At 45.1% G+C, this 72,089-nt stretch overlaps 2 protein-coding genes across 2 annotated transcripts; both read right to left on the reverse strand.

The window, feature by feature from the left end:
* Positions 1–2,673: 2,673 nt before the first annotated feature.
* On the reverse strand, positions 2,674–16,045 carry LOC149465124 (vomeronasal type-2 receptor 26-like). The gene is made up of 3 exons (XM_089673619.1): positions 15,872–16,045; positions 8,167–8,290; positions 2,674–3,581 (listed from the first exon to the last, which is right to left on the reverse strand). The coding sequence occupies exons 1-3, from the start codon at positions 16,013–16,015 to the stop codon at positions 2,674–2,676; spliced, it is 1,176 nt and encodes a 391-aa protein (XP_089529745.1). The 5' UTR covers positions 16,016–16,045.
* A 6,628-nt stretch (positions 16,046–22,673) lies between these two features.
* Positions 22,674–41,786, reverse strand: LOC149465125 (vomeronasal type-2 receptor 1-like). Its single transcript, XM_089673609.1, has 2 exons — positions 41,550–41,786; positions 22,674–23,540 (listed from the first exon to the last, which is right to left on the reverse strand). The coding sequence occupies exons 1-2, from the start codon at positions 41,784–41,786 to the stop codon at positions 22,674–22,676; spliced, it is 1,104 nt and encodes a 367-aa protein (XP_089529735.1).
* Positions 41,787–72,089: the final 30,303 nt, after the last annotated feature.

Raw genomic sequence — 72,089 nt, forward strand, 5'->3', positions numbered from 1 at the left:
TAATAAACAATATACCAGGAATGAAATGCAAACACACAAATACCCCCCTCCTGAATCAAAAGCCAGAAGAAAGGGAAGCAATGCAATAAAAAAAATGGATCCTTGCCTAGCAGAAGTGATGGCTACAAGGAATGCCACCTAGGGGAGAGTAGAGAGAGGGGACTCTAATGGGTTACAAAAAACATTTCTAAAGGCCAGAAAGAACCAGATTTTCATGGATGAAGTGAATAGTGGACCCTCTGTGCTATCTGCACATTGGAGAGGGTGGGAGCTCTTAAAAGGACTGAGGAACAGCGTCTACAGTACAGAGACCAGATCTTCACCAGAGACCCCGCAAAAGGCAGAAACTTCACCTTCGATAATAGTGAGAGCAAAACGCTGGTCCAGACCCAGTCATTTCACACCCGCCACCACTGTTTTGTTTTTTAATTTTTTTTCATTTTCTAAAGTTTTTTTTTTTTTTTAATAACCTTTTCTTTTTTTTTACATTATCTTTATTTTTTCCTTGTACGGCTGTTCTTGCCCTGATCAAGCAAACCAAGGCAGGGAAGGCAAGGCTACAACGAAAGTGTCATCATATCATCACATCTTTGGATTAGCGGGTGTGAAGGATGTACCATTGGCCGGAGGTGGCCAGTATGCCCTTGAGGTAGTAGGCTGTCTTGCTGTACATGTCATGTAAAGGAAAAGACCTCAATTAATACAAAAACAAAAGATAAGGTGTTGGCCATTGAAGAGTTAGCTATCAGTCATTTGTTGCAGATAGATATTGGTCCATAAAATGATTTTTGGTTGTAAAAATCTGTGCACACGTAAAAATGTCCCCCAGCACTGCAGTTCAAAGAATTCAAACATATTGATGTAAACCCAACCACTTACATCGCATAGAAGCTTTAACACCATAGCATTACTTGTAACACCTATTCATATTTCAATTACTAGTTTTCAAGAGATGCCCTTAGCGAAAAGGAAGAAAAAGAAGAATGGTGCAGGGCAGACATGACTGGGGGGGGGGAGGAAAGAAAGGGAAAGGGTTAAAGAAAAAAGGTGTGAGTTAGAATATGGGCAAGTTACCGGATTGGTGACAGGTGTGCAGGGTGGGGCCTTCGACATCTTTGGGTGTGGATGGGAGGGTCGTCCAGTTCAGTGCAGGAGGAGACAGCGGTGAGCGAGCTTCCCTCCCACCCTCCCTTGGGGTTTGTTTGAGTGTTTTGTCGATTCCCATTTCTTGTTCTGGTTTCGGGGGCGGTTGTTGGTCTTTGGAGGCGGCACAAACTGTTAAGCTAAAGCTAATGGTTGGGCCCCTGGGCCACAGTTATGAGAGCACTGGTGTAGTGTTAACAGAACCCTGTACTAGAAACACCTACACTAGATGATTTTGAGGGCTGGCCACACAATTTGAACCTTTTCAAGAGAATGAAGAGTTTGAAAAGTTTTTTTTTTTTCTTTATTAAGAAAACACAAGTCATACAAAAAGTACAAAGAGATACAATGTGTCAATGAAAATCACAAAGTACAACAATTAGCAAATACCATGCAGTGAGAGATGCTAAGATAAGCAGACAGAGACAAGGATCTCATTTCACACATATTATCAATGGCATTCGATTAGAGAAGACAACATAGGATGACAGCAAAAATAAAGGCCCATAATAACCATAACCATAATAAGGCTTCAGAAATCCACAAGACGGGCGGGATAATTTGTTTGTTCCCCCACAGGCCTTTCATCATATAAAAGCAGGGTAGAGGGGCAGAAGATATGATTAGAGGCTCTAGGCATCTTATAGTGGAAAGATGGCATAGAGAACTCCAAGCTGTCCATGAGGTAAAGCAAGGGCTACGATTGGTGGTTGCCAGTATATGGGGAGATGTCTTCGTGAATCAAATGAAGCACTTTTGCAGGTTGTGTATGGGTATGGGAGCAGGGGCGGGCTGACCATTTGGAAACTCAGACGCTGCCTGAGGGCCTGGGGTCAGTTGGGGGCCCCAATGAGATGCCCCTGGTACCTTTTTCATAGGCTTTTTTGAGTTTGGGCAAGGACACAGGGGCCCCATGATCACCTATTGCCCGGGGGCCCCATGAGTTGTCAGTCCACCTCTGTATGGGAACATGTCACCTATAGGCAGGGGAAAGAGTGACAAGGGCAGGAAGAGAAGAATAAGATAAGACGTGGAAAGGAAAAAGAGGAAGGGAAAGGGGAAGGGGATGGTGAAGAAAGAGTCAGAGGGGGGTAAGGAAGGTAAAGGGAAGGAGGGCAAGGGAGGGGAAAGGAGGAAGAGAGGAGAAAAAAAAGGGGGGGGTTAAAGGAGAGGGGGAGGATGGGGGGGGGGGCAGTGGGGTAGAAAAGTTTTTAAAAAGTTTGAAAAGATTGAAAATAATATTGAAATCACACACAATTAAAATTAATTAATGAAAGAATGAAATTATTGTAATTATTTATTTTCGTTTCTCAATCTTAACAGGTTTTCTTCTTGAAAATGAATTAAGTAAGGCAGCAATAAATATTTAACATCAAAAAATCTTTAGCAGTTGCATTTCATATCTGTCGTTGCCTTTTAGTCCTATTTATGCTTTAATTAATATCATAATGACGATGACTATCGCAGCTCCATGACTGAATGTGTTCATTCTGGTCTACAACATTATACATGGCTCAGTGTGCGGTATATTTACAGCATTCTTTTACCCAACATTGCGCTCCTTGTGTTCAGTTCTGGTTTCAAAAGCAAAATGTACAGTTTTGGACCAAACATACACAATAATATTCCAGCACTGGAGGTCAGTATGGCGAATACCTCCACAGCCACCATGTATTTCCCTCTGGTGCTCAGATAGGTCGGGATCATGGCAATCCAGACACTGCAGAACACCAGCATGCTGAAGGTGATGTACTTGGCCTCATTAAAACTGTCCGGTAATGTCCTCACCATGAAGGCCAGAACAAAACTGACAGCTGCCAGAAACCCCATATAACCCAACATAGAGTAGAACCCGATAACCGACCCCTCATTACACTGAATGACGATCTTCTCAGGATAGGAGTCCATGTCATACTCCTGAAATGGTGAGGAGATGGACAACCAAAGAATGCAATTTGTAACCTGAATGGATGAGCAGAATACCATGACTGTATTGGGAAGTTTGACTCCCACCCATTTACTACAAGAGCTTCCTGGTCTGGAGGCTTTAAACGCAACGAAGACCATGATGGTTTTTGCTAGAATAGAAGATACTGAGATGGTGAAGGGGATTCCAAAGGAGACTTGTTGCAGCATACAAGTGATGTCCACAGGACGGCCAAGGAACAGGAACACAGAAAGGAAGCTCAGCATGAGGGAGAAGAGCAGAATGAAGCTGAGGTTCCGGTTATTGGCTCTGACAATGGGAGAGCTCCGAAACCATAAAAACAGTCCAAATGTAAAGAGAGATGTTGTAGCAAACAGGACTGAAGTTGTAGAAAACAATAAAACTAGAATATCCTCCTCGTATGATAAATACTCATTGAACTTGTCAATACAAACATTTTTAGCTTTGTTAGGCCATTGATATTCAGGACATTTCATGCAGTTTTCACTGTCTGTAGAGTAAGAGAGAAAATACCAGTAAATGTGATGTACCGAGAATGCAGCTACCTAACGTGTTACCAGTTGTTGAAGTGTAACCAGGCAGCACAATGGCTAAATGGTTAGTACTTCCGCCTGGCAGTACTCGGGTCATTGGTTCAAATCCCAACCACGGCACCACCTGCCTGGAGTTTGCATGTTCTCCCTATACCTGCGTGGGTTTCCTCCGGGTACTCTGGTTTCCTTCCACACCCCAAAGACATGCTGGTAGGTTAATTGTTTCCTGTCCAAATTGGCTGTAATATGTATGAATGTAAATTAGGGACCTTAGATTGTACACCCCTTAAGAGGTTAGGGAGTGATGTGAATGTACAATATATATGTAAAAGTGCTGCGTAAATTGACAGCCCTATATACAGTAAGTACCTGAAATAAATAAATAAACTAAACCCCGGACCTGCATTCACTATATCCACTCTCCCCGGACCCCACATTCACTATATCCGCTCTCCCCAAACCCCACATTCACTATATCTGCTCTCCCCAAACCCCACATTCACTATATCTGCTCTCCCCGGACCCCGCATTCACTGTATCTGCTCTCCCCAAACCCCACATTCACTATATCTGCTCTCCCTGGCCCCCGCATTTACTATATCCGCTCTCCCCGGACCCCGCATTCACTATATCCGCTCTCCCCGGACCCCGCATTCAGTATATCCGCTCTCCCCGGACCCCGCATTCACTATATCCGCTCTCCCCGGACCCCGCATTCACTGTATCTGCTCTCCCCACATTCACTATATCCGCTCTCCCCGGACCCCGCATTCACTATATCTGATCTCCCCGGACCCCGCATTCACTATATCCGCTCTCCCCGGACCCCGCATTCACTATATCCGCTCTCCCCGGACCCCGCATTCACTATATAGTTTTCCTCGGACCCCGCATTCACTATATCCGCTCTCCCCGGACCCCGCATTCACTATATCCGCTCTCCCCGGACCCCGCATTCACTATATCTGATCTCCCCGGACCCCGCATTCACTATATAGTTTTCCTCGGACCCTGCATTCACTATATCCGCTCTCCCCGGACCCCGCATTCACTATATCCGCTCTCCCCGGACCCCGCATTCACTATATCCGCTCTCCCCGGACCCCGCATTCACTATATCTGATCTCCCCGGACCCCGCATTCACTATATAGTTTTCCTCGGACCCTGCATTCACTATATCCGCTCTCCCCGGACCCCGCATTCACTATATCCGCTCTCCCCGGACCCCGCATTCACTGTATCTGCTCTCCCCAAACCCCACATTCACTATATCCGGTCTCCCCGGACCCCGCATTCACTATATCCGCTCTCCCCGGACCCCGCATTCACTATATCCGCTCTCCCCGGACCCCGCATTCAGTATATCCGCTCTCCCCGGACCCCGCATTCACTATATCCGCTCTCCCCGGACCCCGCATTCACTGTATCTGCTCTCCCCACATTCACTATATCCGCTCTCCCCGGACCCCGCATTCACTATATCTGATCTCCCCGGACCCCGCATTCACTATATCCGCTCTCCCCGGACCCCGCATTCACTATATCCGCTCTCCCCGGACCCCGCATTCACTATATAGTTTTCCTCGGACCCCGCATTCACTATATCCGCTCTCCCCGGACCCCGCATTCACTATATCCGCTCTCCCCGGACCCCGCATTCACTATATCTGATCTCCCCGGACCCCGCATTCACTATATAGTTTTCCTCGGACCCTGCATTCACTATATCCGCTCTCCCCGGACCCCGCATTCACTATATCCGCTCTCCCCGGACCCCGCATTCACTATATCCGCTCTCCCCGGACCCCGCATTCACTATATCTGATCTCCCCGGACCCCGCATTCACTATATAGTTTTCCTCGGACCCTGCATTCACTATATCCGCTCTCCCCGGACCCCGCATTCACTATATCCACTCTCCCCGGACCCCGCATTCACTATATCCCCTCTCCCCGGACCTCGCATTCACTATATCCGCTCTCCCCGGACCCCGCATTCACTATATCCGCTCTCCCCGGACCCCGCATTCACTATATCCGCTCTCCCCGGACCCTGCATTCACTATATCCGCTCTCCCCGGACCCCGCATTCAGCTGTATCCTGAAGGTTTTTTGCCTTCATCCTTTAGAACTACATTAGCATTGTTATTGTAGTTCAGATGTAATACTGAACATGAATTAAAAGTCAAGAAAACTTACTGGGAGTTGATTTCCTAAAGGCAAATGGGCTGTTCACTTTGGGATGGAATTTTTCCTTAGCTTAGTGAATACGGTTAAAAAAAAACACTTAAGAATATCCAATCACATGCAAAGTAAATATAAAAACATTTTTGTGTGTGCAGATGATTGGATGATGGAAGTCAGCAGAGCTTCACCTCGTTCATAAAGCTAAGGGAAAAGTAAAGTGAATATCCTGTGAATATCTCCAGAAAGCTTTAGTCATGAACAAAGCGTATGATGCCCTCAGGTAATGCCATGACCCCATCCTCTATCTGTAACTGCATGTACTGTACACTAGATTGCCAAAAGTATTGGGCCGCCGGCCTTTACACGCACATGAACTTTAATGGCCTCCCAGTCTTAGTCCGTAGGGTTCAATATTGAGTTGGTCCCACCCTTTACACACACATGACCTTTAATGGCCCCCCAGTCTTAGTCCGTAGGGTTCAATATTGAGTTGGCCCCGCCCTTTGCACCTATAACAGCTTCAACTCTTCTGGGAAGGCCGTCCACAAGGTTTAGGAGGGTGTCTATGGGAAGGTTGGACCATTCTTCCAGAAGCACATTTGTCAGGTCAGGCACTGATGTCGGGGGAGGAGGCCTGGCTCGCAGTCTCCGCTCTAATTCATCCCAAAGGTGTTCTATGGGGTTGAGGTCAGGACTCTGTGCAGGCCAGTCAAGTTCCTCCACCCCAAACTGGCTCCTCCATGTCTTTATGGACCTTGCTTTGTGCACTGGTGCACAGTCATATTGGAACAGGAGGGGCCATCCCCAAACTCTTCCCACAAAGTTGGAGCATGAACTTGTCCAAAATGTCTTAGTATACTGATGCCTAAAGATTTCCCTTCACTGGAACTAGGGGGCTAAGCCCAATCCCTGAAGAACAACCCCACATCATAATCCCCCCTCCACCAAACTTTACACTTGGCACAATGCAGTCAGGCAAGTACCGTTCTCCTGGCAACAGCCAAACCCAGATACAGCCATCGGATTGCCAGACAGAGAAGCATGATTGGTCACTCCAGAGAACACGTCTTCACTACTCTAGAGTCCAGTGGCGGCATGCTTTACACCACTACATCTGATGCTTTGCATTGCTCTTGGTGATGGAAGGCTTGGATGCAGCTGCTCGGCCATGGAAACCCATTCCATGAAGCTCTCTACGCACTGTTGTTGGGCTCATCTGAAGGCCACACCAAGTTTGGAGGTCTTTAGCTATTGACTCTGCAGACAGTTGGTGACTTCTGCGCACTGTGCGCTTCAGCATGCTCTGACCCCGCCCTGTCATGTGACGTGGCCTACCACTTGGTGGCTGAGTTGCTGTTGTTCCCAGTTGCTTCCACTTTGTTATAATCCCACTAACAGTTGAGCGTGGAATATTTAGTAGCCAGGAAATGTCACGGATGGACTTATTGCCCAGGTGGCCACCTATCACGGGACCACGCTTGGAGTCACTGAGCTCCTGAGAGCGACCCATTCTTTCACCAATGTTTGTAGAAGCCGTCTGCATGCCTAGGGGCATGATTGTATACACCTGTGTCCATGGAGGGGATTGGAACACCTGAATCACATGATATGGAGGGGATTGGAACACCTGAATCACATGATTGGAGGGGATTGGAACACCCGAATCACATGATATGGAGGGGATTGGAATACCTGAATCTCATGATATGGAGGGGATTGGAATACCTGAATCCAATGATTTGGAGGGGTGTCCCAATACTTTTGGCAATATATGGTATGTAACAATTAAATTCTCTTCAACAAAATGGTGGCCATCTGCACACAGACCCCAACTCCCTGTTGCATAAATGTAATGTTATAGGTAAAAGATGACCTCAGCTCCTGTTCTCCACCTGTTGGGAACTCCTCAGACACGTTTTGCCCCTTTTGAGGTTTAATCCTAGAATGGCCACCATTTTGTTGAAGTCTACTGGATCCTGACAGCCTGTCTTGCACCAGAATTTCCACATGCTGATCCGACTGACACAGTTTGGAGGGACATTCGACCCATTCTCTTCTCTTTGTTTTGGGCTACAAATGAATTTCTCTTATTTGATTCCTTTTGGTCTGTTCAGTACACCATTGAAAGTGTTTTTTAGACAGTATCTGTTTGAGAAGAACAAAAATGTTGCAGAAGATCTCAAGAAGAAAGTAGGAGGAATACGTCTCTTCCTGTCTGCTTGAGACAACCTCCAACACTCTGGGGGTGTGGATGGAAGAAGAAAAGTGCAGACACTTCCCTGACAAATGACTTCACAAGTTTTCATTTTCTACTTCAGTTTCAGACTTTTTATGTAAAGAAACATGAAGCTTACCAGACTGATGTGATATTTCTCCTTGTGGGCACGGAGCGCAATTATAACAACACGGGTGATATCCTTCTCTTACAGATCTCCTGAACCCCGGAAGACATTCCTCGCAGCACCGACCTTTTGGGACCTAAGATAATATAAGATGATATGAACTATTCAGGAGCAATCCTGCAGATATAATAGTCCGATCTTCTGGTGTCCGAAATGTTATGTTAAGCATTTGCTTTGTGAATTTATCATATTTTTCACTCCATAAAACGCACCTAGATTATAGAGGAGGAACACAAGAAAAGAAATATTCAGAACCAATGGACTGTGGACATAGTACAGGGGATGACCAGAGACTGCGGACATAGCACAGGAGATGACCAGAGACTGCGGACACAGTACAGGAGATGACCAGAGACTGCGGACATAGTACAGGAGATGACCAGAGACTGCGGACATAGTACAGGGGATGACCAGAGACTGCAGACACAGTACAGGAGATGACCAGAGACTGCGGACACAGTACAGGAGATGACCAGAGACTGCGGACATAGTACAGGAGATGACCAGAGACTGCGGACACAGTACAGGAGATGACCAGAGACTGCGGACACAGTACAGGAGATGACCAGAGACTGCGGACACAGTACAAGAGATGACCAGAGACTGCGGACACAGTACAGGAGATGACCAGAGACTGCAGACACAGTACAGGAGATGACCAGAGACTGCGGACACAGTACAAGAGATGACCAGAGACTGCGGACACAGTACAGGAGATGACCAGAGACTGCGGACACAGTACAGGAGATGACCAGAGACTGCGGACACAGTACAGGAGATGACCAGAGACTGCAGACATAGTGCAGGGGATGACCAGAGACTGCAGACACAGTACAGGGGATGACCAGAGACTGCGGACACAGTACAGGGGATGACCAGAGACTGCGGACATAGCACAGGAGATGACCAGAGACTGCGGACATAGTACAGGAGATGACCAGAGACTGCGGACACAGTACAGGAGATGACCAGAGACTGCAGACACAGTACAGGAGATGACCAGAGACTGCGGACACGGTACAGGGGATGACCAGAGACTGCGGACACGGTACAGGAGATGACCAGAGACTGCGGACACAGTACAGGAGATGACCAGAGACTGCGGACATAGTACATGAGATGACCAGAGACTTCGGACACAGTACAGGAGATGACCAGAGACTGCGGACACAGTACAGGGGACGACCAGAGACTGCGGACACAGTACAGGAGATGACCAGAGACTGTGGACATAGTACAGGAGATGACCAGAGACTGCGGACACAGTACAGGAGATGACCAGAGACTGCAGACAAAGTACAGGAGATGACCAGAGACTGCAGACAGTACAGGGGATGACCAGAGACTGCGGACACAGTACAGGAGATGACCAGAGACTGAGGACACAGTACAGGAGATGACCAGAGACTGCGGACATAGTACAGGAGATGACCAGAGACTGCAGACAGTACAGGAGATGACCAGAGACTGCAGACAGTACAGGGGATGACCAGAGACTGCGGACACAGTACAGGAGATGACCAGAGACTGTGGACATAGTACAGGAGATGACCAGAGACTGCGGACATAGTACAGGAGATGACCAGAGACTGTGGACATAGTACAGGAGATGACCAGAGACTGCGGACATAGTACAGGAGATGACCAGAGACTGCAGACAGTACAGGGGATGACTAGAGACTGCGGACACAGTACAGGAGATGACCAGAGACTGCGGACACAGTACAGGAGATGACCAGAGACTGCGGACATAGTACAGGAGATGACCAGAGACTGAGGACACAGTACAGGAGATGACCAGAGACTGCAGACATAGTACAGGAGATGACCAGAGACTGAGGACACAGTACAGGAGATGACCAGAGACTGCGGACATAGTACAGGGGATGACCAGAGACTGCGGACAGTACAGGGGATGACCAGAGACTGCAGACAGTACAGGGGATGACCAGAGACTGCGGACCTTTGGGGAGCGAGGGGGTACCTGAATTTGACAGGTACCCACTCCCACTTCCACGGAGTTGTCCTCCCTTTAGTGTGAGCACCTGGCTGACAGCCGGGTGCCCAGTGTGCATGCGCGAGAAGCTTTTAGCTTTGCGATTGGTCCGGCATCTTCTGGGACCTGTCACGTGTCATGCGCACTGGGCACTCGGCTGTCACAGCCGAGAGCCCACACTAAAGATACCGACGTGGAAAGACAGCGCAGTGCTGGACTGAGGAACAGGTAAGGTCCCGCTGCAGAGAACAGCTGAGCAGCCGGCCACAGCGGTGGAAATACTGGACTGGCCGCTCCATATTCGCTCCATAAGACGCACTGACATTTTACTCCCTTTTTTTGGGGGAAAAAAGTGCGTCTTATGGAGCGTAAAACACGGTAATTAATAAATCTTTGCCATTCTATCATGTTATGTATTTGCAGAGGGGATGCCCCAAGAAATTCAAAAACGTTTGGCAATGTTGGACTCATCTCCTGCCGGATGAGACTTTCCCACTGACACATAAGTACTGATTTGGGTCTGGATGTTGCTGGATTGCTTGTTTGTCTGTATATGGAAGGATTATTTGGGGTTTTACTTCTGCAGTATAAGTTGCTGACGAAGGGTACCTGTCAGGGCTCCATCCTCTGCAGAGGTGTTAGGAGACCTTGCACCCCTACCAGTACCTTGCATGGCCGCAGAAGTTCACAGCGGCTCAAATTTGGCACCAAACGGCATTTATAAGGAAACCCTTCCCTACTCTCAGGTGCTGGTTGATCTCTGACTCCCCAGTACCTGGTTCCTGTTCCTGTGCTATTGTGATCTGTCATTTCCTGTTACCGACTCGGCTTGCTCCTGGACCTGTCTACTCTACTTAAATCCTGACCTGACCTCGGCTTGGCTAATGGATATTCTCTCTCGCTCCTCTGTGTATGACCTCGGCTTGGCTAACGGATATTCTCTCTTGCTCCTCTGTGTATGACCTCGGCTTGGCTAATGGATATTCTCTCTTGCTCCTCTGTGTATGACCTCGGCTTGGCTAATGGATCTTCTCTCTTGCTCCTCTGTGTATGACCTCGGCTTGGCTAACAGATCTTCTCTCTTGCTCCTCTGTGTATGACCTCGGCTTGGCTAACGGATATTCTCTCTCGCTCCTCTGTGTATGACCTCGGCTTGGCCAACGAATATTCTCTCTTGCTCCTCTGTGTATGACCTCAGCTTGGCTAACAGATCTTCTCTCTTGCTCCTCTGTGTATGACCTCGGCTTGGCCAACGGATCTTCTCGCTCGCTCCTCTGTGTATGACCTCGGCTTGGCCAACGGATCTTCTCTCTCGCTCCTCTGTGTATGACCTTGGCTTGGCCAATGGATATTCTCTCTCGCTCCTCTGTGTATGACCTCGGCTTGGCTAACGGATATTCTCTCTTGCTCCTCTGTGTATGACCTCGGCTTGGCTAACGGATATTCTCTCTCGCTCCTCTGTGTATGACCTTGGCTTGGCCAATGGATATTCTCTCTCGCTCCTCTGTGTATGACCTCGGCTTGGCTAACGGATATTCTCTCTTGCTCCTCTGTGTATGACCTCGGCTTGGCTAACGGATATTCTCTCTCGCTCCTCTGTGTATGACCTTGGCTTGGCCAATGGATATTCTCTCTCGCTCCTCTGTGTATGACCTCGGCTTGGCTAACGGATATTCTCTCTTGCTCCTCTGTGTATGACCTCGGCTTGGCTAACGGATATTCTCTCTCGCTCCTCTGTGTATGACCTTGGCTTGGCCAATGGATATTCTCTCTCGCTCCTCTGTGTATGACCTCGGCTTGGCTAACGGATATTCTCTCTCGCTCCTCTGTGTATGACCTTGGCTTGGCCAATGGATATTCTCTCTCGCTCCTCTGTGTATGACCTCGGCTTGGCTAATGGATCTTCTCTCTTGCTCCTCTGTGTATGACCTCGGCTTAGCCAACGGATATTCTCTCTTGCTCCTCTGTGTATGACCTCGGCTTGGCTAATGGATCTTCTCTTTCGCTTCTCTGTGTATGACCTCGGCTTGGCTAACAGATCTTCTCTCTCGCTCCTCTGTGTATGACCTCGGCTTGGCTAATGGATCTTCTCTCTCGCTCCTCTGTGTATGACCTCGGCTTGGCTAACGGATATGCTCTCTCGCTCCTCTGTGTATGACCTCAGCTTGGCCAACGGATATGCTCTCTCGCTTCTCTGTGTATGACCTCGGCTATCCCATCTCACTACTTCTGCTCTGCTCCCCACCTGGTACCTGACCTCGGCTTTTAACCATCTATCCAGTAATCCTCTGTTCCCCGGAAGGGCTTGCATACCTCACACAGGAGCCACCTGTCTGCAGACCTCATCTCAGTGCATCAGCTGTGCTCCTGGGTGGACCACCAACAAGCACCTCTACAGGTGACCTGTGCCATTTTGGGCCTGACTCCTGCTGTCCCACTCTCAGGGGAGTCTGGAACGTAGCCACAAGGGAAGCCCTCTCTCCATTGGCCTCTCATACCAGGTACGTGACAGTACCATGTGGCCTTTAAGGCCCTAGTCTTATGATTATGTTTCTTTTTGCTCCACACTGGACTGACCATGTTCCTCTCTGATCATGGCAGATGGTTGTGCAGGGGGAGGGGGGAGGGAGGTTTGTAGGAATTATAGCTAGGATGTTTTCTGTATAGATAGGCTTGGTCCTTGGGCCAATGTATGTCTATGTCTATGTTTTGTATTTTTCTTTTTTTACTGTAGAACAACAAACAGCATTTTCCCACCAAAAAAAGTTTGTTTTTGGAGCTAGATAACTGTGAACGGGGAGTTAGTACTCAAAACTCAGTTTCTTTTTGTTTTAAAAAGACAATTGATTTCAGTAAGCCTCAAAAGAATCTGGCCAAAGATTATATTAGCAGTCTTTTCTCTTCTTCTTCTTCTTCGTGGGGTCCTTCTTTGAATGTCCATGTCACTGCCTGTGTGGTAAGAAAGGGGTTAGGTTGTACCCCAAGATGGGCTTAAAGCTCAAAACTAGTCTTTTTATATCCTACAGTTCAAGTCTTCTGGTTAGAAATATTTGGAATCCTTTCACGGCTCTTCAATACCCCCAGAGCCCACCATGGCCATTCTGAATAACAAAGCTGTGACTATGACCCACCATCAATTCAAGCTTCTCCTCCAAATCACCGATCGTGAAAGCATGGAAATCTCCCACCCTCTGTGCCCATGCAGCTAAGCATAGAATAACACCATCCATGATCCACGCTAAGACAGAGGTCTTGCTGCTGGACGGAATGGCCAAATATGAAAAATGTTGGCACCCCTGGGGTACATAAATATTTACCATCTGGCTTTGACCAGTCACTGCTACTCCCTTAATCAGAAATACGGGCACACAACTCACTCGCTTAGCTGAAGTTTACCGAAAACCTAGCTACCCCTGAGGAAATCCCTCTCTTCCCTCCCCAGCCCACCTAGGGGGATCCTCCTCTCCTTTCTCTCCCCCACCAGCTACGGATAATTCCTCTTTCCTTCTCTTCTCTTCCTCTCCCTTTTATACTCTCAAGATGTTTCTGGAGGCCTCCTCCCCAGGCCGAGTGGACTAGCGACCCTTTGAGCAGGTGCCTCTCCTCTCCCAGGACAATCTCCCTGGGTGCAACTGCTTAGCCACGCTTGGAGGGGATGCCTTCACCGCCGCCACCCTCCTCCACCTTCTATACTCCACAGCATCCTGGCATAGTATATATGAGACACCCTCCGGAAGGCCCGGGATCTCTTGAAACCTTTTCCTCCAGCTTTCCTTCTTATAGGGTTCTCTTGAGGGTTACTCCCATCATCCCCTAGAATGCCTTCAGATCCCACATGATTCTAGAAAGACCTTTCCACTTTCACCTGTTGGGTCATTATCACTTGGTTTATAATCTTGTCTTCTTGTTACTAAACCCCCAACAGTGCAATCAGTCTGTAGATGCAGGAAAGCACGCTTGTTATACTCACTGTGGGACCTAAGGGGTTAATCCTCTGCATTGTGTAAAAAGGCTGTTTGTTCTGTGTACTGTGGGAGATCAGATATAGTGAACACCAGGTCCGGGGAGAGCGGATATAGTGAATGCGGGGTCCGGGGAGAGCGGATATAGTGAATGCGGGGTCCGGGGAGAGCGGATATAGTGAATGCAGGGTCCGGGGAGACCAGATATAGTGAATGCAGGGTCCAGGGAAAGCGGATATAGTGAATGCTGGGTCCGGGGAGAGCGGATATTGTGAATGCGGGGTCCGGGGAGAGCGGATATAGTGAATGCGGGGTCCAGGGAAAGCGGATATAGTGAATGCGGGGTCCGGGGAGAGCGGATATAGTGAATGCGGGGTCCGGGGAGATCAGATATAGTGAACACCAGGTCCGGGGAGAGCGGATATAGTGAATGCGGGGTCCGGGGAGAGCGGATATAGTGAATGCGGGGTCCGGGGAGAGCGGATATAGTGAATGCAGGGTCCGGGGAGACCAGATATAGTGAATGCAGGGTCCAGGGAAAGCGGATATAGTGAATGCTGGGTCCGGGGAGAGCGGATATTGTGAATGCGGGGTCCGGGGAGAGCGGATATAGTGAATGCGGGGTCCAGGGAAAGCGGATATAGTGAATGCGGGGTCCGGGGAGAGCGGATATAGTGAATGCGGGGTCCGGGGAGAGCGGATATAGTGAGTGCGGGGTCCGGGGAGAGGGGATATAGTGAATGCGGGGTCCGGGGAGAGCGGATATAGTGAATGCGGGGTCCGGGGAGAGCGGATATAGTGAATGCGGTGTCCGGGGAGAGAGGATACAGTGAATGCGGGGTCCAGGGAGAGCGGATACAGTGAATGCGGGGTCCGGGGAGAGCGGATATAGTGAATGCGGGGTCCTAGGAGAGCGAATATAGTGAATGCGGGGTCCGGGGAGAGCGGATATAGTGAATGCGGGGTCCGGGGAGAGCGGATATAGTGAATGCGGGTTCCGGGGGGAGCGGATATAGTGAATGCGGGGTCCGGGGAGAGCGGATATAGTGAATGCGGGGTCCGGGGAGAGCGGATATAGTGAATGCGGGGTCCGGGGAGAGCGGATATAGTGAATGCAGGGTCCGGGGAGAGTGGATATAGTGAATGCGGGGTCCGGGGAGAGCGGATATAGTGAATGCGGGGTCCGGGGAGAGCGGATATAGTGAATGCGGGGTCCGGGGAGAGCGGATATAGTGAATGCGGGGTCCGGGGAGAGCGGATATAGTGAATGCGGGGTCCGGGGAGAGCGGATATAGTGAATGCGGGGTCCGGGGAGAGCGGATATAGTGAATGCGGGGTCCGGGGAGAGCGGATATAGTGAATGCGGGGTCCGGGGAGAGCGGATATAGTGAATGCGGGGTCCGGGGAGAGCGGATATAGTGAATGCGGGGTCCGGGGAGAGCGGATATAGTGAATGCCGGGTCCGGGGTTCAGTAACACTTTAATGAACACCCCGCCTGGCATGTTCTCTGACATTACTATAGATCCCGTGGTCGGTGGCTCTTTCCGTGTCAGACACAATATCTCACAATACGATCATTCCCTTTATTGTACGCAGTTCTCTTGCACCCATAACATCTTTAATAAAAATATATGAACAAAAAACATTTTTTAGACTTTTTTGTATACATTTTGAATCCGCTTCTCCGGTGTCACTCACCTTGTCACCTTTCCATGATATTCGCTCTGGTTCCAGTGTAAGTTTCTGATCCTCTGAAAGGGACTCATCAAAGTGGCCCACGGGCCTCCAATGGATGACATTGTTACCTCCTCCTTCTAGTATTACCAGACTGTTGATTTCCATTGGGCTGGGCAGTTCTCCTTTATCATTAAATCCCACGACGTTGTCACCCGGATCCCGGTACCGCACTTCCTTTATATACCGGGGCAGCTTAGAGATGACAGAAATGATTATAGGTGACATAGACTGTCAGTACGACATTTCAGCGTTTTTGTTTGTTTCAGATTGATTGTCTAGTCGTACCTCATGTAGGGGATGCCATCGGTATGAGGTGACCTGTGTGCTGAGGGCAGGAGCAGGGCTGTGGATAAGGGGGTACAACCAGTCCTCCTGTATGGGGCCGGCCAGAAGGGGGCCCAGGCAGCTAGTTGAATCAGATGTTGGTTGGAGGGTGATTGGTGCAGTGGGGGAGGGGAATTACTGGAACCAATCCCCTATATGGCTCTCTCTGCAGCAGCTGAAGGTATAATTTATTTAGCTCTACCTCCTACCGGCTTTCAGCTGCTGCAGAGAGAGCCATACAGGGGATCGGTTCCAGTAATCCCCCCCCCCCCCTGCCGCACCCATCATCCAGCCTCCTCACCTGCAGTGCTGCTATCTTCCCTCCTCTCCTTCCCACCAGCAACTGCAAGTACACATTAGGATCCTTCAGGGTGGAGAGTGGGGGAAGGGTCCAGTAAACATGTGACATTTACTAGCCCCTTCCTTCACTGAATGAACACAATGAGTGATTGGTATTGATTGCTCACTGTGTTCATTCTTACCTAATGCATAGTAACCCACATGGAAAAAAAATATATTTGAAGTATATTTTAAAAATATTCTTCCCAAATATATTGCCATATATGTGAAAGGCTACAATTGTGTCCGCATTCAATATATTTCAAAGCTCCGAAGAAGGGAGTACGTCTCCCGAACCGCGTTAGAACCCCCTGCTGTCAGAATTACCGTTTTCTCTGACCCTCACATTGGCTCTTAGCTTGTTTTATGAATCTGGGTTTGTGGGTATACATTTTTGTCATTTTTAAATAAATTCCTTTTAATCATGTAATGCACGAGGAGAGTGCGCCCCTTCTTCCTTTCTTCCAATATTTCAAAATATATTTCAATACATATATATATATACTGCATGTTGAAATGCGTTGTGTTATACAGTGGGGCAAAAAAGTATTTAGTCACCACCAATTGTGCAAGTTCTCCCACTTACAAAGATGAGAGAGGCCTGTAATTGGCATCATAGGGAGACCTCAACTATGAGAGACAAAATGAGAAAACAAATCCAGACAATCACATTGGCTGATCTGGAAAGAATTTATTTGCAAATTATGGTGGAAAATAAGTATTTGGTGAATATGAAAAGTTCATGTCAATCCTTTGTTATATATCCTTTGTTGGCAATGACAGAGGTCAGACGTTTCCTGGAAGTCTTCACAAGGTTGGCACACACAGTTGCTGGTATGTTGGCCCATCCTCCATGCAGATCTCCTCCTCCATGCAGATCTCCTCTAGAGCAGTGATGTTTTGGGGCTGTCGCTGGGCAACACGGACTTTCAACACCCTCCAAAGCTTTTCTATGGGGTTGAGATCTGGAGACTGGCTAGGCCACTCCAGGACCTTGAAATGCTTCTTACGAAGCCACTCCTTCGTTGCCCGGGCGGTATGTTTGGGATCATTGTCATGTTGGAAGACCCAGCCACGTTTCATCTTCAATGCCTTTGCTGATGGAAGGAGGTTTGCACTCAAAATCTCACGATACATGGCCCCATTCATTCTGTCCTGTACATGGATCAGTCGTCCTGGTCCCTTTGCGGAGAAACAGCCCCAAGACATGATGTTGCCACCCCCATGCTTCACAGTAGGTATGGTGTTCTTTGGATGCAACTCAGCATTCTCTCTCCTCCAAACACGACGAGTTGTGTTTCTACCAAACAGTTCTATTTTGGTTTCATCTGACCATATGACATTCTCCCAATCCTCTTCTGGATCATCCAAACAATCTCTAGCAAACTTCAGACGGGCCCCGGACATGTACTGGCTTAAGCAGGGGGACACGTCTGGCACTGCAGGATCTGAGTCCCTGGCGGCGTAGTGTGTTACTGATGGTAGCCTTTGTTACGTTGGTCCCAGCTCTCTGCAGGTCATTCACTAGGTCCCCCGTGTGGTCATGGGATTTTTGCTCACCGTTCTTGTGATCATTTTGACCCCATGGGGTGAGACCTTGCGTGGAGCCCCAGATCGAGGGAGATTATCAGTGGTCTTGTATGTCTTCCATTCTCTAATTATTGCTCCCACAGTTGATTTGTTCACACCAAGCTGCTTGCCTATTGCAGATTCAGTCTTCCCAGCCTGGTGCAGGTCTACAATTTTGTTTCTGGTGTCCTTCGACAGCTCTTTGGTCTTCACCATAGTGGAGTTTGGAGTGTGACTGTTTGAGGTTGTGGACAGGTGTCTTTTATTCTGATAACAAGTTCAAACAGGTGCCACTGATACAGGTAATGAGTGCAGGACAGAGGAGCCTCTTAAAGAAGAAGGTCCAGGTCTGTGAGAGCCAGAAATCTTGCTTGTTTGTAGGTGACCAAATACTTATTTTCCACCATAATTTGCAAATAAATTCTTTCCAGATCAGCCAATGGGATTGTCTGGATTTGTTTTCTCATTTTGTCTCCCATAGTTGAGGTCTTCCTATGATGCCAATTACAGGCCTCTCTCATCTCTGTAAGTGGGAGAACTTGTACAATTGGTGGCGGACTAAATACTTTTTTGCCCCACTGTATATTGCAAAACATATAAAAAATATTTTTAAAATGTATATTTTTTTTAAATATATTCTTCACATTTTTTTTAACATATAAAAAAGTCATTTTATCATATATGTTTACACATATTTGTAAATGCATTCCAAAAATGTTGATTAAATATATTTTTAATGTATGGGAATGTATGTTTCTAAAAATTGTTCATATATTTTGTAATAAAAACGCATTTCAACATACAGTGTATATATATATATATATATATATTTTTTTTTTATTTCTTGAAATATATTTTGAAATATATTGATTACAATCAACATATTTGTAGTATTTCAAATTTATGTCAATATATTTGGGAAGAATATTTTAAAAATATATTTCAAATACATTTTTCTTCCATGTGGGTTTACATATATAAACCTCAGGCTGCAGTTAACGAAATAAAAAAATGGTGCGCTCATTGACCAAGAATCTGGTACAATAAATGTTTTCACCGTGTAATAATTAAACATTCACATCAGTCCCTAACCCTCCAGCAGTGTACAATCTAAAGTCCCTAACTTTTATAGCTTGGCCTGAAGAATATCTAAGTCCTCGTTTGCACATAGTTCTTGTCTTTGGAGAATTCCACCTAATTCCCCTCAACCCTATCCAAGTTCTCCAAAAAAATAAAAAAACATAAAAACAACCTCCCTAGACTGGCCATTGAAGTGAATGTGCTGAGTGCCTGGCTGCAGGGAAAGGTTTGTGGAGGAACCTGGACAGTATTCCTACGGGTGTAGCGCTACCTTCTTTTTGTCATACTTCAGTTTTCTTATTACTAGTGGTCTTCGGACAATGGACAATGGTCTTCTATTCTTTTGGACAATGGACAAAGGTCTACTTTTTTTGGACAATGGTCTTCTACTTTTTTGGACAATGGTCTTCTACTTTTTTGGACAATGGTCTTTTACTTTTAATTGGACAATGGTCTTCTACTTTTTTGGACAATGGACAATGGACTTCTACTTTTTTTGGACAATGGTCTTCTACTTTTTTGGACAATGGACAATAGTCTTCTACTTTTTTTGGACAATGGTCTTCTACTTTTAATTGGACAATGGTCTTCTACTTTTAATTGGACAATGGTCTTCTACTTTTAATTGGACAATAGTCTTCTACTTTTTGGACTATTTTAGCTTTTTTGTTGTTTATTTTTAAAGAGGAATACATGTCATGCAAGGCTCGAGCCAAAATATAGACTGCAGAAAAAACTCTAAAATGTGTCTTATTTACAGAAAACTTTAAATTCAATGAAAGTCTCTCCAATGGTCTTCTACTTTTTTGGACAATGGACAATGGTCTTCTACTTTTTTTGGACAATGGTCTTCTACTTTTTTAGACTATTTTAGCTTTTTTGTTGTTTATTTTTAAAGAGGAATACATGTTATGCAAGCCCCGAGCCAAAATATAGACTGCAGAAAAAACTCTAAAATGTGTCTTATTTACAGAAAACTTTAAATTCAATGAAAGTCTCTCCAATGGTCTTCTACTTTTTTGGACAATGGACAATGGTCTTCTACTTTTTTGGACAATGGACAATGGTCTTCTACTTTTTTGGACAATGGACAATGGTCTTCTACTTTTTTGGACAACAGTCTTCTACTTTTTTGGACAATGGACAATGGTCTTCTACGTTTTTGGACAATGGACAATGGTCTTCTACTTTTTTGGACAATAGTCTTCTACTTTTTTGGACTAGCTTTTTTGTTGTTTATTTTTAAAGAGGAATACATGTCATGCAAGGCTCGCGCCAAAATATAGACTGCAGAAAAAACTCTAAAATGTGTCTTATTATCGGAAAACTTTAAATTCAATGAAAGTCTCTCTAATGGTCTTCTACTTTTTTGGACAATGGTCTTCTACTTTTTTTTGGACAATGGTCTTCTACTTTTTTTGGACAACGGTCTTCTAATTTTTTGGACAATGGACAATGGTCTTCTACTTTTTTGGACAATGGTCTTCTACTTTTTTGGACTGTGAACAATGGTCTTCTACTTTTTTTGGACAATGGTCTTCTACTTTTTTGGACAATGGTCTTCTACTTTTTTGGACAATAGTCTTCTACTTTTTTGGACTAGCTTTTTTTTTGTTTATTTTTAAAGAGGAATACATGTCATGCAAGGCTCGAGCCAAAATATAGACTGCAGAAAAAACTCTAAAAGGTGTCTTATTATCGGAAAACTTTAAATTCAATGAAAGTCTCTCTAATGGTCTTCTACTTTTTTGGACAATGGTCTTCTACTTTTTTGGACAATGGACAATGGTCTTCTACTTTTTTTGGACAATGGTCTTCTACTTCTTTGGACAATAGTCTTCTACTTTTTTGGACAATGGACAATGGTCTTCTACTTTTTTGGACAATGGACAATGGTCTTCTACTTATTTTGGACAATGGTCTTCTACTTTTTATGGAAAATGGTCTTCTACTTTTTATGGAAAATGGTCTTCTACTTTTTTTGGACAATGGTCTTCTACTTTTAATTGGACAATGGTCTTCTACTTTTAATTGGACAATGGTCTTCTACTTTTAATTGGACAATAGTCTTCTACTTTTTGGACTATTTTAGCTTTTTTGTTGTTTATTTTTAAAGAGGAATACATGTCATGCAAGGCTCGAGCCAAAATATAGACTGCAGAAAAAACTCTAAAATGTGTCTTATTTACAGAAAACTTTAAATTCAATGAAAGTCTCTCCAATGGTCTTCTACTTTTTTGGACAATGGACAATGGTCTTCTACTTTTTTTGGACAATGGTCTTCTACTTTTTTAGACTATTTTAGCTTTTTTGTTGTTTATTTTTAAAGAGGAATACATGTTATGCAAGCCCCGAGCCAAAATATAGACTGCAGAAAAAACTCTAAAATGTGTCTTATTTACAGAAAACTTTAAATTCAATGAAAGTCTCTCCAATGGTCTTCTACTTTTTTGGACAATGGACAATGGTCTTCTACTTTTTTGGACAATGGACAATGGTCTTCTACTTTTTTGGACAATGGACAATGGTCTTCTACTTTTTTGGACAACAGTCTTCTACTTTTTTGGACAATGGACAATGGTCTTCTACGTTTTTGGACAATGGACAATGGTCTTCTACTTTTTTGGACAATAGTCTTCTACTTTTTTGGACTAGCTTTTTTGTTGTTTATTTTTAAAGAGGAATACATGTCATGCAAGGCTCGCGCCAAAATATAGACTGCAGAAAAAACTCTAAAATGTGTCTTATTATCGGAAAACTTTAAATTCAATGAAAGTCTCTCTAATGGTCTTCTACTTTTTTGGACAATGGTCTTCTACTTTTTTTTGGACAATGGTCTTCTACTTTTTTTGGACAACGGTCTTCTAATTTTTTGGACAATGGACAATGGTCTTCTACTTTTTTGGACAATGGTCTTCTACTTTTTTGGACTGTGAACAATGGTCTTCTACTTTTTTTGGACAATGGTCTTCTACTTTTTTGGACAATGGTCTTCTACTTTTTTGGACAATAGTCTTCTACTTTTTTGGACTAGCTTTTTTGTTGTTTATTTTTAAAGAGGAATACATGTCATGCAAGGCTCGAGCCAAAATATAGACTGCAGAAAAAACTCTAAAAGGTGTCTTATTATCGGAAAACTTTAAATTCAATGAAAGTCTCTCTAATGGTCTTCTACTTTTTTGGACAATGGTCTTCTACTTTTTTGGACAATGGACAATGGTCTTCTACTTTTTTTGGACAATGGTCTTCTACTTCTTTGGACAATAGTCTTCTACTTTTTTGGACAATGGACAATGGTCTTCTACTTTTTTGGACAATGGACAATGGTCTTCTACTTATTTTGGACAATGGTCTTCTACTTTTTATGGAAAATGGTCTTCTACTTTTTATGGAAAATGGTCTTCTACTTTTTTTGGACAATGGTCTTCTACTTTTTATGGAAAATGGTCTTCTACTTTTTTGGACAATGGTCTTCTACTTTTTTGGACAATGGACAATGGTCTTCTACTTTTTTGTATTCTCTCGCACTCACCTTGTACTTTATTGTGTGTAAATCTATTTTAGCTTTTTTGTTGTTTATTTTTAAAGAGGAATACATGTCATGCAAGGCTCGAGCCAAAATATAGACTGCAGAAAAAACTCTAAAAGGTGTCTTATTATCGGAAAACTTTAAATTCAATGAAAGTCTCTCCAGATCGCATTTCTTAAGAGGCCTCCTAGTCGTGCGTGGAATCAGAGAATTTTTAATGCGGTTTTTTGAAAAGCATCCATATTCAGATATGAGAATATCTTCCATCAATGGGTCATCTGGGCGGCTGGATGGCTTACAACTATCAAAATATTTCTGCAATCCTTTGATGTTGAAATGGAAGTACGTAAACACCAAGCTGCAGTTAAAGAAATTAAAAAATGGTGCGCTCATTGACCAAGAATCTGGTACAATGAATGTTTTCACCGTGTAATAATGGGCGTTCCTCAATAAAAACTTGTAATAAGGCATAGTGACTGAGCCACAAATAATAAGGACTTCTGTGGTTGAGGTCCGCAGCTCTAAAGGAATTTTAATACAATTCTCTTTAGTCATCAGAATCTTGAATTCGATACAAATTCCACGATTGGATAAATGTTTTCCGAGTTGTTGGATCTCCCTCTCTCCGTATTCATCATCAGATGTGAGGATCCCAACCCAGTTCCACCTCAACCTTTCCAGTAACTTCGCTATGGCCAAATATTTCAGCTCATCATCCGGAACTGTCCGGAAAAAGGTTGGATACGTTCTTCTATCACTCAGTAAAGTGTCTCTCGCTCCATAACTAATCTACAAAGAAAGAAAATTGTCTGTTTAGTAACGAGCAACCTCATCCTACAGACATTCTAAGCTTTCAAATGTTTTAGTTCTTTTAATTAGACGTAGCGCCCTCTAGTGCGCTAATAGGATAGTGCTACAGGCAAAATCATTGTGGATGACTCCTGTGTGAGTCTGTGATTAACGATGGCCATACATTATACAATTTTCTTGAGATTTTTGGTTTAGATTTACCAAAAACCATATAATATGAGGTCAAACCTAAACAACACTGTCAATTGTATCCAATCAGGCCGACTACATAGTTGAAAGTAAATCTAAAGGAAATTGGACAGAAAATTGTATAGTGTATGGCCAGCCTAAGGTTGGGTTATTTAAGGTCAACTGGATGACTCAACAGGTTGTGGCTCTACTCACATTGAAGAAAAATATATTTTAAATACTTTTTAAAAACATTCTTCCCAAATATATTGACATACATTTGAAATACTACAATTTTGGCCGTATTCACTATATTAAAAAAAAAAAATATATATATATATATATTTTTTTTTATATATATTGAATATATATTTACTGTATGTTGAAATGTGTTTTTATATATTACAAAATATATGAAAAATATTTTTCAAAATATATATATTTTTTTAAATATAGTCTTCAAATTTTTATAAAAATATAAAAAAAGTAATTTTAACATATATTTGTAAATGCATCCCAAAGATGTAGATTAAATGTATTTTTAAAGACATACAGTATATTTGAAAATGTGTTTTTAAAAATATTTTCATATATTTAGAAATATATAAAAAATGCATTTCAACATACAGTAAATATAGATTCAATATATGAAAAAAAATAAATTATATATATATATATATATATATATTTTTTTTTAATTTTATTTTTTTATATATATTACACATACACAATGATTTATGGCCAGGACCTGCTGATCAGCTTAACGAATGACAGTACAGAGCCCTGTGTCTCCCACATGGAAGAAAAATATAATTTAAAAATATTCTTCCCAAATATATTGACATATATTTGAAATACTACAATTCTGGCCGTATTAAATATATATCAAAATATATTTTTATATATACATATACTGTATGTTGAAAAGCATGTGTGGTGACAACCAGGTGAGGAGTACAAAGACAAGTGTGTCTTGCCTACAGTCAAGCATGGTGGTGGGAGTGTCGTGTTCTGGGGCTGCATGGTGGTGGGAGTGTCATGGTCTGGGGCTGCATGGTGGTGGGAGTGTCATGGTCTGGGGCTGCATAGTGGTGGGAGTGCCATGGTCTGGGGCTGCATGATGGTGGGAGTGTCATGGTCTGGGGCTGCATGGTGGTGGGAGTGTCATGGTCTGGGGCTGCATTGTGGTGGGAGTGTCATGGTCTGGGGCTGCATGATGGTGGGAGTGTCATGGTCTGGGGCTGCATGATGGTGGGAGTGTCATGTTCTGGGGCTGCATGGTGGTGAGAGTGTCATGGTCTAGGGCTGCATGGTGGTGGGAGTGTCATGGTCTGGGGCTGCATAGTGGTGAGAGTGTCATGGTCTAGGGCTGCATGGTGGTGGGAGTGTCATGGTCTGGGGCTGCATAGTGGTGGGAGTTGTATGGTCTGGGGCTGCATGGTGGTGAGAGTGTCATGGTCTAGGGCTGCATGGTGGTGGGAGTGTCATGGTCTGGGGCTGCATAGTGGTGGGAGTTGTATGGTCTGGGGCTGCATGGTGGTGGAAGTGTCATGGTCTAGGGCTGCATGGTGGTGGGAGTGTCATGGTCTGGGGCTGCATGGTGGTGGGAGTGTCACGGTCTGGGGCTGCATGGTAGTGGGAGTGTCATGGTCTGGGGCTGCATAGTGGTGGGAGTGTCATGGTCTGGGGCTGCATGGTGGTGGGAGTGTCACAGTCTGGGGCTGCATGGTGGTGGGAGTGTCATGGTCTGGGGCTGCATGATGGTGGGAGTGCCATGGTCTGGGGCTGCATGATGGTGGGAGTGTCATGGTCTGGGGCTGCATGATGGTGGGAGTGTCATGTTCTGGGGCTGCATGGTGGTGAGAGTGTCATGGTCTAGGGCTGCATGGTGGTGGGAGTGTCATGGTCTGGGGCTGCATAGTGGTGAGAGTGTCATGGTCTAGGGCTGCATGGTGGTGGGAGTGTCATGGTCTGGGGCTGCATAGTGGTGGGAGTTGTATGGTCTGGGGCTGCATGGTGGTGAGAGTGTCATGGTCTAGGGCTGCATGGTGGTGGGAGTGTCATGGTCTGGGGCTGCATAGTGGTGGGAGTTGTATGGTCTGGGGCTGCATGGTGGTGGAAGTGTCATGGTCTAGGGCTGCATGGTGGTGGGAGTGTCATGGTCTGGGGCTGCATGGTGGTGGGAGTGTCACGGTCTGGGGCTGCATGGTGGTGGGAGTGTCATGGTCTGGGGCTGCATAGTGGTGGGAGTGTCATGGTCTGGGGCTGCATGGTGGTGGGAGTGTCACAGTCTGGGGCTGCATGGTGGTGGGAGTGTCATGGTCTGGGGCTGCATGATGGTGGGAGTGCCATGGTCTGGGGCTGCATGAGTGCTGCCGGCACTGGGGAGCTACAGTTTATATGTCAATATATTTGGGAAGAATATTTTATTGAGGGAACCATGAATGCCAACATGTACTGTGACATACTGAAGCAGAGCGTGATCCCCTCCCTTCACAGACTGGGCCGCAGGGCAGTATTCCAACATAATGACCCCAAACACACCTCCAAGACCACCACTGCCTTGCTAAAGAAGCTGAGGGTGAAGATGATGGACTGGCCAAGCATGTCCCCAGACCTAAACCCTATTGAGCATCTATGGGGCATCCTCAAATGGAAGGTGGAGGAGCGCAAGGTCTCTAACATCCACCAGCTCCGTGATGACGTCATGGAGGAGTGGAAGACGGAAGGTGGAGGAGCCAAGGTCTCTAACATCCACCAGCTCCGTGATGACGTCATGAAGGAGTGGAAAAGGACTCCAGTGGCAACCTGTGAAGCTCTGGTGACCTCCATGCCCAAGAGGGTTAAGGCAGTGCTGGAAAATAATGGCGGCCATACAAAATATTGACACTTTGGGCCCAATTTGGACCTTGTCACTTAGGGGTGGAGTCACTTTTGTTGCCGGCGGTTTAGACATTAATGGCGGTGTGTTGAGTTATTTTTAGGGGACAGCAAATTTCCATGTTATACAAGCTGTACACTGACTACGTCACATTGTAGCAAAGCGTCATTTCTTCAGTGTTGTCAGATGAAAAGATGGAATCAAAGATTTACACAAATGTGAGGGGGGGGCTCACTTCTGGGAGATACTGTATATATATATACATACATGTCAATATATTTGGGAAGAATATGAAAAAAATATGTTTAAAATATATTTTTCTTCCATGTGGGAGACACATCACTTAGTAAAAGCAGCACATATTACACATTGGTAGGCACACATTTAACCCTTTGATTGCCAATAGATGCTAACTCATTCCCAGCCAGTGTCATTAGTACAGTGACACTGTATCGGTGTGATTAGTCAGTTCCCACTCAGCGTCATTTAGTGTCAGATTGCCCATCGTACTATCACAGTCCCATTATAAGTTGCTGATCACCACCATTACTAGTATAAAATAAATAAATTTAAAAAGTTTGTAGACGCTATAACTTTCACACAAACCAATCAATATACACTTATTGGAATTTTTTTTTACATGTAGAAGAATACATTTTGGCCTAAATTTATGGAAAACATTTGAGTTTTTAAATGTTTTATTGGATTTGTTTTATAGCCAAAAGTAAAAAAATATTTTTTTTTTCTTTTCTTATATAATGAAAAATAAAAAAAACAGTGGTGAGCAAATACCACCAAAAGGAAGCGCTATTTGTGTGAAAAAAAAATTATATAAATTTCACAAAGACATGTAGAAGAATACATTGTAGCCTAAAAGTTTTATTGCATATGTTGTATAGCCAAAAGTAAAAATGATTGTCTTTATTTTTTCTTTGCTTTATATAATAAAAAATAATAAAACAGTGATGATCAAATACCACCAAAAAAAATGAAACAAAATTATATCAATTTCACAAAGACATGTAGAAGAATACATTTCGGCCTAAATTTATGAAGAAATTAGATTTTTTTATTGGATATTTTTTATATGTGGATATAAAGGTACTGGGGGCATCTCATGGGTCCCCATACTGACCCCGGGCCCTTGGGCAGTGCCTGAGTTTCTAAATGGTCAGTGTGCCCCTGACACCCACACAAACACAAAACCTCCGGATCACAATCTTACACCCACAGTTGATCCAGAGGAAGGCAAAGAAAACCCAGCAAAGCATGACCCAATTTGCTCCTGCAGGGGAAACATTCCTTCCTGATCCCCCGAGAGGCAATCGGATATTCCCTGGATCAACTTTCCCTATAAATGTTATATCCAGTTATATTCTGTGTATCCAAGAAAGAATCCAGGACTTTCCTACAGCAATCCACTGAGCTGGCCACAACCAACTCTGGAGGGAGTCTATTCCACATTCTCACAGCTCTTACTGTGAAGAAACCTTTCCGTGTTTAGAGATGGAATCGCTTTTCCTCCAGACATAGTCTCATGGCGCGCTCCCAGCACAAAGTTCCGGGTGTCACTGAGAGCCCCAAGTCCCGTACTAATGATCGGGATTCGGAACTCACAATTTCAAGTCACCTGATGGCTGTGGTAGCCTTTGATTGACTATCACAGTGATTGGTCGGGCAGCACAATGACTGAATGGTTAGCACTTCCACCTGGCAGTACTCGGGTTGTTGGTTTGAATCCCTACCACGGCACCCCCTGCCTGGAGGTTCTCCCTGTGCCTGCGTGGGTTTCCTCCAGGTACTCTGTTTTTCTCTCACACTCCAAAGACATGCTGGTAGGTTAATTGGCTCCTGTCTAAATTGGCCCTAATATGTGTATGTATTATGTGAGTTAGGGACCTTAGATTGTACACCCCTTGAGGGTTAGGGACCTTAGGTTATACGCCCCTTGAGGGTGAGGGACCCTAGATTGTACACCCCTTGAGGGTTAGGGACCTTAGATTGTACGCCCCTTGAGGGTTAGGGACCTTAGATTGTACGCCCCTTGAGGGTTAGGGACCTTAGATTGTACGCCCCTTGAGGGTTAGGGACCTTAGACTGTACGCCCCTTGAGGGTTAGGAACCTCAGATTGTACGCCCCTTGAGGGTTAGGGACCTGCGATTGTACCCCCCAGGAGGGTTAGGGACCTCAGATTGTATGCCCCTGGAGGGTTAGGGACCTTAGATTGTATGCCCCTGGAGGGTTAGGGACCTTAGATTATATGCCCCTTGGGTTAGGGACCTTAGATTGTACGCCCCTTGAGGGTTGGGGACCTTAGATTGTACGCCCCTTGAGGGTGAGGGAACTTAGATTGTACGCCCCTTGAGGGTGAGGGACCTTAGATTGTACGCCCCTTGAGGGTGAGGGACCTTAGATTGTATGCCCCTTGAAGGTGAGGGACCTTAGATTGTACGCCCCTTGAGGGTTAGGGACCTTAGATTGTACGTCCCTTGAGGGTTAGGGACCTTAGATTGTACGCCCCTTGAGGGTGAGGGACCTTAGATTGTACGCCCCTTGAGGGTTAGGGACCTTAGATTGTACGCCCCTTGAGGGTGAGGGACCTTAGATTGTACGCCCCTTGAGGGTTAGGGACCTTAGATTGTACGCCCCTTGAGGGTGAGGGACCTTAGATTGTACGCCCCTTGAGGGTGAGGGACCTTAGATTGTACGCCCCTTGAGGGTGAGGGACCTTAGATTGTATGCCCCTTGAAGGTGAGGGACCTTAGATTGTACGCCCCTTGAGGGTTAGGGACCTTAGACTGTACGCCCCTTGAGGGTTAGGGACTGATGTGAATGTACAATATATATGTAAAGCGCTGCGTAAATTGATGGCGCTATATAAGTACCTGAAATAAATAAAAAAACAGCCAGCTTCTTTAGCAATGACCTTTTTTGTGACTTACCTTCCTTGTGGAGGGTGTCATTGGCAATCTTCTATCCTCCCAAAGACTGTAACCTACTGAACCAGACTAACCCCCGGGTCACATTAAAAAGGTTGTGAGAACCACAATCGGGCTCAGGGTAGGATTTCTGCTGCTGTTCCTAATTTTGAGATATGGATTGCGTGCCGGAAAATAATTACACGGACAACTGTCCAGGACAACCACCTTCACATCATCTCATCTCTGTTTATTGCAGGGCGGTGCTTAACCTTTTATACATAGACAACAATAGAGTACACGTCACTATTACGTATATACAGTCACATTCTGAAAGGCACATTTTGCTTGGTTGAAATTTAGGAGAAATGTAGAAACTTGATGCTTGCTTCTCATCCCGTTATCTCTTCACCCCCCCCCCCCCCCCCCCCCACATTCCCAAAGTAAAAGGTCCTCTCAGTGCGAAGGGAGGGGTTGAGAGCATCGCTCTGAGCAAAACAAGTTAAGGAGGACTGCAAAGCCCAGCAGACAAAATATATATATACACACAACACATATATTTAGAAATATAAAAAAGTATAACAGTAAATATGTATAAAATGTATATTTTAAACAGAAAACAGAATAGGCATTTTACCAAATCCATCACAACATCTCTGCGTTCCTGAGGGCCGCATGTTGCTCGGGCACGAGATCCTGTTCATTTGAATGGACTCCCATGCCCGTGACACGCAGGGAAGAAGTGCCGGCACTTCTTTGTAAAACGCAGCCGAGGCTCCCAGTACAGTTGCGTTTCCCAGTGCGGGTGGCGTGTCACTAGAACTAATGGCACCTGCCCGAGTGTCCACCCTTTTCTGTGCGGGTGGTGCGGCTGCACGGATTTTCATGGGGATCCACAGCGGCACCACCCACACACGTGTGACCCGAGGGGGAGAGACCATTACAGGTTCAGGAAACCTTTACAGGTGTTTTGAGTCAATTAGCTGATTAGAGTGTGACACCAGGAGGGAGATTTACTAAAACTGGTTCACTCAGAATCTGGGCAGCTCTGCATGGGAGCCAATCGGCTTCTAACCTCAGCCTGGTCTATTAACCACTTCCCGACCAACTGTTGTATATAAACGGCCTGACGGTGGCAGTGCAGGGGCGGGTGGATGTTTATAAATGGAAAAAAGAAAAAACTGATCACCTGCCCAGGTCTATAACTGGCTTTTTAACCATTTCAATACCGGGCACTTTTACCCCCTTCCTGCCATTTTTCAGGTTTCAGCGCTCTCACACTTTGAATGACAATTGCGCGGTCATACAACACTGTACCCAAACTAAAATGTTATCATTTTCTTCACACAACTAGAGCTTTCTTTTGGTGGTATTTAATCACCGCTGGGGTTTTTATTTTTTGCTAAATTAACAAAAAAAGACCAAAAATTTTGAAAAAAAAAACACATTTTTCTTTGTTTCTGTTATAAAAGTTTACAAATAAATAATTGTTCTTCATAAATTTAGGCCGAGATGTATTCTGCTCCATGTCTTTGGTGAAAATAACCCAAATTAGGAAGTATTATTTATCTGTAGGAAAGTTATAGAGTTCACAAACTATGGTATAGATCTGAAAATTGATCAATCCTGAAGTACTGACAGCCAATCTAATTTCTTGAGGTCCAAGAATATCAGAACAGTACAGATATCCCCCAAATGTCAGGACAGTGCAGATATCCCCCAAATGTCAGAACAGTACAGATATCCCCCAAATGTCAGGACGGTACAGATATCCCCCAAATGTCAGGACAGTACAGATATCCCCCAAATGTCAGGACAGTGCAGATATCCCCCAAATGTCAGGACAGTACAGATATCCCCCAAATGTCATAACAGTACAGATATCCCCCAAATGCCAGGACAGTACAGATATCCCCCAAATGTCAGGACAGTACAGATATCCCCCAAATGTCAGGACGGTACAGATATCCCCCAAATGACCCCTTTTTGCAGAGTAGACAGTCCGACGTACTTCATAAGAGGAATGGCAAGTTTTTTGAAGTTGTATTTTTGTGTCATAATTTTTCGGAAAATGAAAAAATTAAAAAAATTATTTTCACTATTTTTTTTTTTACATACTGTCACCAGTGCAGTACAGCGTCATCATATAACTGGCATGGCGGTTAACAGGGACACTGACTGGTGACAGTATGAAAAAAAAATATATATATATATATTTTTTTTTTTTTATTATATTTAATTTTTTATTAAATTTTTTTTTTTTTTTTTAAGATTTTTTTTTTTATATTTTACTATGACCAAAGTAGTACAATGTTACCATAGTAACACTGTACTACTTTGGGGAAGTGATCAGTATTTTTTTTTTTTTTACACAATTTGCTTATAGCAAAGAATTACTTTGCTATAAGCAAGCATTTACCTGAATGACATCGATTCATTCAGCTTTTTTTTTTTTTTTTTTTTTTTTTTGTGCTTAGCTGTGATTTGGTCACAGCTAATCACATGACATGTGCATGTGACCTGCTGTGACCATTCACAGCTAGGCACTAGTATACAATGGATGGCATCATGAATGAAGCCATCCATTGTATACAACTGTCATGTGACCTGCTGTGATTGGTCACAGCAGGTCACATGGTACCAGCAACGGGAGCCGGTACTCGGATCTGTCATCGGCCGTGTCCGAGGTGCACGGCCGGTGACAGATCCCGCTGCTGCGCCGCTCTGCATTACCGCAAACTGCGCATGTGCGGGAGCACGCCAAATGGCATGCACCCGGAATGAAGAGGCACATCTGAAGCCGCCAAACAGCCATTGGCCGGGCGGCTAATGGTTAAACAGTGAACATGGGGGGCTGTCACTATGTGAAAAATTTCCAAAAAAGTAGAACTATCCAGTTCAACTTGCCAGCCTACCCCAATCTAATAGCAGCTATTATTGGCAAGGAACAAGGATATGTACATCTTATCAACAGAGGGGGATAAGTAAAGCCAGTTCAAACTGTCAGCCAGTTAGCCAACTATCAAAAACCAAATTAACCTGTCTAGAAACACCCTCCCCGCACCCTGCTTGTGCACGCTCCCCGGGAGCACCGTAATCTGGTGCCTGCTGAATCCTCCGGACACAGTAAAACATCAATCGTCGGACGGGACCGCTGTACGAGGTCCCGATCATGTGACCACTGATTGGCTAATCAGTGATCACATGCAAAGTAGTAAGCAAGATGTCACTTCTGCCAGCATTGCTTACTACATGTGAAATCTGTGAATGATCACAGAGGTCATATGGTACAGGGCTATTCACAGCTCAGTCAGTAGTTCTCAATGGCTGAAGGAATGCAGACAAAGAGAAAGAGAAATGATTGCTTTTACATCCTATATAAAAGCAATCAGTGTAAAAGAAAAAAAATACTTCATCACCCCCCCAAAAGTGTGTCCGGAGGATTCAGCAGGCACCGGATTACGGTGCTCCCGGGGAGCGCGCACAAGCAGGGTGCGGGGAGGCCGTTTATAAACAGCCACCCGCCCCCTGCCACCGTCTGGGTGACAGTATGTAAAAAAAAAATAAAATTAAATAAATAATATAAAAAAAAAATAAAAATGTAATAAAAAATGTTTAAAAATGAAAATTTTTGGTTATAAACTAATTTGGGTTATTTTTTTTTGTACTAAAAAGATAGCTGAATACATTTTGGCCAAGATGTATGATGAAGTATTATTTATTTGCAAAATTGTATAAGAAAAACACTTTTTTTCAAAATTTTTGGACATTTTAAATACCACCAAAATAAAGTTTTGTCTGTCTCAAAAAAATGCTAAAAAATTCATATGGGTACAGTGTTGCATGACCGCGCAATTGTCATTCAAAGTGTGATAGCGCTGAAAGCTGAAAATTGCCCTGGTCAGGAAGAGGGGGGAGTGTCCGGACTGGAAGGGGGGGGGGGAAGTGTCCGGCCTGGAAGGGGGGGGGGGAAGTGTCCAGACTGGAAGGGGGTAAAAGTGTCCAGACTGGAAGGGGGAGGGAAAGTGTCCGGACTGGAAGGGGGAAAAGTGTCCGGACTGGAAGGGGGAAAAGTGTCCGGACTGGAAGGGGGGGAAAGTGTCCGGACTGGAAGGGGGAAAGTGTCCGGACTGGAAGGGGGGTGAAAGTGTCCAGACTGGAAGAGGGGAAAGTGTCCAGACTGGAAGAAGGGAAAGTGTCCGGACTGGAAGAGGGGAAAGTGTCCGGACTGGAAGAGGGGAAAGTGTCCGGACTGGAAGCGGGGGAAAGTGTCCGAACTGAAAGAGGGGAAAGTGTCCGGACTGGAAGGGGGGGAAAGTGTCTGGACTGGAAGGGGGTGAAAGTGTCCAGACTGGAAGGGGGGGGAAAGTGTCCGGACTGGAAGAGGGGGGAAAGCGTCCGGACTGGAAGGGGGCAAAGCGTCCGGACTGGAAGGGGGGGAAAGCGTCCGGACTGGAAGAGGGGGGAAAGTGTCCAGACTGGAAGGGGGGGGGAAATGTTCGGACTGGAAGAGGGGGGAAAGCGTCCGGACTGGAAGGGGAGGAAAGCGTCCGGACTGGAAGAGGGGGGAAAGCGTCCGGACTGGAAGGGGGGGAAAGCGTCCGGACTGGAAAGGGGGGGAAAGTGTCCGGACTGGAAGGGGGTGAAAGTGTCCGGACTGGAAGGGGGGGAAAGTGTCCGGACTGGAAGGGGGGGAAAGTGTCCGGACTGGAAGGGGGAGAAAGTGTCCGGACTGGAAGGGGGGGAAAGTGTCCGGACTGGAAGGGGGGGGAAAGTGCCCGGACTGGAAGGGGGGAAAGTGTCCGGACTGGAAGGGGGGAAAGTGTCCGGACTGGAAGAGGTTAAGCTTTGACAATAAAACCTGGAAGCTGATTGGTTTCTGTGAAGTGGACCTGATTTTGCACTTTCGGTCTTTAGTAAATAAACCTTCATGAGACTACAACAGTGAACTTTTTTACAATATTCCAATTTTCTGAGATAATACATTTTGGGTTTTCACTCTCTGTAAGCCATAATCATCAAAATGAAAACAGAGAAATGCGTGAAACATATCGCTCTGTGTGTAATGAATCTAAAGAATATATGAGTTTCACTTTTATAATTGAACTACTGAAATAAATTACCTCTCACGTCCCTTCCGAGTTTCGAGAACACCCACTTATAGGTCCCACTCTATGCTGTAGTGCTCAGTTGTTCCAGAAAAAAGAACTATCTTCCTTTCCGAGCCCTCTTACTCCGATCAAATTGAATCCGGACTTTATTCCAGGGATTTCTCCGACCTTTCTCGCTGGGTATGGCCGTGATGAGAGTCTTACAGTGGGTCAATTCTTCAAAGATTCTAGCCTCTTATCTACAGAAGACATTGCAAAGACGTGGCCATCCATTACACTAACACCATGGATGTATAGACAAATACACCATTTCTTACGTAACTCCCCACATCTAAAAGACTATTCAAGACCGCTTACTGCATTTGAGAAGCTCTGCTTTACGGACATCCCCCAGCGGCATGTTATATCTAAGCTCTATTCCTATCTTGAAAGTACTAACACATCTCATTCGCGGAAGACCTGTTCAGCCTGGCAACGTGACCTACAACTTCAAATCTCACCAGAGGACTGGGACCACATTTACGACCATATGCATAAAGGCTCCATTTGTGTCTCTACACAAGAAGGCAATTATAAATTATTTTCCAGATGGTACAGAGTTCCGTCTTGGGTTAGTAAATTTGATCCTAACGCCTCAGATCTATGCTGGAGATGTTCCCGGGCAACAGGTACTCTTCTACATATCTGGTGGGACTGCCCGCGGCTGCAACCCTTCTGGAGAAAAGTTTTGGACATAATCACTCAAGTAACTACATACACCCTAGACTTTACCCCAGCACAATGTCTACTTCATCATTCCTCACTTTCTGTGCGGACTTATCGTAGGTCGCTTGCTTTACACATGATAAATGCGGCAAGACAGTGTATTCCGGTCCATTGGCGATCGGAATACGTTCCCACCGTGCGAGAGTGGATTCTTAGGATCATCAGGATCGCAGAGATGGAGGAGCTGATTTCAGTGGCAAAAGAACACCCCGAGAGATTCAGGAAGACTTGGGCGTGTTGGAATCATTTCCAAACTACCGATACTTATCATTGTCTAATGAAGGAATGAGCGAGAGGAGGTTTGGTGACACGGAAACCCCTAGAACGTTCACTTCAGGAATAGTTCCATTACGGGACTTTAACGAAATTGTATTTCTAAGTAATGATTGAATCTGTCTCAGCCTGGAAGCTGCTAACTGATATGACTGGTTTGGTTATGCCTATTTAGTTATATACCTCATCCTTCCCCCATTCACCTCCCCCCCCCCCTCTTCCCCCCCCCCCCTTTTTTTTTTTTTTTTTTTTTTTTTTTTTTTTTTTTTTTTTTTTTTCTTTCTCTCTCTCTACCTCTCTCTACCTCTCTCTCTCTCTCTCTTCATCTGTATTCGTCCCCTACGTCCCTCCTCGCCCCACTATGATATTTTTTCTCATACTCTTCCTCCATTCCCTTGCTCATTTCATTCCCATCTCTTCTTTCTCTCTTTTTCACCTCTTTACCATATTCTAACTAACTATATTTTTCATAAGGTACAGAGTACTTACAGACACACAGGTGTAACAATACTCCTCCAATCTAATCTATAATGTTCAAGTACGGAATCCTAAGACATATATGCCTTGAGTTGACACGACTATTGCTATATACCTCACTGTCCTGTTTCTTTAGATCTCCCTACACAAGGACTATTGTACCCCGTATTTCTATAAATTACTTACTGCTAACATCATTGCTATGGGTATATACGGTGCCTTCCCCTTAGGACTGTATTTCAGGTTGAGCTACGATTTACTTCTATGTCCTGAACCCGTCTGCGTTACGGGAGAACATGCTTAAAGACTCGCGCGGACTGCGTTCCGTATTTGTTTATGACTTGTTATGCCTTTCATATCTCAATAAAATTTCTTGGAAAAAAAAAAAAAAAAAGAAATAAATTACATTTTTGATGATATTCCAATTTATTGAGATGCACCTGTATATCTGGTATTATCAATATGTTTATATATATTTTTTTAATTTTTAATTTTTTTTTAATCTTTTATTTTTTATGTCATATATAATTTATGTCACGTATGATTTATGTAAATTTTGTATTAATATGTTTGCATATAGAGATTATCAAAAGGAATTAGTGTATCACAGACACATAATTATCACCAGTATTGGGAGTGGTGTTGTTTGGAAAAAGTTTGACATAGTATTTAAAGTGGCAGCTTACTGGATATAATATTGAATATTTAAAAGCATCAATTGGTGCAGTTTAGTGATTAACATACCTTTTAAATAACTCTATAAAATAATAAAAAATTGTAGCACCCTTCTAGGTAGCCAGGGGGAGCTAGACTCAAATTGTTAGGGGCTGAGTAGCAGCCCAGCTGCAGCAGTAAAAGGAAGGGTAAATTCGGGTCAGAGCTGAAAGGCTCACAAGCCAGCTCTCTGAGACTTCCCCCTTGCTCTAGAACTTTGGAGAAAGTTCTATAAGCAGTGGGCAGAATTAAGGTGTGGCTGGTCTGCACTCTTGAGGGATCCTGACCAATCCCCAATGGGAGGCTTGTCATGGGGTCAGGACTGCCCTTAAAAGTGAGAGCGCCTGCTCAGCTGCAGGAGAGTTGTTGGAGAAGAGGCGAGGAGGATGTGAGGCTGAAGGTCAGGAGCCTGGGAGGGAGCCCAGGACTGTTTTTACCCTTTTTTTATGTTGCAGACACTTGATCCCCTGTCCCGGGATTCCCCCAGGCAGCCATATAGAGTAACATCTGGGCTCTGGGGTGGTACTACAGGAGACACTGGCTAGCTCTCCAGAAGAGACTGTTTGCTATAACCATAGTTTAGGAAGTTGTCCTCAGTTTCTCAGTTCCATTGGACATCTCATACACCCCCTACCCCATACACATTCCACATCCCCTAATAAAACTTCAAAACAAGCTCAAGGATTGGTTACTGACTCCTGGGTGCAAGTCTATGTTGAAATGTGTGTTCCATGGCTGTGCAGGACTATAGGGGCCCAAATCTCAGCAACTCCTAAAGGGATTATTGTATGTTAGGTTTACTTCCTTGCTGGCCATGGTGTCATGTCAATGGATCCTTTATCTACAACACTCCAGCTATCTGAGTATTTGTAACAGTGTCAAAAATCGCACTACTTATATGTTGCCCTTTTTTATTTTAATAGTGATCTGCCCAACTTTTCCTGCCCGACTTTTCCTGCCCAACTTTTCCTGCCCGACTTTTCCTGCCCGACTTTTCCTGCCCGACTTTTCCTGCCCAACTTTTCCTGCCCGACTTTTCCTGCCCGACTTTTCCTGCCCAACTTTTCCTGCCCGACTTTTCCTGCCCGACTTTTCCTGCCCGACTTTTCCTGCTCATCAGCTCTTCTTATTGTTAGTGGTTTTATGTGCGGCCCAAGACAATTCCTTTTCTTCCAATGTGGCCCAAGAGAGCCAAAAGGTTGGACACCCATGCTGTATATTACCTAACTTGTGCTTCTGGGTTTTTTTCCTGACTTTTTTTTTGTGAATTTAAGAAGGTACATAGCTTGTTATAACATAAAGAAAAATGCTGCTGTAATGAGATAATAAATCCTTTGTATAGAAAAGATGCATGCCATGATCCTAAAATGAAGACATAAAATACATAAGCACAGGAAAATCATAGTATTATTATTATTAGTAGTAGTCGTAGTAGTATTATATTATTATTATTATTAGTAGTAGTAGTAGTAGTAGTATTAGATATTATTAGTAGTAGTAGCAGCACCGTAGTAGTAGTATTAGTATTAAATATTAGATATTAGTAGTAGTATATATTATTATTATTTTTATTATTATTATTAGTAGTAGTAGTAGTATTAGTAGTAGTAGTAGCACTGTAGTAGTATTAGTATTAGGTAGTAGTGGTATTAATAGTAGTAGTATTATATTATTATAATTAGTAGTAGTATTATATATTATTATTATTAGTAGTAGTAGTATTTTATTATTATTATGAGTAGTAGTAGTAGTATTATATATTAGTAGTAGTAGTAGTAGTAGTAGATAGCAGTAGTATTATATATTATTAGTAGTAGAATTACATTATTAGTAGTATTATATTATTATTATTATTATTATTATTATTATTATTAGCAGTAGTATAATATTGTAGTAGTAGTAGTAGTAGTATTAGTAGTAGTAGCTTAGTAGTAGGAGATAGTAGTAGTATTATATATTATTATTATTAGTAGTAGTAGTAGTAGCACTGTAGTAGTAGTAGATAGCAGTAGTATTATTTATTATTAGTATTATTTATTATTAGTAGTATTATATTATTATTATTATTATTATTAGCAGTAGTATAATATTGTAGTAGTAGTAGTAGTAGTAGTAGTATTAGTAGTAGTAGCTTAGCAGTAGGAGATAGTAGTAGTATTATATATTATTATTAGTAGTAGTAGTAGTAGTAGTAGTAGTAGTAGCACTGTAGTAGTAGTAGATAGCAGTAGTATTATTTATTATTAGTATTATTATTATTATTAGTAGTAGTAGTAGCTTAGTAGTAGGAGATAGTAGTAGTATTATATATTATTATTATTATTATTAGTAGTAGTAGTAGTAGCACTGTAGTAGTAGTAGTAGTAGATAGCAGTAGTATTATTTATTATTAGTAGTAGTATTATATTATTATTATTATTATTATTATTTTTAGCAGTAGTATAATATTATAGTAGTAGTAGTATTATTATATATTATTATTAGTAGTAGTAGTAGTAGTAGATAGCAGTAGTATTATTGATTATTAGTAGTAGTAGTATTATATTATTATTATTATTATTAGCAGTGGTATAATATTATAGTAGTAGTAGTAGTAGTAGTAGTAGTAGCTTAGTAGTAGTAGTATTATTTATTATTATTATTAGTAGTAGTAGTAGTATTATTTATTATTATTAGTAGTAGTAGTAGTAGCAGCAGCACTGTAGTAGTAGTAGATAGCAGTAGTATTATTTATTATTATTAGTAGTAGTATTATTATTATTATTAGTAGTAGTAGTAGTAGTAGTAGCTTAGTAGTAGTAGTATTATATATTATTATAATTATTATTAGCAGCAGTAGTAGTAGTATAATATTGTAGTATATTATTATTATTATTATTATTATTAATTATTATTATTTATATTTCAGGATTTATATGGCAACAACAGTTTGCGCAGCGCTTTACAATATAAGGGGGGCAGTACAATTACCATACAGTTCAATACAGAAGGAATAGGAGGGCCTTACTCATGGAGCTTACAATCTAAAGGTAGGGGAAGGTGGTACAAAAAGGTGATAGCTGAGGGGGATGATCTGATGGTGGTGACTCCTGTACAGTTTTTAGGTGGGGGTGGGGTAGGCTTCCCTTAATAAGTGAGTTTTCAAGGCTCATCTAAAGGCAGACAGGTTAGTAACCAGATATACTAGGGCAGGGAGTTCCAGAGGATGGGAGAGGCTCTGGAGAAGTCCTGAAGGCGAGTGTGGGAGGAGGTAACAAGGGAACTGAAGAGCAGTAGGTACTGGGAGGAGCAGAGAGGGTGGCTTGTGCAATATATGCAGATGAGGTTGGCGATGTAGCCGGGGCGATGTTGTGGATGGCCTTGTATGTTGTGGTTAGTATTTTTATACGTTGGGTTAGTGGAGGCCAGTGAAGGGATTGGCAGAGAGGGTCAGCAGTCGCTGATTGGTTGGTAAGGTGTATAGGTCTAGCAGCAGCATTCATAACAGACTGAAGGGGGGATAGCCTGTGTAGGGGTAGGCCAGTGAGGAGGGAGTTGCAGTAGTCAAGGCAGGAAATAACCAAGAAGTGAATAAGCTGCTTTGTGGTGTCATTAGTCAGGAAGGGGCGAATTCTGGAAATGTTGCGGAGGTTAAGGTGGGAAGATTTAGTCAGTGATTGGACGCGGGGCTGAAGGAGAGGTCGTATTCTAGGATTACACCAAGCACCCTGGCATGTGGAGAGGGACCAATGGTCTCAGTAGTAAAGTCAGGGGGAGGGGATCGGGGAGGAGGAACTATTAGAAGCTCAGTTGTAGAAAGACTGAGTTTGAGGAAGTGGTGTGACATCCATATGGATATGTCAGTCAGTACATTTGTGATGTGTGAGGAGATTGAGGTTGTGAGTTGATGAATAGAGAGATAGATCTGGGTGTCATCAGCATAGGGGTGCTATTGGAAGCCATGGGAGGCTATCAACTGGCCCAGGGAGGAGGTACAGAGAAAGAAGAGGAGGAGCCCAAATACAAAGACTTGGGGTACCCCAACAGAAAAAGGAAGAGGAGATGGTATCATTGGAATAATCGCTATGCTAACAATAACATTGATGTCTCAGAGAAAATGAAGTGTGAAGTTTGGTGAGCTGGATTCATCTAACTGTAGGATTTCAGTCACGTAGATATCACATGCCGGGTGCAAGGAGGATTGGTTGTGTACATTACAAGACAACACAGCATTTGTAGGACAATTTATTACTTTACAAAGGTTTGGCTTTTCAATCCCTTTTGCTCCAGCACCCCATAAGATCAGTGGTGTATAGAGGTTTTGTGCTGCCCTAGGCAACACAAAAATCGGCGCCCCCCACAAAGAGAGCCTTTGACCAACAACACCCCTGCCTCCCACCCAAGAGAGCCTTCCACTACCACTGCTCCCCATACACCAGCCCCCATCCCCCATGGCGAGAGAGAGAAAGACACTCACCTTCACAGTCGGGCTGTGCATACACCGTCATGAAACCCTCAGCCTATCTCGGAACCCACCAGGTCCCCATGCCACGCGTGTCCCTTCTTCTGAGGGGCAGTGCTGCCCTCCTTGAGATATGCCGCCCTAGGCAAATGCCTTGTTTGCCTTGTGCTAATACACCCCTGCATAAGATGGCTAGCTGTCCTGGCCTTGTATAAAATAGAAAATTCTGCTTTTCTTACCTGGGTGTAACCATACAGATTCAGCAGCTGTGCCATTTGGAGAGTGGTGTCAGAACCGAGATCTCCAACGAACCCAGCCAAGGTTCCCTGCTCCATGCAGGAATAATTTGGAGCTTCCTTTGTATGACCAGACAATATCTGTAGAACATCTTTTATAGTTTTAATCACACATCCACAAGAATCGTACACATGATATCCCAGAGTCACATTGGGCAGAATATTTGGAGTGCGGTTCATCTCATTGATAGCAAATATAAAAGTCAGCAGATGTCTGTATTCTCTGTGGTAAACCCTGCAGGAAACGGGTCCACATTAGTTCTGTGTGAGTCTACAGGGATTGAAGCAGAAATTTTCTATAGCAAACCATAGAACACATTTCGACTGCATCAGGGTAGGCCTAGGTGGGATTGGTGGCCCTCTACGTGGCCCTCTACATTGCTATGTGAGTCACAAAGTAAAATTCAATCATTCCTACATTTCTTTGACATAGAAGAGGGCTTGTCGGGGGGCGTGGTCTGCCGCGATCCGGAATGGCCGCTTAAGACAGGAGCTCCCGCCGGCCGAGGACTTCTCCTTCTGCTACACGGAGGATCGGGTGAGGCAGGGGCACATGACCATGGGGAAATCGGACCGGAACACACCCGGTTCCCGTTCCCGTTCCCCACGGGTCCCTAATCAGCCGCAATCGCGGCATATACAGGAGCTGTTCCGCTCCCAACAGAGGGACAGGGCCCAAGCAGCTTCCCCCTCTCCCCCCCCTCCTTCCTCCTCCACGGCAGCCTGTGTTCAAAGCAGTGACACTGAGCATGTCACTGACACAGTCCCGCAGCATGACCTCTCCTCTGACTCCCAGGCATTATCCCTCAGAGATCTTCAGGCGGTGGCTGCAGATATTAAAGTCACACTCACCACCGCCCTCAGTGATCTGCGAGAGGATTTACTTTCCTTAGGCACAAGGCTGGAGGGAGTGGAACTTGTTAGCCGCAATAATACAGATGCCATAGCAGAAATACAGCAGACAACAGTCTCACACGCATCGCATATCCGTGAATTCTACAGACAAATAGAGGATTTGGATAACCGTGGACGCAGACATAACATTAGACTCCGTGGTTTGCCAGAATCTGTGGAACCGAACGACATCTCTACAACGGTTGTGGCGATCTTTAATGACCTACTAGGTCGCCCGCCGGCCACGCCTATAGAGTTGGAACGAGCACACAGAGCACTCCGTCCCAGGGGCAGAGATTCTGATCCCCCAAGAGATGTAATATGTTGCCTAGTCAGCTTCCCACTAAAAGAGGACATCCTCAGGCGCGCCAGGGACAGAAGGCGCCTCTTATATCAGGGGTCTGAAATACATTTATTCCAGGATCTCTCCAATATTACTCTGCAACAAAGACGGGAACTTCGCCCCTTATTGGATGCACTCCGCTCACATAACATACCATATAGGTGGCGTTTCCCATTTTGTCTTTCCGCACAGGCGCAGGGGCGCACAGCCTACCTGCGAGTTCCGGAGGATCTGCCTAATTTCTGCACTTCCCTAGATATCCCACTAATCGACCTCCCCGATTGGTATAGCAATATGCGTCTCCCAGGTGTTCCGGAATCCAGACCGATGCCAAGTGAGATGGAATGGCAGGGCCCTGGCTCTCGCCGACGCCGATTGATTCCCGCAACCCCGCCGAGACTTCCAGCCGGTGGCTCTACCAGCATAACCAGCCCGACGGCCTCTCCTGCTCATCGCAGGCCTCGTCATGAAGCTTAGAGACCCTTCTCTACATTATGTCCTGATTTCCTTAATTTACTGTGTGCTACCGCTGGTTTCATTGCTCGCGATCCGTTCAGCCACTCTTCGGACTTTGTCTGCAAATTCCTTGTCCCATTTCGCCTTACTTATGGAGCTTTCTGATCTATCATCCTGGGATCTTCCCTCCACATGATCTGGACTGGACTCATTGGTACTCTTGCACACAGGCAGCCCTATGCATCTGGGGCCACTAAGATCTCATCCCTACGATTCTTGACCCTTAATGATTGTTTGGCACAGAATATTCCTATAAGTTCCTCCCTTCTACCCGCCCATTTTCTGCACCACCGCTGTCGCTTCGCAACGGGAATATCGGATCTACAACCAATTTCGTGCTTAACTTCCTCCATGACACCTCTGATAGGTCTATTGACATCTAGAGACCCCGGGTGGACTCCGGAGGGCTCCGATCCTCTTCCATCTCCTGCACAGCTGACTCCGAGCCTATCCTGGGGACCTCCGAGGATATCGAGTTCGCCAATGAAGGACTTTAGGTCCCCCCACACGCATCGTATTCATCTCGCCTTGCACCGTTTCCGGAAGATCGAGTTGGGAGAGGATGAAGAGAGTTCCTCAGCACCATTTATCCTTTTTCACGTACTCTGATGAGCGGGTTGCTGAGTTTGGCTTGGGAGGGGTGGGGGGGGGGGGAAACCTTTGCTTATAATTTATTTATTTATTTATTTTTTTTTTGTGTTTTTTTTTTTTTTTTTTGTGTTTTTTTTTTTTTTTTTTTAACCTTCACGCTGTTGCTGTGCACCTGTGAACGAGCATCACCTCAATGAGCTCTCCGGAAGGAGACTCCTTGCAGAAATCGGTCTCTCCCATCCCGCTCTGTATCCTTTTTCACTTTCTGAATACTAATGAGTGCCTCTGATGAGGCTCCAATGTAGGTACTCTGCCTGTGCCTTCTTCTTCCCTCCCCACGCATTTCCTCCTATCTGATATGAGGTGCTGCTCGGGTCCAGGAGTACCTTGAGAGTCCAGGCCGGGGGGGGTCGTTCTGTCATATTAGTTGTTCTCAATTTAGTATACTGTGTTTTTTTTTTTGATATGCGATATTTGAGCTGTATGTTTTTTTCTGCACATGTTATGCCTTACTGTTCACCTGCCAATATTTTGTGACTTCATGTGTTGTGCGACACTGCCTGTTCTCTCCCTGAAGAGAGGGCGGTCTGACCGTTCTATGAAGCCATACCTTTGCGGACGACATTCCTAGTAGTTCCACCACGGTATACTCGTGACACTATATTTCCGCTTTAGAATTCCTATGTAGTGCTTTGTTCATATGGGTATCTTCCAAACATTGATATGGCTTGTTGCCTGTCTCACTTCCCTCACTTCCCTCCTAGCGCAGGCTACCGTTCTGTTCTTGACCCAATTTCTCGCTAAATCCTGAGCCATACGTCCTACCAGGTGAGGGTTGATACATCTCCCTCGCCGGCTGGGTGTAGTCCCTCTCTGTGCATGCCCTATCCTCGCCCTACCTCTCCATTCCCTGCACTTTTTAAGGTCCCCGTACGGCGGGCCTCTTTTTTATTTTGGATTTCGGCCCACTGCGTTCCCCACACAGTAAGCTCGGAGAGCTTTTACTGACTCTTGCCGGCTGTTTTTACTCCCTCCTTTCTCTTTTCTGTTACCCTTTAACCCCCCCCCCCCATCTTCTCTTCCTTTCTCTTCTCCCTTTTTTCTTATATATCTAGGCGGATTAGCTGGTCTACTCCTCCCGCTGGTAGTTCTGTTTTTTTTTTTTTTTTTTTGTTTTTTGTTTTTTGTTTTTTTTTTTTTTTTTTTTTTTTTTTCTCTCTTCTCTCCCCCCCCCCCCCCCCCCAATCCTATTCCCATCCTTTTAGTACCCCGTGTTCCCTTTTTTTTTTAGGTTGCTTTCACATTCCTCTTTGGACATGTCTTCTCCCAAATCGTTGTCAGGACACTTGTCACTGAAAGTTCTATCTCTTAATGTGAAGGGTTTGAACACACCTGAAAAACGCTCCATTCTGCTCTCCTATTTATCTAAACAAAGAGCGGATGTCGTTTTCCTTCAGGAAACGCATTTTAGACAGGATGTCATTCCCAAGCTCTTTAACTCACGTTATCCGACAGTCTATCATGCCCCTAACCCTCATGCCAAATCAAAAGGTGTCGCCATCTTGATTGCAAAACATCTCCCTTTAACTATAACGGAGTCGCTCCCTGACTCAGAAGGTAGGTTCCTGTTTCTAAAAGGCACTTTTGCCAACAGACCCATTACACTGGCAAATTTATATGCGCCCAATACCAAGCAGGTTCCCTTCTTCCGCTCAATCTCCACCTCTCTTTCTTCTTTTCAGTCGGGTGTGCTGATCTTAGGGGGAGACCTTAATGTCCCTTTATGCCCCTTATTGGATTCTTCCTCGGGCAGTTCCTTTTTACCATACAAATCCCTAAGACAGATCCGCACACAACTCCAGGATTTAACACTCCACGATTCTTGGCGAATCTTACACCCGAATGTTAAAGATTATACGTTCTTTTCTCCTCCACACAATAAGTACTCCAGAATTGACTACATTTTTCTCTCGCAAGTGGATCTGCCATTTCTTCATGACACCTCCATTGAACCAATGGTCCTATCGGATCACCATCCCATAACCATGACGTTGCGTTTTCCTGAAAAACACTCCCGCTCTAAGATTTGGAGATTGGACGCATCTCTTCTTTCCGACCCAACACACGAAGCCGAGATCCGCTCCCAATTGGTAGATTACTTCGCGACCAATCAGACTTCAGATACCTCCTCCTTGACGCAATGGGAGGCACATAAATGCGTAATTCGCGGGATTCTCATAGCCATGGCTACGAAGCGCAAAAGGGAGAGACAAGCACATTTGCGACGACTTATGGAGCGCATCCAGTTTTTGGAAAGAGTTCACAAACACAGTCAAGCGGCTTCTACCTTGACTGAACTCACAAACACTCGCACGCAGCTTTTGACCGAACTGGGTAAGGTGGCTAAACGTAGATATGTCTTGTCTCAAAAATTATTTTATGAGTTTGCAAACAAAAGCGGGCGATTCCTCGCCAGATCCCTTCAAGCGAAAAAGTCGAGCTTAACAATCCACAAAATCAGGGGTCCAGACGGTTCTTTTGCCACCACTAATGCTGACATTGCTTCTCATTTTGAGCGGTATTATAAGGCATTATATAACCTCCCTCCGGAACGTCCCCCACCTGAAACCAACAAACTCAGAGCCACGGTGATCTCGGACTTTCTTCATCTTTATAGCCCTTCTGCACTTTCTGAGACATCCGCCCTGGAACTGGAGCAAAATATCACGGCTGAGGAACTGTCGCGGGCCGTCAAACAAATGAAGTCTGGTAAAAGCCCGGGCCCTGATTGCCTGTCTGCGGTATATTACAAGGAGTTTTTACCCGTCTTGTCCATCCCCTTCCTCTCGGCTTTCAACACTTTCTCTTCGCTCCCTGTGCCGTGTCATCGCCTTCTAGAAGCGCACATCACTGTCATACCCAAGGGGGATAAGGATGCAACTTTGGTTTCCAATTATAGGCCCATCTCCCTTCTGAATGTAGACGTGAAACTTTATGCTAAAATTCTGGCCAACCGTCTCCTCCCCTTACTCCCTTCTTTGATTAACCTCGATCAAGTGGGTTTCATCCCTGGCAGGGAAGCGAGAGACAATACTATCAAGGCCCTCAACCTTATCCATTGGCTTCGCACATCAAAGTCTCCTGGGTTCCTTCTCTCTTTGGACGCTGAGAAGGCCTTTGACAGAGTGTCCTGGGATTATTTGAGGGCAACCCTTCAGGCGATTGGTTTGAGAGAACACATGCTTAATTTCATCATGACCTTGTATTCTGGACCTACGGCACAGGTTCGGGTGAATGGCCATTTATCGAACCATTTCTCTCTCGGCAATGGCACGCGCCAGGGCTGCCCCCTTTCTCCTCTCCTCTTTGTGCTATCATTAGAGCCACTGCTGCGTAAACTCCGTTCCAACCCAAATATTAAGGGCGTTTCCGCTCCGGCTCAAGAGTATAAACTCGCCGCCTATGCGGATGACATTTTGCTGTTTCTAACGGAACCTCGGACCACCTTGCCCAATTTGCTTAAAGATTTCTCACTTTTTCAATACATGTCGAACCTTAGAATCAACCATTCAAAGTCTAATGCCCTCAATGTCACCCTCCCTTCTGATGTAGTCTCATTTTGCCGATCGCAGTTCCCGTTTAGATGGGACAGTGAAACTCTCACTTACCTGGGCATTCAGCTTACGTGCGACCTCTCTGACCTTTATGTAAAAAACTTTATCCCAGCACTTAAATCCATTCAGGAAGATCTCACTAAATGGCATCGACCATGCTTTTCCTGGTTCGGCAAAGCTGCTATATTAAAAATGAACATTCTCCCCCGCCTCCTCTATTTATTTCAAACCTTACCTATCCACTTGCCACCCGCCTTTTTCGCTTCATGTAGGAGAATGTGCTCCTTCTTCCTTTGGAACCACAAGCGTCCGCGCATATCTTTCTGCCAATTGGTTCTCCCCAAATCCAGGGGTGGGATTGGGCTCCCAGACCTCAGGCAATATCATTGGGCCTGCCATCTTTGCAGACTTATAGATTGGAATATTCATTCAACTACCAAAGACTGGGTGCATCTCGAAAACTCCTTCTCTCCTTCTCCTATAGCTTCGATCCCGTGGCTCTTGACGAAACATACCCCCCAGGCCCTTCTCACTCATCCACTGATTGGTCCTACCTTGCGCATCTTCCGCTTGACATGCAAGTCGGCCTCCATCTCGGATGCCCCCAACCCTTTAACCTCCCTTTGCTTAAACCCGGACTTCCCTCCGGGTATGCACAAGGCCTTCCTGTCGGAACATTGGCCGTATGACCAGGTGAAAGCGGAACACTTTTTTCATAAAGGCCAATTGAAATCCTACTCCTCTTTGGCGAGCACCATGAAAGATCGTACCTTCCCCTTTTGGGCCTACCTTCAAATCAGGCATTTTCTCACATCCTCTGCTCACCGCCTCAAATGGACTCGTCCTCTCACCCCCTTTGAATCAATTTGTTCTAAGGCTGAACCCCAGCGGCATCTAATCTCATCCATGTACCTCCTTCTCACCGGTGATGGGAATCCTAACTCGCTCCCCGCTTGCCGAGCTTGGAGGAGAGACCTTGATATAGATTTTTCTTCCTCAGATTGGGACCAAATTTTTACATACTCCCACAAATGTTCGCTGAATGTATCGACCCAAGAAAACGGATACAAGCTAGCTTCCCGTTGGTACATTACCCCTTCCAGAACTCATCGTTTTAACCCTTCTCTACCCAATAATTGTTGGAGATGTGGAGCACCCGATGGGTCCCTTCTCCATATTTGGTGGTCCTGTCCTATCGTCCTGCCCTTCTGGCGGGAAGTCCACCGTATAACCTCGTCAGTGTCCACTTTACCTCTCGATTTCTCCCCGGCCCAATTTCTCCTCCACCATACACCGCTCCCCAAACGTCTATACTTCCGATCGTTAGCAATGCATATGATTAATGCTGCTAGACTTTGTCTTCCTGTGCTTTGGAGATCTACTCAACCCCCCTCAATAAAAGATTGGTTCACTCGTCTGGGAAGAATTGCAGAGATGGAGGAGCTGATTGCTTCCTCCCAAGATAACCCGACTAAATTCTCCCATACTTGGTCGTGTTGGACCCACTTCCAAACGACCCCCGACTACCAATCCCTCATGGGTCTTTCTACCTGACTCTGAGCCAGACCTGTGGCTTTGTATTACACTCTGTATTGTACTGACTCCTCGACCCTTGCTGGGCTGTCGATAACACTTTTCTATTATATCCCTTTCACTGATCAGGTAGTGAGACAATCCTTTTCCCTGGTGCCCGATTGTCTGCTTTATGTCTCTATCCCCTAGGGGATGAGCACACCAGCTCTGTCCTTGGAGCTTCCACCTATATGACATGTCTATCCATACCGCCCCCCCCCCCTTAGTCTCCTTCCCCTTTGACCCTTACCCCCCCTTTTTTTTTTTTTCTCTTCTTCCTTCTTTGGCTTTCCAGCTTCTCACCATTTTTTATTTTTTCTTTCCTCCCGACTCCTTCCTCGTTGTGCCCTGTACCTGCCAGTACTGTCTTTGCTGTTTTTCACATCTTCTCCACTTCATTTTTTCCCTTTTTCTTTTTCCTCTACACTTATGTTTATTCCGCTGTCCATAGGCAACCTAATCTCACACCCGGAATACACTTGCACATGTGCCTCTCCCATTCCACGGAGTAATTTTCATATGCGTTGGCTACCTTTGAGTGGTACCTTTGCTGCTCCTCCTGGATAATACCGAGCTTTCTATATTTTCGCAACTTCTTCCTTGCACCAGAAGCCCAGCACCTTTAGCTTTATTCCCTTCCCCCCTACTCTGCTACTCGACGATGAAAGAAATCTGGGGGTGCAAATAAATGATCCTGCTCGTTTGGTGATATTTTGTATGCTATGTGGTGATTATGATTGGTGTTTGCCTTCTTTTTTTTTTTTTTTTTTTTTTTTTTTTTTTTTTTTTTTGCTGTGTTCTCGTGTTTTTTTTTTTTTTTTTTTTTTTTTTTTTTTTTTTCTTCTCCAAGTTCAACTTCATTATTGTTACAGGTGACACGAGAGGGCTTTATTATTTTGTTCACCTGCATATTTCTTATTGTTTGGCATGTGCGATTTGTGTTTTACCGCGTTTTTCTTTGGCACATTGTATTACATTGTACAATTTATACCATTTATATGTTTTGACTTTTTCTCAATAAACTTTGTGGAACAAAAAAAAAAATAAAATGTAATTTGCCAGCAATTCTAAAGGATAAGTTCAACTTTTAGTAAAAAATATTAAATGCACATTTTTTGTAGTAAAAAAATGTGAATTTATTATTGTTGTCTGCAGGGGCTTAGAAAGCATTACACCATGGTGGTGCAGGTCTCATGCAGATTTGTCAGTATTATTTGCTTGCCCGTACAGGGTGTATGGGATGTACAGGGTGTATGGGATGTACAGGGTGTATGGGGATGTCCGGGTTGTACACTATGTATGAGATGTACGGGGTGTACACAGTGTATGGGGTGTATGGGATGTACAGGGTGGATGGGGATGTACGGGGATGTAGGGGTGTACGGGGATGTACAGGGTGTATGGAGCTGTATGGGATGTATGGGGTGTGGGGGATATACGAGGTGTACAGGATGTATGGGGTGTATGGGGATGTACAGGGATGTAGGGGTGTCGGGGATGTATGGATGTATGGGGATTTACGGGGATGTACGAGATGTACGGGGTGTATGGGGGTGTATGGGATGTATGGGGTGTGGGAGATGTACGAGGTGTACGGGGATGTATGGGGTGTATGGGATGTACGAGGTGTATGGGATGTAGGGGTGTATGGGATGTACGAGGTATATGGGGATGTACAGGGTGTATGGGGGTGTACAGGGATGTATGGGATGAATGGGATGTACAGGATGTATGAGGATGTATGAGGTGTACGAGATATACGGGATGTACGAGGATGTATGGGATGTACGGGGTGTATGGGGATGTATGAGGTGTACGAGATATACGGGATGTATGGGGATATATGGGATGTACGGGGATGTACGGGGTGTATGGGATGTACGAGGTGTACGCGATGTATGGGATGTACGGGGATTTATAGGATGTATGGGGTGTGCAGGGTGTACGGGGTATACGGGATGCATGAGGTGTATGAGATGTATAAGGTGTATGGAGATGTATAGGATGTACGGGGATGTATGGGATGTACAGGGATGTATGGGGATGTATGAGGTGTATTGGATTTACGAGGTGTACAGGGATGTATGGGCTGTATGGGGTATACAGGATGTATGGAATGTATGGGGGTGTATGGGATGTACGAAGTGTATGGGATGCATGAGGTGAATGGGATGTACAGGATGTAAATGGTGTATGGGATGTACGGGGATGTATGGGATGTACGTGGATAAACAGGGATGTATGGGATGTATGGGGTGTACGGGGATTATGAGGTGTACCGGATGTACGGAATGTACAGGATGTAAGGGATGTACGGGGTGTACGGGGATGTACGAGGTATACAAGATGTACGGGATGTATGGGGTATACGGGGATGTATGGGATGTACGGGGTGTATGGGGGAGTAAGGGATGTATGGGGTGTACAGAGATGTACGAGGTGTATGTGATGTACAGGATGTATGGGGATGTATGGGGTGTACGAGGTGTACAGGGATGTACAAGGTGTATGGGCTATACAGGGTGTATGGGATGTATGAGGTGTATGAGATGTACGAGGTGTATGGGATGTACAGGATGTACGGGGTGTACACGATGTATGGGGATGTATGGGATATTTGGGGATGTACGGGGATAAACAGAGATGTATGGGGATGTACGGGGTGTGCGGGATGTACGGGGTGTATGGGATGTACGGGGTGTATGGGATGTACGGGGTATGTGGGATGTACAGGGTATATGGGATGTGTGCGGTGTACGGGATGTATGAGATACAAGCAGATATACTGACAGGAAGAATGAATGAATTACCATGGAGCTGTGAGTTCATCGAGGACTACGAGCCGACAGCCACTAAGGATTTTAGGACTTGTAGTCTCTCCTTCACAGAGGACTGTAAATGAGTAATGCGGCCAGGTGGGCAGGGCCCCGCATGGGCATGTTTTTTTTTAAATTTGACAGCTAGGGAGGGGGGAGAGGATCCCCTACTGGTTGTCACAGCGGGGATTGGGGGGTGCGGGGGCCAGTCTGATCATTACATGTTACATGTTACCCCCTGAATATGGCTGTAACATGTTACAAAAGGGGAACTTATCCTTTAACATTGTAAATGTGTCACTTCACAGGACGGATTAGGACCCCCCCCCCCACTCCCCGAATGGTATCTTATGGAATCGGGCATTTTTAAAGGTTCAGCATTTAAAAAAAGTACTGCTGCTGCACTAATGGAAATCTTTTTTTTGGGGAATTAGTACATGTCCCCCTCCCCCATGCTATTTGTATATCCCCTTGCCTATTAGTCGAGAACATTGTCACTTTACATTTCACAGATTTGGCTCCCATTGATTTCAGTCTGGTTTTGGGTCCATAGTTGGGTTTGTGGGGTTCTGTGCATGGTGATGATGGGATTTACTATTCTTTATGCCCTCCATTTTCACGGAACGTCTTGTGTACTTAATGATATGTATACCTATTTATCCACCATATATATATATATAATGCATCAATCCAGCATTGTGACTACTGTCATCAAATATAATATGCAATATGCTGTAGAAAAAATGATGAATGATGGATTCTCAATGTGTTTCATGAACCAAAGGCCACAGAGGAAGTCTATAAGTATGCAAACATATTATTATAATAACCATCTAACCATTTTTATATTTTGATATAACATGGGCAACTCAGTAGCTTAGTGGTGGGCAGCACAGTGGTTTAGTGGTGGGCAGCACAGTGGCTTAGTGGCAGACAGCACAGTGGCTTAGTGCGGGGCAGTACAGTGGCTTAGTGGTAGACATCATAGTGGCTTAGTGATGGGCAGCACAGCGGCTTAGTGGTAGGCAGCACAGTGGCTTAGTGGTGGACCTCATAGTGGCTTAGTAGTGGGCAGCACAGTGGCTTAGCGATGGACAGCACAGTGGCTTAGCGATGGACAGTACAGGGGCTCAGTGGTAGGCAGCACAGTGGCTTAGTGATGGGCAGCACAGTGGCTTAGCGATGGACAGCACAGTGGCTTAGCTATGGACAGCACAGTGGCTTAGTGGTGGGAAGCACAGTGACTTAGTGGTGGGCAGCACAGCGGCTTAGTGATGGGCAGCACAGTGGCTTAGCGATGGACAGCACAGTGGCTTAGCGATGGACAGTACAGGGGCTCAGTGGTGGGAAGCACAGTGACTTAGTGGTGGGCAGCACAGCGGCTTAGTGATGGGCAGCACAGTGGCTTAGCGATGGACAGCACAGTGGCTTAGCGATAGACAGCACAGTGGCTTAGTGGTGGGAAGCACAGTGACTTAGTGGTGGGCAGCACAGTGGCTTCATGGTGGAAAACACAGCGGCTTATTGGTTGGAAGCACAGTGGCTTAGTGGGGGGCAGTACAGTGGCTTAATGGTGGACATCATAGTGGCTTAATGGTGGGCAGTACAGCGGCTTAGTGGTAGGCAGCAAAGTGGCTTAGTGGTGGACATCATAGTGGCTTAGTGGTGGGCAGCACAGCGGTTTAGTGGTGGGCAGCACAGTGGCTTAGTGATGGGCAGCACAGTGGCTTATCCATGGATAGCACAGTGGCTTAGTGGTGGGAAACACAGTGGCTTGGTGGGCAGCACAATGGCTTAGTGGTGGGCAGCACACCGGCTTAGTAGTGGGCAGCACAGTGGCTTAGTGGTGGACATCATAGTGGCTTAGTGGTAGGAAGCACAGTGGCTTAGTAGTGGGCAGCACAGTGGCTTAGTGGTGGACATCATAGTGGCTTAGTGGTAGGAAGCACAATGACTTAGTGGTGGGCAGCACAGCAGTTTAATGGTGGACAGCACAGTGGCTTAGTGGTGGGAAACATAGTGGCTTAGTGGTGGGCAGCACAGTGGCTTCATGGTGGAAAACAGAGTGGCTTAGTGGTTGGAAGCACAGTGGCTTTGTAGTGGAAAACACAGCGGCTTAGTGGTGGGCAGTACAGTGGCTTAGTGGAAGACAGCACAGTGGCTTAGTGGTTGGAAACAGTGGCTTCGTGGTGGAAAACACAGCAGCTTAGTGGTGGGCAGTATAGTGGCTTAGTGGTGGACATCACAGTGGCTTAGTGGTTGGAAACACAGTGGCTAAGTGGTTGGAAGCACAGTGGATTAGTGGTTGGAAGCACAGTGGCTTTGTGGTGGAAAACACAGCGGCTTAGTGGTGGGCAGTACAGTGGCTTAGTGGTAGACAGCACAGTGGCTTAGTGGTTGGAAACAGTGGCTTCATGGTGGAAAACACAGCAGCTTAGTGGTGGGCAGTACAGTGGCTTCGTGGTTGGAAGCACTGAGTGAGAATTACAGTCTCAGGAGAAATACAGGCTGCTCTGGAAAAAGACAGTGTAGTTGTTCCAAGAAGAACAATATGATGAGAGCAGCCTTCTCCTGAGGTCACCTGGGGGGGGGGGGTTCTTTCTATCCTGAACAATTCTTCTGGTAGTTATGGCAGCAATCGTGGTCTGCCTGACCTTGACTTGGCTTCAAGAGGAGAGAAAGAATCTTGGAAGCTGTGTAAGCAGATGATGAGGTAGTGAGCCTCTTACTAACTGACTGGTCCTCATAGTGTCCACTGCAGAAGTACATCAGTATGAAACATAAACCTGCACTACTCTACAATACCTGGTTATGTAGAACAAACACATGAGGTGCGGTCTGAAAGAACAAACTTACACAGGAGTGCCGGAGCCAACAAAATACATACTATTGTAAATAATAGTGCAAAAAAACCCCACACTAGTCTATTAAAAGTCTTCAGCATCAACAAAAACTGAACCCATCTTCCACAAGGCCATGGAAATTATTCTGCACAAAAATGTGTTCACTCCTCCACCATGAGTTCAAGAGGACAAACTCTCCCCTCCTTGGTAGGACCTTTAAATTATAAAAGGTCGGAATGGGCAGATCCCCTTTAACCACTGCAAGTCCGGACACTTTCACTCCCTTCCAGTCCGGACACTTTCACCCCCTTCCAGTCCGGACACTTTCCCCCCTTCCAGTCCGGACACTTTCCCCCCCTTCCAGTCCGGACACTTTCCCCCCCTTCCAGTCCGGACACTTTCACCCCCTTCCAGTCCGGACACTTTCACCCGCCTTCCAGTCCGGACACTTTCACCCCCTTCCAGTCCGGACACTTTCCTCCCCTTCCAGTCCGGACAATTTCCCCCCCTTCCAGTCCGGACACTTTCACCCCTTCCAGTCCGGACACTTTCACCCCCTTCCAGTCCGGACACTTTCACCCCTTCCAGTCCGGACACTTTCCCCCCCTTCCAGTCCGGACACTTTCACCCCTTCCAGTCCAGACACTTTCACCCCTTCCAGTCCGGACACTTTCCCCCCCTTCCAGTCCGGACACTTTCCCCCCCTTCCAGTCCGGACACTTTCACCCCCTTCCAGTCCGGACACTTTCACCCCTTCCAGTCCAGGCCAATTTTCAGCTTTCAGCGCTGTCACATTTTGAATGCCAATTGCGCGAACATGCAATACTTGTCATGGAAATTTTGTATTGTTGGTTGAACTTTAAATGTGTCATATATGAGTGTTATTCATATGTCTCTCGTGTGGCTTAATTAAAGCTCTGAAGGCTGCAATTGGGCCATGCACATGTACAATGTATGTATTACAGTACTCAGCTTGGTAATGGATGAGATGGCAGATCTGCGCTTATAGACTGGCATGTATACCACCACGGCATTCGATGCGAATGTCGCTGGCAGTAGACCGCGGGCCTGTATCCACATATCAGCAGCATAGTACCACATGGACTTCGTACCGCAAGGCGCCAAGCTGTGTGAACTCCGTGTGTAGGCTTATGCATATCTTACAACCCATTACCAACCTGAAACTGTATCCGGATGGATGTGTTTTAATAAAGATCGTATCGGGCCCATCCAGGTACAGACTGATGTTTCTAGGGGATGCTTGTACAGAGAATTTACATACCACTAGGAGCTAGGACAGGAATTCTGCTGACCTCAGAGGGCTCATGAAGGAGGACCAGTGATAGATAATAGGAAAGGCTACGCTCCAATCGGAATGTACATCCTGTGTATAGGCATTCCCCATGCATTGTTCTGTGGGAGGGGATTGACCTTATTCATGAGGGGGGCATGTGTCTGCTTGTAAATAAAAATCGGAGGCTGGAGTTGGATCTGCCTCTTTGTGAATTCCAACAGCAACCTGAGAGTGTCGCCTGATCATTCCTGGGTAACCGAAACTCCATTTCCCCACATCTCAAGATAGCTAACCCAGTTGGAGGCGCAGGAATCGTGTAGTTTAGCTGCAGTCGTGGTAAGCGAGATTCTCACAGCTTTATGGGGGATTTCTGCGCATCCAACTGCGAGTACTCACGGTAAGGAAAAATTTGTTAAAAGCGAATTTCCAAGACACACTGTACTCATATGAATTTTTAGCATTTTTTGAGAGAGATAAAACTTTATTTTGGTGGTATTTATTCACCGCTGGGATTTTTTTTTTTTTTGCTATATAAATGAAAATGTCCCAAAATTTTGAAAAAAAAGTGTTTTTCTTATAAAAGTTTCCAAATAAATAATCTTTCTTCAGAAATCTTGGCCAAGATATATTCAATTATCTTTTTAGTAAAAAAAAAATAACCCAAATTAGGTTATAACCAAAAATTATAATTTTTCTAATTTTGTTTTACATTTTTATTTTATTTTTTTATATTATTATTTGTGTTTGTTTTTTTTTTTACATACTGTCACCCTAGCAGTACAGTGTCACCATGGTGACACTGTACTACTTCTGGGGGGTGATGAAGATTTTTTTTTTTTTTACACTGATTGATTTTACATCCATAAAGGCTGTAAGAGGAATCATTTCTCCTTCTCTCTGTCTGCATTCCTGCAGACATTGAGAAATACTGTGAAGGCTGTGATTGGTCACAGTTTGTCAGATGGTACAAGGCTGTTGTGAATAGCCCTGTACCATGTGATCTTGGTGGTCATTCACAGATTTCACACGTAGTAAGCAATGATGTCAGAAGTGACATCTTGCTTACTACTCTTCATGTGATCTCTGATTGGTCAATCAGGGATCACATGATCGGGACCTCGCACAAAGGTCCCGTACGACGATCGGTGTTCTGCTGTGTCCTCCGGACCCAGCGGGCACTGGATCGTGGTTCTGCATGCACAAGCAGGGAGGACATTTATAAATGGCTGCCCACCCCTACACCGCTCCCGTCCGGCCGTTTTTGTACATGGCCCAGACGGGAAGTGGTTAATTAGCCGGGATAAGCTGCACTAGAGGGTTGAAGGTCTTCCCTATCATCAGGGCCAGCTCCAGGGAACATGTACAGCATTGCCACTCAGAAGAAAAAAACAAACAAACCATAGTGCTCTCTATTGAATTCTTATAACCAGATTGTTTATTACAAATCCACTCAAAATCCAAGGAGCACCTTTGACCTTTAAAGGAACATAAACTATGCATGTCATTTCCTGACTACCTTTCACATTGGTGGAGGCACTGGACCACAAAGACAGAGGAAACACCTACAGAATTACCCCATTTTGGAAAGCTAATGTCAGGTTTCTATGGTAGTGAGCAGTTGAGTAGTAGAAAGCCAAGTCGGGGTTCCCAATCTGCTTCTTCACCAGGGCCCCCTGATGGTGGGGATGGAATGCAGCAAACTGGAACCGGGTATGCCCAGCTGATGAAGAAGAGACCACTCACATGTGCAAAGTACAGATGGAAGGAAACAGAAGAGGATCCAAGGAGACGTGTTGAACTCAGGAAAATGGTAGATGAACCTGGGGTTGGTACAGGGGTAGTCAGGCACAGAATACAAGTGTATATAAGAAACAAAGAGATTTATTATAAATAGTAAAATACTCACAAGAGAAATAAAATCAAATGCAAAGCATGTCGCAAAGGATGCAATGTGGTCCAAAACCCCTGGAAGTGGCCTGATGGGGGACTGTAGAGCTCTAGATAGCTGGTGGCTGACGCGTTTCGAGGTTGTTCCTCTTCCTCAGAGCCAGTGGACACTAGGTAATGCACTAGGGCCGTGCGCCCTCTCTTTGTTTCTTATATACAGTTCTCTTTGGATTCTCCTGGTCCATTGAGGGCAGCAAGGCTTGCATTCCTTTCATACTCATGTGGGGATTTTGACATTGTGGAGTCCACTGTCCAGCGCAGGAGTACATGCATTCAGCTGCATTATTCTTCTTTACAGAATACAAGTGATACAAGGAAAACAAGAATCACAGAGAAACTAGGAAGTTGCTCAGGCAACGCCAGCTGCACTGAGCATGCCTATATACAGGGGGAAGCAGGACAGGAAGTGATAGAAGGGAAGGGGATATAAATCCACAGTAGAGCAGGCGATGCCCATAGGTGAACACAGAAGACAGCAGCGCATGTGAATGAAATCGCAGGTTTAGCAGAACCAATGGAGCAAGGAGGTAAGAATTTCACAAACCGGAAACTACAGGCTAGACTGTGACAGCGACAGTGCTGTGAAAAAGTATTTGCTGCCTTCCTGATTTTTGTTTTTGTTTTTTACATATTTGTTACACTTAAATTATTCAGATTATCAAACAGATTTTTTTATTACACAAAGATAACCTGAATAAATACAAAATGCAGTGTTTTAAATTATTATTTAATTTATTAAGGAAAAAAACTGTCCAAACCCACCTGGCCCTATGTAAAAAAAATTGTTAAATCATGAATGTACTGTGATTAACCATTCATCGCCCGGCCAATGGCCGTTTGGCAGCCACAAAAATACACTAGATTTCCGGAGTGGACACCATTTGGCATCCTCCCGCACATGCGCAGTTTTCGCGCTTGCAGAGCCATGCAGCGGTGCAATCTGTCACCGGCCGTGTACCTCTGACACGGCCGATGACAGATCTGAGTACCGGCCCCCGTTGCTGGTACCATGTGACCTGCTGTGACCAATCACAGCAGGTCACATGACAGTTGTATACAATGGATGGCTTCATTCATGCCATCCATTGTATACTACTGCCTAGCTGTGAATGGTCACAGCAGGTCACATGCACATGTCATGTGATTAGCTGTGGCCAAATCACAGCTAAGCACAAAAAAAAAAAAAAACCTGCATGAATCGATTTCATTCAGGGAAATGCTTGCTTATAGCAAAGTAATTCTTTGCTATAAGCAAATTGTGTAAAAAAAAAAAAACAATTACTGATCACTTCCCCAAAGTAGTAAAATGTTACTATGGTAATATTGTACTACTTTGGTCATAGTGAAATATGAAAAAAAAACTAAAAAAAAATTTAAAAAAATGTAGTAAAAAATTAAAATTAATAAAAAAATAAAACATGTTTTTTTTTTTCATAATGTCACCAGTCAGTGTCCCTGATCACCGCCATGTCAGTTATATGATGACGCTGTACTGCACTGGTGACAGTATGTAAAAAAAAAAAAATAGTGAAAATTATTTTTTTAATTTTTTCATTTTCCGAATGACAAAAAAACACAACTTCGAAATACTGTACTGTCCTGACATTTGGGGGATATCTGTACTGTCCTGACATTTGGGGGATATCTGTACTGTTCTGACATTTGGGGGATATCTGTACCGTCCTGACATTTGGGGGATATCTGTACCGTTCTGACATTTGGAGGATATCTGTACCGTCCTGACATTTGGGGGATATCTGTACTGTCCTGACATTCGGGGGATATCTGTACTGTCCTGACATTTGGGGGATATCTGTACTGTCCTGACATTTGGGGGATATCTGTACTGTCCTGACATTTGGGGGATATCTGTACCATTCTGACATGTAGTGGATATCTGTACTGTCCTGACATTTGGGGGATATCTGTACCGTCCTGACATTTGGGGGATATCTGTACCGTCCTGACATTTGGGGGATATCTGTACTGTTCTGACATTTGGGGGATATCTGTACTGTCCTGACATTCAGGGGATATCTGTACCGTCCTGACATTCGGGGGATATCTGTACCGTCCTGACACTCGGGGGATATCTGTACCGTCCTGACATTTGGGGGATATCTGTACTGTCCTGACATTTGGGGGGATATCTATACTGTCCTGACATTTGGGGGATATCTGTACTGTCCTGACATATGGGGGATATCTGTACTGTCCTGACATTTGGGGGATATCTGTACCATTCTGACATTTGGGGGATATCTGTACTGTGCTGACATTTGGGGGATATCTGTACCATTCTGACATGTAGTGGATATCTGTACCGTTCTGACATTTGGGGGATGTCTGTACCGTCCTGACATTTGGGGGATATCTGTACTGTCCTGACATTTGGAGGATATCTGTACCGTTCTGACATTTGTGGGATATCTGTACCGTTCTGACATTTGGGGGATATCTGTATTGTCCTGACATTTGGGGGGGATCTGTACCATCCTGACATTTGGGGGATATCTGTACTGTCCTGACATTTGGAGGATATCTGTACCGTTCTGACATTTGGGGGATATCTGTACCGTTCTGACACTTGGGGGATATCTGTACTGTCCTGACATTTGGGGGGGATCTGTACCGTTCTGACATTTGGAGGATATCTGTACTGTTCTGACATTTGGGGGGATTTCTGTACTGTCCTGACATTTGGGGGATATCTGTACTGTCCTGACATTTGGGGGATATCTGTACCGTCCTGACATTTGGGGGGATATCTGTACTGTCCTGACATTTGGGGGATATCTGTACTGTTCTGACATTTGGGTGATATCTGTACCATCCTGACATTTGGGGGATATCTGTACTGTCCTGACATTTGGGGGGATATCTGTACCATCCTGACATTTGGGGGATATCTGTACCATCCTGACATTTGGGGGATATCTGTACTGTCCTGACATTTGGGGGATATCTGTACTATCCTGACATTTGGGGGATATCTGTACTGTTCTGATATTCTTGGACCTCAAGAAATTAGATTGGCTGTCAGTATTTCAGGATTGATCAATTTTCAGATTTATCCCATAGTTTGTGAACTCTATAACTTTCCTACAATCTAAATAATACATCCTAATTTGGGTTATTTTCACCAAAGACATGGAGCAGAATACATCTCGGCCTAAATTTATTAAGAATAATTATTTATTTGTAAAGTTTTATAACAAAAACAAAGAAAACGTGTTTTTTTTTCAAAATTTTTTGTCTTTTTTTGTCAATTTAGCAAAAAATAAAAACCCCGGTGGTGATTAAATACCAACAAAAGAAAGCTCTAGTTGTGTGAAGAAAATGATAAAATTTTAGTTTGAGTACAGTGTTGTATGACCGCACAATTGTCATTCAAAGTGTGAGAGCGCTGAAACCTGAAAAATGGCCTGGGCAGGAAGGGGGAAAATTGCCCGGTATTGAATTGTTAACCACATTTTTGGAAAGCTGAGTTACATTTGCCACACCAAGGCCTGATTACTGCCAGACCTGTTGAATCAAGAAATCATTTAAATAGACACTGTCTGACAAAGTGAAGCATGCTAAAAGATCTCAAAAAGCAAAACATCAAGTCATGATCCATGATGAAATAACAGACATGGTAACACACATGCTCAGAATAGCACCAGTTGCACAACTCCCGATGTACCCAGGACAATGCCTTTTGGCACACTGACTTATGAAGGTCAGTGCTGCCTGTGACTGTGCGTGCAGCCTTGTGCTGCCATCTGTTGGTGTGTTACAAAACTAGTCTTGAAAGTTTTTGATACCTTGTAGAAGAGAAGAGAAAAAAACAACAGAATAAGATAGAAATTATTTCGATTTGGTAGAATTAAATTCAATTTGAACGAATTTGGAAAATTTCAATCGAATTAAAATACAAATAAACAAAACTAATTCCGAAAACAAGTTAAACAAAGGTAACAAAACAAAATTATTCAACCCCTCGCCTACAGCGCACTTATACCCCCTTCCAGTCCAGGCCAAATTTCCAGCTTTCATCTCTATCACACTTTGAATGACAATTGCGCGGTCATGCAACACTGTACCCATATGAATTTTTTATCATTTGTTTGTGACGGATAGAGCTTTATTTTGGTGGCATTTTTATTTTTTCTTAAACAAACCAAAAAACACTGAAAATTTTGAAAAAACAATTTTTTTCTTAGTTTTTGTTATAAAATTTTGTAAATAAGTGATGTGCGCTAATGAGGCTGCAGTGATGGGCACTGATAGGCTGCACTGATGGACGCTGATAGGTGGCACTGATGAGGAGGCACTGGTAGGTGGCACTGATGGGCATTGACAGGCATCACTGATGGGCACTGAAAGGCAGCACTCATATATGATACTGATAGGCGGCATTGACTGGCACTGATAGGCAGCATTGACTGGCACTGTTAGGCGGCACTGATAGGCAGTACTGACGGGCACTGATAGGTGGCACTGATGAGGAGACACTGGCAGGTGGCACTGATGGGCATTGACAAGCATCACTGATGGGCACTGAAAGGCAGCACTCATATATGGCACGGATAGGCGGCAATGACTGGCACTGATAGGCGGTACTGATGCACAATGATAGGCAGCACTGACTGGCACTGATAGGTGGCACTGATAGGTGGCACTGATTGGCCTTGATAGGTGGCACTGACTGGCACTGATGGGTGACAACAAAAGGCAGCTCAGATGGGCACTGATATGTGGCATTGATGTGCACTGGTAGGCACTGATATGTGGCACTGATGGGCACTGGCAGGTGGCATGGATGAGCACTGAGAGCTGGCACTGATAAACACTGACTGGGGCTACAGAGATCATCAGGGCACACTGATCATTAGTGCTCTGATGATCAGTGTAGATGTCCCCTCTAAGGAATGCCGATTACCGGCTCTCCTCTCCTCTGTCAGCGTGACATCTCAAGAAGAGAGAATGGCGAATGCACAGTCGCCACCCTGGAGCCACGCATGTGCTGTTAGAATGGGATGACGTCATATGATGTCCTCCCAGAATGAGAGAACCGCCTTGCGCCCGTTATTGTACTATATGGCGGGCGGGAGGCAGTTAAACAATCAATCAAAACCTCATGCTCTATTCTATTCTATTCTATTGTTTGCTATTCTGTTGCATTATTTTCTTTTACTTTCTGTTGTATTCTGTTCTGTTTTCCTTCATTCTTTTCTATTCAATTTGATTTTACTCCTGTGTTCAAATTCAATTTTGTATTTGAATTTAAATTTTGAAATGTTGTTTTGGGTTCATTTAAATTCATTACTATTGTAGTTCAGAAATTTGGATACATCTGAATCTCCGAATAATGATTAATTCATCTGAATTTTCGATTCGGGAAAAAAACAAACCACACATGTCTATAATGTGAAGTAAGCAATAATCAGGAGCTTGTCATGTTCAGCCCAGTGTAGGGAGTGCTGTGGTCAGAAGCAGGAAACATGCCAAACAATTTATATAAGTACGGGTGTACCTCGGATTACCAACGCCTCGGTTACCGTAATTATCAGTTTATGAATGAAATCCATTGAAAATAACGCCTCGGTGAATGAATTTTTAATGAATGTTTGTTCACAATACGAAGTGTATGTCGGTGCTGATTTTTAAATGCAATTGTGGCTTTTTTTCCTTCACTATAGCTTACAGGATTAGCTGTCACTTTCCCCGGAGCTAAAGGAAACATTGCTTCTTTTAACTCAGAGAAATAAACTAGAAAGAAAGTTTGTTTCTCTTAACTCGTAGAAATAAACTAAGAGAAAACATTGTTTCTTTTAACTCCAAGAAATAAACTAAAAGGAAACATTGTTTCTTTTAGCTGGGAGAAAGTGACAGCTGAATCCATGAGCTATAGTGAAGGGAATAAAAAGCAGTAATTACATTTAAAAACCGGCACCGACCTATAGTGACATCAACTTTTTTCTACTTTTTTCTGACCTCCGGAACGGATTAATTGGTTTTCACTGCATTCCTATGGGAACCACATTTCGGTTTACAAATTTTTTGCAAAATTAAATCGAGGTACACCTGTATGTAACATACAATAGTAGCAGCGATGTACTGTGCAAATCTGCTCGCCCTTGTACCTCCTGCCTCCAACACTTCTCACCTCTGCACCCCCTGGAACCCTAATTCCACACTGCTCCCCCTGCAATCCTCCTCCAACACTTCTCACCTCTGCACCCCCTGGAACCCTAATTCCACACTGCTCCCCCTGCAATCCTCTTCCAACACTTCTCACCTCTGCACCCCCTGGAACCCTAATTCCACACTGCTCCCCCTGCAATCCTCTTCCAACTCTTCTCACCTCTGCACTCCCTGGAACCCTAATTCCACACTGCTCCCCCTGCAATCCTCTTCCAACTCTTCTCACCTCTGCACTCCCTGGAACCCTAATTCCACACTGCTCCCCCTGCAATCCTCTTCCAACTCTTCTCACCTCTGCACTCCCTGGAACCCTAATTCCACGCTGCTCCCCCTGCAATCCTCTTCCAACTCTTCTCACCTCTGCACTCCCTGGAACCCTAATTCCACACTGCTCCCCCTGCAATCCTCTTCCAACACTTCTCACCTCTGCACCCCCTGGAACCCTAATTCCACACTGCTCCCCCTGCAATCCTCCTCCAATGCTTCTCACCTCTGCACCCCATGGAACCCTCATTCCACACTGCTCCCCCTGCAGTCCTCTTCCAACGCTTCTCTCCTCTGCACTCCCTGGAACCCTAATTCCACACTGCTCCTCCTGCAATCCTCTTCCGAATCTTCTCACCTCTGCACCCCCTGGAACCCTAATTCCACACTGCTCCCCCTGCCATCCTCTTCCGACACTTCTCACCTCTGCACTCCCTGGAACCCTAATTCCACACTGCTCCCCCTGCAATCCTCTTCCAACGCTTCTCACCTCTGCGCCCCCTGGAACCCTAATTCCACACTGCTCCCCCTGCAATCCTCTTCCAACGCTTCTCACCTCTGCGCCCCCTGGAACCCTAATTCCACACTGCTCCCCCTGGAATCCTCTTCTAACTCTTCTCACCTCTGCACCCCCTGGAACCCTAATTCCACACTGCTCCCCATGCAATCCTCTTCCAAAGCTTCTCTCCTCTGCACTCCCTGGAACCCTAATTCCACACTGCTCCCCCTGCAATCCTCTTCCAACACTTCTCACCTCTGCACTCCTGGAACCCTAATTCCACACTGCTCCCCCTGCAATCCTCTTCCAACGCTTCTCACCTCTGCACTCCTGGAACCCTAATTCCACACTGCTCCCCCTGCAATCCTCTTCCAACGCTTCTCTCCTCTGCACTCCCTGGAACCCTAATTCCACACTGCTCCCCCTGCAATCCTCTTCCAACGCTTCTCACCTCTGCACCCCCTGGAACCCTAATTCCACACTGCTCCCCCTGCAATCATATTCCAACACTTCTCACCTCTGCACCTGCTGCAATGTTCCTTCAAAACTGTCCCATTTTTCCCCCTGAAATCCTCTTCAAGTACTTCTGGTCCAGCACTGCTCATCATACACTCTCTTCCAAAATTGCTCACTTTTGCAACCCTGCGCTCCCCTTCCCCCCTCTGCACTCCTCTTCCAGCACTTTTCAACTCTGCACCTCCAGGGAACCGGAACATGTTTACCAGATATCCTCAGCAGTCTACTGTTTGTCATTTATGCGATCTGCAGTTGCCCATCAAATTACATTTTTTTTATAGTTTTCTAAGAAGTGCTAAGCCTAGCACACATGATCAGAAAATCGTACGGAAATTCCCGCTTTTCAAGCGATCGTACGATAATCTGATCGTCTGTACACAGCTATATGAAGGGATGAAATGTGTCTCATATGATATCAGATCATAAGATTTAATCAGTACAGTTTTCATCAGAAAATACAATACAAATACATGACATCACTCCTGAAATGTCTTTCTGATGTACAAGAATGTTCATAACTTTGGTAGCCTCTTCACTTTCGATATGAGACTAGGACGCAACCCCCCCAAAAAAACAGACAATCGTTCGTCCAATATTCTCATTGTGTATACGGGGCTTTAGTTTTGTGGGCTGTGGCCAAACTGTCCTCTCAGAAGTAACCATTTTCATTTTTAAACCTCTCATTATCTGGCAGTGTTGATATTGAAGAGTACAAAAGCATCTTGGCGATGATTACTGCTGTCGATGAGATAAACCAGAACCCCGATCTCCTGCCCAATGTCACCCTGGGCTATCGTATATTTAATACTTGTTCTGATCCAATGAAAACTTTGGGATATGTCATGAAGATATTGTCTGGAGAGAAGGAAGCTCCCAACTATTACTGTAAGGGAGACGGAGAAGTGGCCGGTTTTATTGGTGACAGTACTTTCTATACAAATAATGCGATGGCCCAATTGCTCAGTGTGTATCGGTATACACAGGTAAGTGATCACTTCCATATATTATGTATGTGTAGAGCTACCACAACTTTGTTGGGGTCTAGGGGTATGTGGGATGCCCAAGGAACTGTAGAACTTGAGGACAACTTCTTAGCACACACTGTACAAAATGTGGAACAAACATCAGCAAGAGCTAATTTAAGGAGCACTGAGTCCCCTTTGTTGTACCTCCTGAGACCCCAGATGAATCCTTCCTCTTGCACCCGGCTGTCCTGAGGGTATCTCTGGGCAAGGCATTCTAAGATCTGCAATTAAGTTGTCCCAGATGAGAAGTTGGGTGTTGCACCTGACTGTCCTCTCCCTTCTGTGGCCCAGGGGGTGGAGGAGTTCTCATACTGTCCTGTCCTGTAGCTTGGTGAGTTGGTAGCTGCTTTCAAGCCTTACGTTGGGCTAGCTCCTTCCCTGCTGACAGGTTGTCATCCCTAGGAGACTTGTGGCACAGTGGAGATCCTTCTGTTCAGCATCCAGCCAGTAGGTAGGCTCCCCTCCCTGGGGTCTTCTCCCAGGGACCTTCTCTCAGTCCATCTTCCACCTGACTCGACTCCAACAACAAACCCTGCTGCTCAGGCTCTACCACATTTAAGGGCTCTCCTTGACCACACTACCTGGCCTCTTGCCTGGGGATTGGCCAAGTTCACTAAATATGCAAATCTGGGCCTACTCCCCTCCTCCGACCCTCTTCCAGAAAGTGCCAGAGGTTTCTGGAAAGGTGGGAGCACTCCAGAAGCCCTGACCTGTACAGCCTTTGAGCTTGTCCTGAGGTGAACTCACTACCTCATCCCAGGCTGCTTCTCTAACAAAAATCCTATTTAGCTAGTGTCAGACACCGCCCAGCGGGATCTCTAGTGCTCCACAGAATGGGATTCCCCAGGACGCGGAGTCTAAGTTCCAGTCTGCCTTTTCACCAGAGCCCCTGATGGTGGGGATGGACTTGGTGCAAGACTGAGACCAGGTCACGACCTCTGAGTGCACCCAACTGTGGTAGAGGGGTCCCCGCTGAGGGTATGTGCCAGGGGTGAGCCTGAAGTGAAGGGGCTGACAAGTCCAGGTCCCGAGCGGGATGGATTGGTGACAGTCGGGAGTGAGCATAGTCAGACTAGCCGGGTTGGTAACAGTGGAGGCAGGTAGGTACAAAGCGGAAGACAGAGAGTAGCCGGGTCACACGCCTGGGTTCAACAACGGGAGGTACAATAATAACAGACAGCAGGCAGAAGAGGAGTCAGGGACGAGCCGGGGGTCAGAGCAGGAGAAGGTCAACACAATTCAGGACAAGCAGGAACGGCAACAGGAACGGGCTACAGAAACACAGGAACAGGAACTAGACCTTGCGGCAATGTGAACACTGCCTGGCCAGTTTAAATAGAGTGTCCTGCACCGTCATTGGTGAAAGGCACGCGTCCGCGTGCACGAATGCGCATGTGGGGCCGCAATTGCCGCCGCGGACGCCCCAGTCCTAATGCCCGCATATTGATGCGCCTAGGTAATTTGCGCATGCGCAGATTTGTGGGCCGTGGCGAACCCCGTGGTCCCTGACAGCTAGCCTAGAAGGGGCTACATATGTACAGTTGTGACCAAAATTATTCAACCCCCACTGAAATTGAGTGTTTTGGCCAGTTTGACATTGCTTTTGATCATTCAGTCATCTTGCTTACATTTACATTAAAGAGGCACTTGTAGGTCAGACAAATATAACATAACAGTTATAATGAAATAACCACAAATGTCTTTTCTGTGCTCACAGCATTATCAGTTTTATTCAACCCCCAAGTGACATTCAATCTTAGTACTTAGTACAGCATCCTTTTACAGTTATAACAGCTTTTAAACGTGAAGCATAGCTTGACACAAGTGTCTTGCAGCGATCTACGGGTATCTTCGCCCATTCTTCATGGGCAAAGGCCTCCAGTTCAGTCACATTCTTAGGCTTGCGCACTGCAACTGCTTTCTTTAAGTCCCACCAGAGGTTCTCAATCGGATTTAAGTCTGGTGACTGCGATGGCCACTCCAAAATGTTCCAGCCTTTCCTCTGCAACCATGCTCTAGTGGACTTGGAGGTATGCTTGGGATCATTGTCCTGTTGAAAGGTCCAACGTCTCCCAAGCCTCAGGTGTGTGACGGACTGCATCACGTTTCCATCCAATATCTCCTGGTACTGAAGAGAATTCATGGTACCTTGCACACGCTGAAGCTTCCCTGTACCTGCAGAAGCAAAACAGCCCCAAAGCATGATTGACCCTCCACCATGCTTCACAGTAGGCAAGGTGTTCTTTTCATCATAGGCCTTGTTCTTCCTCCTCCAAACATAGCGTTGATCCATGGGCCCAAACAGTTCTAATTTTGTTTCATCAGTCCACAGAACACTATCCCACAACTTTTGTGGTTTGTCCACATGGCTTTTGGCATACTGCAGTCGACTCTTCTTATTCTTTGGAGACAGCAAGGGGGTACGCCTGGGAGTTCTGGCACGGAGGCCTTCATTACGCAGTGTGCGTCTTATTGTCTGGGCTGAAACTTCTGTACCCACATCTGACAAATCTTTTCTCAGTTCCTCAGCAGTCACACGGGGACTTCTCTCCACTCTACGCTTCAGGTAGCGCACAGCAGTCGAAGTCAGCATCTTCTTTCTGCCACGACCAGGTAGCGTTTCAACAGTGCCCTTTGCCTTGAATTTGCGAATGATGCTTCCTAAGGTGTCTCTTGGTATGTTTAACATCTTTGCAATCTTCTTATAGCCATTGCCCTTCCTGTGAAGAGAAATCACCTCTTCTCTTGTCTTCCTGGACCATTCTCTTGCCTTCACCATGTTTGTAACCACACCAGTAAATGTCTAGAAGGAGCTGAGTATCACAGTCATTTTAAAGCTGCCTAATTGGTGCTTATTATGCTTGATTGCTGCTCGGTGACATCCACAGGTGTTTTCAATACCTGATGGAAAGCACCTGTATGAACCTCTGTTCTTCAGAGTGGTAGTCTTTAAGGGGTTGAATAATTGTGGCAATGAAGAAACCACATAAGAACCATTTACTACTGTATTACATAAACAATTGATGTCATTTTAGTTGCATTTGGGTAGTTACAACGTCCTTGTAGGATTTGATTCTGAATACAATTCCAAATGTACACTATAGTCCCTAAACCCCTTTACAGCATTGGGGGTTGAATAATTTTGGTCACAACTGTAATATGGTGTATTCAATAGATGGCTCTGTACAGTCTGGGTGGAATATTTAGATTTACTTTTCCAGAATGAGTGCAGATCAGAATACCAGAAATTTGAATATTTGGTGTACACAGAACATTGCAACTTGGGGGGATTATTCAGTGATTATTATCCACAAATCCTTTTGGGTCCATCATTTTGCTTAACAGGTTTAGTTGCTTGAATGAGAGAACACTCCAGGTGGCATGAACTCAGCATGTTCATTTGGTAGGTTTTTAGAATTGCCTTTGGATCCAGTGCCCAAAATATTAGCTCAGCAATAAGGAGCTGTAAGAAAATAAGCTGTGCCATTTGTGGAAGTCTCCTTTATGTAGTTGTTATTACACCAGTCAGAATTGTATGTATCTGGACATCTGCCGGCATTATTGCATTGTGTGTGGAAGATCTATACAGGAAGTATTTTAACCTAATAGAGTAGTCAGGCATTTCGCATCCTCACCGGGTGCCACCATTATTTCTAAATGGAAGCTCACCATCCATAAATGTTAGCTTTAAACAAAGTCTATCCTGAACTGTGAATGAGGAGACAGGCGTAGGCCTGTCAGGGAATAGGTGTGGGTTCCCATTAGGAGAGGCGATCCACTCAAGAGAGAGCAGTCCATTCTGGAAGAGAGATTCCATGCCCATCAGGCTGAAGAGGTCAAGGCAGCTAAACAAGTCTGAGAAAGCCAGGATGACTAGACAAGTCCAGAGGATTGAGGGAATCTGGTGGTCTGAGAGGAGTGAGAGAGCCTGGAGTGCCAGGAGATCCCGAATTAAGAGGTCAGGGAGTGGGCCTGTGCAGCAGGGTGCTGTAACTACAGACTGACTGAGCAAGGAGAGCTAGGTGAAATGGTCACAGTGAGGAGAACGTTGGTACTGCTAAAGAGGGAGCCAGGTGTTACTAGTTTTGATGATAGAACCTCTGCAAGGGCAAGTTTACTGTTGAACCTTTACTTGGGGGTTTAATAAAAGTGGGCCAACAAGCCCTAAAATGAAGTTTTGATTAGCACAAAAATTACTATTATCACTGAAATAATCATCCCCCAAGACCGTACTCAGTAGAGTAGTCAATGACTTCCATCACATTAATCATCCTCAAGAGGTGCCATCAATATTTCCAATTTGAAATCTCACCACCCGTGGATGGAAGCTTTAAACAAAGTCCATCCCTCACCTTGAATCCCTTGCAGGTGACATATAGGGATGGTGGGACACAAGTGGTGGGTTCACAGATCCAGGAAGATAAAGTAGAAGTGCTTGCAGTAAAAATCTTAGCTGTCCTTAGGCATAGCACTAGTGGAAATTTGGGCAGCACAGGAACCCATTTATTGTACTGAGAAGCAATGTCCAAACAGTACAAGAAGTAAATATAGCACAAATTGTGGGGGGGGGGGGGCTGTCCAAGATGGCATTCTGAGAAGGTGCACCTTCACAAAGCTCTGTGATATGATCTCAGCTCTTATTAATCCCTGCAGTGCATTGTGTCCCCCGTAGCCTGTTTCTGCACCTCTGTTCTCTGCTCCACAGATTTGCAGAGTGGGCACCGATCTCCGAGTCTGTAGTCTGGTGGGATACACTGGTGACTTGGTGCTGCGAGTCCCATTCAGCCTGTTCTGCCTCAATAACAAGCTTTATCCAGAGATCCTGGCTGGGAGGTGAAGGAAACTAGAGTCTTGTAGAGTGGGAATCGCTCCTCACCCTAAAGCCCTGGTGGGAGACATTGGAGGCTCTGTGAAGTGGTCTCTGCTGCTCTCTATCCTTCTGAAGCAGTTAGTTACCTTCAGGGGTGGGCTGACAACTCATGGGGCCCCCGGGCAATAGGGGATCACAGGGCCCCTGTGTCCTTGCCCAAACTCAAAAAAGCCTATGAAAAAGGAACCATGGGCATCTCATTGGGCCCCCTACTTACCCCGGGCCCTCGGGCAGTGCCCGAGTTTCCAAATGGTTAGTCCGCCCCTGGTTCCCCTCAACCTGTGTCAAACTTCTCCTTACCCCACCTCCTCAAGAGACTAGTTGGGAGGGAAGAGACACTGCTGCCTTGATTTGTAGAGCTTCTGTTTAGAGATGGGCTGCATGTTCGAGTTGATTACAAGTTCGCCCGCCATGCCCCACAATGCACTGTGCCCTGACAGCGCATTGTGATTGGTCAAAGCAATGTACCTGACCACAGAACCCCACCCCCTTGTGACATCATGACAGTATATAAGGATTGTCTTCGCGGGTGCAGCTGTCAGACAGCAGGGGCCGGCGTGGAGAGCGAAGCACTTTTTTCCCCTTTTTTCGGGTAGCGGCAGTGGCGGGCATAATAAAGGACTTTCCAAAAACTGTTGCCTGTCTTTTTTTACACTACACTTTTTTTGTGAATAGGTAGCGGTACCATGT

Source organism: Staurois parvus, unplaced genomic scaffold, assembly GCF_062004578.1.
Source record: "Staurois parvus isolate SC_StPar_1 unplaced genomic scaffold, SC_StPar_1.0 ptg000143l, whole genome shotgun sequence".
Classification (NCBI taxonomy): Eukaryota; Metazoa; Chordata; class Amphibia; order Anura; family Ranidae; genus Staurois; species Staurois parvus.

Coding starts and splice junctions, on each gene's coding strand:
- LOC149465125 (XM_089673609.1), bottom strand. CDS start 41,786: ATGAACCGCACTCCAAATATTCTGCCCAATGTGACTCTGGGATATCAT. Junction 23,541..41,549: donor ATCTGTATGGTTACACCCAG/GTAAGAAAAGCA, acceptor CTTTCTTTGTAG/ATTAGTTATGGAGCGAGAGA.
- LOC149465124 (XM_089673619.1), bottom strand. CDS start 16,015: ATGGAAATCAACAGTCTGGTAATACTAGAAGGAGGAGGTAACAATGTC. Junction 8,291..15,871: donor TATCATGGAAAGGTGACAAG/GTGAGTGACACC, acceptor ATATTATCTTAG/GTCCCAAAAGGTCGGTGCTG. Junction 3,582..8,166: donor AGAAATATCACATCAGTCTG/GTAAGCTTCATG, acceptor CTTACTCTACAG/ACAGTGAAAACTGCATGAAA.